Source organism: Danio rerio, chromosome 3, assembly GCF_052040795.2.
Source record: "Danio rerio strain M-AB ecotype USA chromosome 3, GRCz13ab, whole genome shotgun sequence".
In the NCBI taxonomy this organism is placed as follows: domain Eukaryota; kingdom Metazoa; phylum Chordata; class Actinopteri; order Cypriniformes; family Danionidae; genus Danio; species Danio rerio.
This window is the reverse complement of record NC_141023.1, coordinates 54,130,841-54,202,929: the sequence shown is the minus strand read 5'-3', so window position 1 is coordinate 54,202,929 and position 72,089 is coordinate 54,130,841. Positions and strand designations below refer to the sequence as shown.

The following is a 72,089-nucleotide window of genomic DNA, read 5'->3' as shown; positions in this document are numbered from 1 at the left end:
TTACATTTCCCAGTAACTTTTTTGATGTGCTCACACCATGTTAGTTTAGTGTCCAAAACCATTCCCAAAAACTTAAAGGACTCCACCTTCTCCAAAACATGACCATACAGTTTAAGATTTATTTCTACTCCCACCCTTTTCTTAGTGAAGCAGACCACTTGAGATTTTTCTTTTGACAATCTAAAGCCCCATCGAATTGACCATTTTTCCACCAGACTAATTGATTCCTGGATCTTACTTACTATAAATTTTAAATTCCTACCCCTTTTCCACATTGCCCCATCATCTGCAAACAACGATTTACCAATTCCAATATCTACTTCCGAAAATATATCATTTATCATAATATTAAAAAGCAAAGGACTGATGACACTACCTTGAGGAGTTCCATTTTCGATCACATACCTATTTGACAATTCTTTTCCAATTTTCACTCGAATGGAGCGTCCACTCAAGAAATCCTTTATCCAGTTAAATGTCCTACCTCCGATTCCCAACAGATGTAACTTAATCATCAACCCTTCCCTCCACATCATGTCATATGCCTTCTCTACATCCAGAAAAACTGCCACGACCGATTCCCTATTTATCTGAGATTTTCTTATCTCATCCACTAGGCATAATACTGGGTCCATTGTTCCCCTCCCCTTCCTGAATCCACTTTGATAACTAGTTATTATTTCCCTCCTTTCTAACTCATAACTCAATCTGTCTGTCACCATACGCTCCATAATTTTACCTATATGCGATGTTAATGCAATTGGTCTATAATTCTCAGGTTTTGTTGGATCTTTTCCTGGTTTCCTAATGGGAACTACTACTGCTTCTTTCCAACTCTTAGGAAGCTGCCCTTCCTCCCACACTCTATTATATATTCGAAGCAGCCTTCCTAACGCTTTCTCACCAATAAATTTCAACATAATATAACACATATCATCGCCTCCTGGAGATGTCATCTTTGTTCTTTCGATCGCTCTCTTCATTTCTTCCATAGAAAAAGGGGCACTTAATGCATCATTTACTTCTTTCTTTTTCTCAAATACTCCAGGATATTCCCTTATTGTACTTTCCCTTCCTTCCTTCCATTCCTCTTCTAAATTATTTGAGCTATGTATTGCTACTAAAGCTTTGGCAATCATCTCTGCTTTCTCTTTGTCTTTTATTGCCTTCTTCTCTCCCTTTATCAATACTGGATATCCCCTCTCTTTCCTTTCACCACCCATTCTTTTAATCATCCCCTATATCTCCCCCACTGGAGTTTTACTCCCTATTAAGCTACAAAAATGTCGCCAATGGTTCCTCTTGGCTTGTCTTATTGTTTTTCTTACCATTGCTTGAGCCCTTTTATACTGAATTAAGCACTCATAATTATGAGTTTGCCTTAATTTCCTAAATGTCCTATTCCTATGCTTAATAACCCTACTACATTCCTCTGTCCACCAAGGAACTGGTATTCTTTTCCTTTTCCCTGAACTCTTGGGAATAGTTTCATCAGCCGCTTTTTTAACAATTTCCTGGAAACTACTGTATTCACTTTCTATATCTATCTCTGTAGGTTCCCCTAATCTTTCCTCACATAGCTGACTGAATTTTACCCAATTTGCCTTACCAAATATCCATCTTCCTCCTCCTTCTACAATTTGTTTTTCCTTTCTTATTAGAATAGAACATACTATAGGAAAATGATCACTTCCCAACATTGACTCTTTCCATACTTCCCATTCACATAATCTTGCAATAACATTTGAAGCAATAGTAAGATCCAGAACTGACTCTTTTCCTGATACTACATCTAACCTAGTTCCTCTTCCATCATTAAGACATACTAATTCTTTCATATCTAACATCTCTTCTATTATCTGTCCATTCTTGTCCAATTTTTCCCCACCCCAAAGTGGACTATGAGCATTAAAGTCTCCACACCATATTACTTTTTGTCTATCCTGTCCCTCAACTTCTCCCATTAACTCCAAGTTCAATTTCCTACACGGATTATAAAAATTAATTATTACTAAACTGTTTTGCCCTATCCATATTTCTACCACCACATATTCCAACTCTTTTCCCAATCCTAGAATCCTAAATGGAAGCCCCTGCTTAATAAATGTTACACATCCTCCACCATTCCCTTCACTTCTATCTCGCCTTACAGCCGAATATCCTTTAATAACAAACTCCAATTCTGGTTTAAGCCACGTCTCCTGAATACAAATAACCTCTGGTTTCTCTATTAATTCCTCAATAAAATGCTTAAATTCCAGCCCATTACTTATTAAGCTTCTAGCGTTCCATTGTATTATTAATACCATTAATAAAATTAACCATTCCATACTTCCTGACTTGACTGTTGCTTGAGGTCATCCCTCACTATTTCCCATGTCAGTCCAGAAACATCCAAATGTCGTTCTGCTGCCTTAACGATTAACTGGATTCTTTCTGTCTTTGATTTTATTTCTGCTGTTCCATTGATCACACCAGCTATGAATGTCACCAACTTCCTTACATTTACCTGCATCACTTTTCCCTCATTTTCATTTATTTGCTTTTCTCTGTCCTCCACTACACCTTCATTCCTACTGCCTGTAGTCTGGTTATGTACCATCCTTACTGCTTCTGCATATGAAACCTTCTGACCCACTCTTACTTTCTGTACCTGTACTGCCTCCTTCATCACTACACATCCTCCATACGCCACACTATGTTCCCCTCCACAGTTACAACATTTAGGCAATACCCCTTCTCCACATTGACCATAGTCATGATTACCTCCACATCTAGCACACCTTCTTTTTTCCTTACACTTTACTGCTATATGTCCAAAACGCTGGCAGTTGTAACACCTAAGTGGTCTTGGTATATAAGGTCTTACATAATAACTCATATATCCAATTGTTACTCTCTTTGGAATATTCTCTCCTTCAAATTGTAACACAACAGATTGACTGTCCACTTTTGTTCCCTCTCTTGTTGCTTGAAGTCTTTGTGCATTTAGTAATATACCCCCTTTTAAGTTGCTTTTTACTTCTTCCATCTTTACACATACCGGGATGCCCGTAATCACCCCTTTACTCCACTTTTTTCTCCTCTGATCAATGTCAACACTCTCCACCTGAAATTGCCCTAATCTATCCAGTTTCAAAGCTCTCTCTCTCTGACCTGCATCTTTACATGTAATCAGTAGGTTTCCATTTTTTAGTATTTTTGCTGAATTTATTTCTCCAATTGCTTTCTTTAAAGCTACCGTTAATCTAACTGGGTTTACACCTTCCACTCCACCATTGTCCCTAAATTTAATGATAACTTTATTTTCTTCACTTTCTCCTTCTTCTAATGTACACATGTCACTTTCCTCTCCACTCAACTCCGAGCTGCTACTAACACCTATCAAGCTAGCTTTCCTTTTCTTTTTTAAATTTCCATTTTTATCATTACTTCCTACCTGTTTTCCAATCCCACCTTTCTCCTTATCTCGACCTCTCCCATCTCCTTCTTCCATTTCCAGTCCAGTCACAGTACAGTCGTGCCAACTCGCCTTACTTTGATCAAAAATCGCGTTTGTTTTCAGCATCAAACTAGCCGCTCTCCTGTACCAACTCACAAAATCCAAATGACTCTCTCCGTGCTTTGCCGCTCTGCCTCTTTATAAAGCCTGGAAGCTCAATCAACAGCAACCGATCCGATTTGCTCTGATTGAAAACAGGTGCGGCTGGTTTGGAACGCTGCTCAATGAGAGAGAGAGAGGCAGAGAGACAGAGAGAGAGAGAGCGATTAATAAAACAAAAGGGGGGAGCAATAAGCTGCCACTCACACCAACAACTTATTACCTAAATACATCATAGGATGTAACAATGTGCAATTGTAGATCTCATCGTTTAGTGGATGAAACTAATTTGAACCTCAACGGGAAATGGTAACACATTCTAAAACTATTAAATTAAACTGTTCTATGGTTTAACTTACAAAACATTAGAAGTCATAAATGTTACTTTAAAGTTCACACAGTGTAGTTTCTCTTTGCCTTCCTTGCTTTAATTGATGAGATTCAGAAACTCAATTATAACAGCTAGAGAAACATTAAGATAGAGGAGTAAAGGTTCAAGATCCCAACTAAAGCAGCCTCTGATCTCCATGATGGTGAGGTCAATTGAAGCATTTTCAATACAAATATAAAATTTACCTCATAGGTAAAACATTTTGGAGTGAAAAAAAAAAAAAAGCAGGACTCCATGTGTATGTTTTCTCGGCTTCTCACGCTGTTCGCGCCGAGCTTCTTGTTCCCGCAATGCAGTGCGTAACCAACAATACCTGTAAAATTGCTGTAAAATAAAAATATGGAAAGTTCCTTTACAATTATATTGTAGTTTTTCCTGTATTTTTACGGATTATTTTACAGCGTATTATTTGAATACAGGTTTTAATGTCCTGTCAGTTTAGTGCATGATGTAACCACAGAAAAGTCAAGCTTGAATTTTCAAAAAACTTTGGTAATTTTTGAGTGAGATGCTAATGGTCTAAAACGATTCAATGATCTATGGTTGTCAGGGTTCTGCCACTCTGATCTTGTAAATTCTTGTTTTGGTGGCAGATCTCGGATACTACTCGTGTCTGGTCCTGTTTCTGTCTCTGTGTGCGCGCGCGCCGTCGTGGGTGTACGCAGAGTGTGCGCGCTCCTGCTTGACGCGGCCGCGTGCGCGCTCTGCGCCCCTCAGACGCGTGCGCTCTTGTACTCGTGTTTGTGTTTTCGTCTGTCAGCAGCATGGTGTTTCATTCCCAGCGTCTCAGTCTTGTTGGTTTCGGTTTTGGTCGGCGCTGGGATGAAGCATGCATGCTGCATATGTGAGCGCATGGTGAGTGTTTTCATTCATCGTGTGCTCGTGTCTTGCGTCTTTTGTCAAAGCACATGGCTCGGTGTTTACATTGGTCACGTGCTTTTGTCGTGTGCTTCAGTGTTGTGTTATGTGAGCGCATGGCTTGTATTGTCTCTCTGTGTCATGCGCTCTCCCGTCTATTGTCTAGTCCCACCCTCCTTGTTAACCCATTATTAGTTAATTGTGTTCACCTGTGTGTCAATTTACTTTTTGCTTTATAATCCCCCTCATGTTTTCAGTCCTTTCCCAGATAGCAGGCAGTAATCGGCCCGAGCTCGGCTGCCCTCCGGCGCCTCCGGCTCCGACTCGGCATCGGCGAGTGTTATCCGGGCTGAGTGCGGCCCGCAGCTCGCTCGCGCACATGCGGTTGTGATGCGGCTGTAAAGCACTGGCCCGATTCCGGTCAACCATATGGCAACCGATTAAGGCTGATGGCAACCGATTAAGTTCTTATTTTATCTAGTAATCTGTTAGCTCCACGTTTAATGATAATTTGAGAAAATATTCATGGTACGATAGCAAAAAAAAAAAAAAAAAAAAGAATATTTAGTGTGGATGGTCGCAATGTTTAGACGCAAACAAAACAATATTATTTATAAATAGATTATACATGTCATCTAGAGAAAAACTATGTAAAATTCGCTTATTTTTGAGATAGCACGCTCCTGTGCTGACTGTTTTTGTTTTAAAGCAGAAGTTGGTTTCATAATAAACACATGCGTGACTAAACTCATGATCAACACTCCAATCCAGACGGTGGCGGTAATGCTCCAAAAAGCTGGTTGTCAACCACCATGGCACGAAGATCACAAGAAGAAAAAGTTTGGTTTTTTTAAAGACTTCACATGGATTCCGGTCAGAAAGGTAAGCTTTTTACTGCTTGTGTACTGTATAATTAGCGAATTTAGAGCTTAAAACATTTCCACGGTGTTTGGTTGTAACAGCGTTTAGTAATTTAAAACAGTTTGATACGAAATGTAACTTGCTTTAAGAAACACGAGTGGAGCTAATGTATGCTAACGCTAACAGTTACAAACACGCCTGAAAGTTCATTTTCCTTTAACACAATGTTAGATTGTAACGTGTGTAGTAACTGAAAACTATTTTAATTATTTTAAAGAAACATGAAACGAATTTGTGTGTATGCTAACTTTGCGTTAAAGAAAGTTTCTGTAGACGAATCCATTAACTAACTTGGCAAAACGTGTTTTTATCCTGATTTAACATTATAAAGTACCGTGGATGTTGAAAAAATCATTGTACAGGCGTATACTTATCCAACAGTATTAATTCTGTGATTGTGTAAATAAAAACTAATCGTTTTGGATTAATAAAATATTATTGTTTATCTTGTTTATGCAGTTAGTCAAGAAAAGTGATCGAAACTCGACTGTTTACTATTCTCTTTAAATTATCCAAGAGAAATATATTACTATGCACTTTAATTCATATGTGTTAGCCTATGTGAATCAATTATATCTTTTGTTCAAGCTGTAATGGTCAGTTAATGTAAAACTGAACGTCTTAAAGCAGATTTTGATGTTTTTTTTTTTTGTTTTTTATGTTATTGACAGTGATAAATTCTGATTTAAATGAATGGGTAACAAAATTTGTTGGTTAAGTCTTATTGTTCTTGTTTAACAAAGGTTAGTGAGATCATTTTGCAGTACATCACGACCAAAGAAGTCAATGGCACACTCTTTTGAACGTGAATAGGCATGTTATAGTTGTGTGCTAAAAGTCCATTATAAGCTGTAAACTGCTGATACATTTTCAACATAGATTGAGCTTTTCAGACATTACATTACTAATTGCTTCACAAACAGCTGAAATGGTTTATTGTTATTGGCTGTTATCATCAACCATTTTTCACAATGGTTGGTTAATCTTCATGGGTACAGAATAATGCATGTGCTTGACCATCTTACAAATCTATGTCTCAGATTCATAAGGCTGTCACTCTGCATGAATCTCCGAATAAATCTTGTGCAACCTTCTGTGTACTGATTATTTACACTATAGGTATTATATGCATTAATTAACTTTGATAGTATTTCAGGATTTGAACTTTTCTTTACGGGAGGTTAACAACAATGTGATGTTTTATTATAGATGCATATGAGGAAGCTCGACTCAAACATCCACACGCAACTGTGATTTCTGACTGGTAGACAGATGAGGACGATGATTGCCTGTCATACATCTCAAGACAGAACAGGTTTGTTTGCAATTATTTTAAACACATACTGTCAACATTGTCATTGATCTATTACAACCTGTGAGTTTTGCCCTGGCACTATACTAAAGTGATGTTTTGTTTTGTAAATGTATTTGATCAAGGGACAGTATAGACGCATCTATACCGTGATGAAGAAAAATTACTTGAAACAAAGAGGCTGGATAAAAGGCAGGTATGAAGATTTTAGAAATCAATGCAGCACCACAAGTACCATCACCATCAATGACTATGGCAGAAATCTTAAGACCACCATCAAGATGCACAGATACTGTACATACCAGTACACCAGGCGTGTCCAAACTACGGCCTGCGGGCCAGGCTTTTTATAAATATCAATAGAATCTGGCCCGCTATACAAAAATGAACTGAATTCAATAAATAACCACCGGGTGTCGCTATTACATGCATTCAATTAAGCAGCAGTTCTTGTTATGATCTATCTATCTATCTATCTATCTATCTATCTGTCTGTCTGTCTGTCTGTCTGTCTGTCTGTCTGTCTGTCTGTCTGTCTGTCTGTCTACACACAGTTGAAGTCTGAATTATTAGCCCCTCATTGATTTATTTCTTCTTTTTTAAATATTTCCCAAATGATGTTGGAGAAAGACTTATGTTTTATTTCGGCTAGAATAAAATGCGGTTTAAAATTTTTTATGAACCATTTTAAGGTCAAAATTATTAGACCCTTAAGTCTTCAGAACAAACCATTGTTATAAAATAACTTGCCTAATTACCTTGACTAGTTAACATGATTAACCTAGTTAAGCCTTTAAATGTCACTTTAAGCTGTATAGAAGTGTCTTAAAAATATCTAGTCAAATATTATTTACTGTCATCATGGCAAAGATAAAATAAATCAGTTATTAGAAATGAGTTACTAAAACTAATATGTTTAGAAATGTGTGGAAAAAAATGTTTAACTCTCCGTTAAACAGAAATTGGGGAAAAAATAAACGGTGGCTAATAATTTAGGGGGCCCATCTGGCCCTCGGCCCAAAAAGTTTGGACACTCCTGCAGTACACCTATGAACATTTACAGTCTTTGTTCTAGTGCAGTTTGAGATCAAGACATAACTTATTGCATCTCGTGATGTCTTTGTAAGAATTGAAGATATCACTAAATTTGTTAAGGTTTAATGCAGCTAGAAAGTAAAGATCAAGTAGAGAATATCAGCAGTGTCTAATCCACTGTTGTATTTACAGAAGTTGTATGAGAATAAGCTACAGGTTGATTTATACTAATCTGTTATTTTTCTTTTTTTAGCACGACTGACTGAAGTTTTAAAATCATGCAACGTCATAAAGCAGCAGCTGGGCCTGATTCTCACAAAACCAAAACAGACGTGATGAAATTCCAGATGTAAACACATTTGACCTTCCTTTGGCCAATTTGATTTGGAAAAGCTTGAAAATCAACTAAAGAAGCAGCCTGAACAAATGAAGAAACTGGTAAGTTCAAGCTCTTGCTAATTTCAAAGTGTTTTAAGTTTATTTGTTTTTTTTTTATTGTTTTTTTTGCTTCGTAGGTAGCCTACTTTTTTCCTAATTTTTTCTTTTTTTTTTTACATTAGTACTTGTTCACTACTAATTATCTGTTTATCTTTTAATCACAGATGGAGTGAGGACAAATGTCTATACCACGCCACTGATAAAGAAGTGGAAAAATGCATTACAAGGTAGCTACAACTTGCCCCTGACAGGGATGGAGGAAGAAAGAAGAGAAAGCTAATGTGTCAAATGTCTATATCACTATTTTGTTTTATTTTTTAAACAACATTTTAAGTGTATTAGGATGTTCCCTGATACTTGAACAATTTGTTTCTTTCATTTGCATTTATATATATATATATGTATATGTATATATATGTGTGTATGTGTGTGTGTGTGTATATATGTATGGTATGTAGTTATGTATGTATGTGTGTGCGCCAAATTCTGAAGAAACATCTTGATACATTTTTAATAAACGTAATACAAATAAAATTATAAATATAAACTTGCACAAGACGTGTATATATATGAAATGTATAATCATCTCACTCATGTCTTGCTGTTTGTGCAATTGATTTTGTTCAAGTTTATTTAAAAATAAGTTTGACTTTATACTTCTGCAATTATTTATATATATATATATATATATATATTTGTTTGTTTATTATTATTATTATTTATTATAATTGTTTTATTAAAAAATGTTTCAAGATGTTTCTTCAGAATTCTGCAGTACTTTTTACAAGTTTGACTTGGATATTTTACGGATTGTCATTGGTATTTTTAAGATGTTTCTTGCTATATCTTAAATTGGTTTCTATATTTAGGTTTATATAAAATTTAGCTGTTTGTACAAATTTTTAATTTAAGTCTATTGGGAAAACAGGGTTGTTTTAAAAACATCTGTGTTTGTGTGTAATTTTTAGATTTTTTGTTTAAATCTTTCTGTGTGTCTTTAATGTGTTGTTTTATTGTTGTTTTTATATTGATATTCTTGTGCACTACAAAATTATTTATAAAATTTTAGTACTATTTTTTTTCTTGCAATTAATAAACGTTTAACATTTATTTATTTTGTCATTTGTCTGATTATTTTCGTTACAGAATGTGTATGCAGTTTGCACTTTATTCAAAGGTTAAACACAGTGCTTACACTTTGTGTTTACATTATAGCCTGTGTTTGCTGTTGTATAAATTCAAATGGTTGTAATACCATATATTAAGTACCAATGTAATACCAAAAGGTTTTATAAAGTGTATAAATACGGAGTCGCGCCAGCTCCGGGCCGCAGCGCACATTACCCTCGCGCCGATTCCGGCGCGGATGCGCAGCGTCGGCTCGCTTACGGCCGCCGCATCTGGCCCGCTTGATTCGGGCCGGAATCGGGCAGTGAGTCCACAGGCATCCGGCCCGAGTCCGGCAGCCGAAGTTGGGCCGAGGGGTAAGTCTTCGGCAGGCGACAATCTAGCCGGAACTGGCCCGAGTGTATTTTGCTATCTGGGTTGTCAGTTCGTCGTCGATATTCCCTCTGTGTTCCTGTTCCAGTCATGTCTTGCCAGCCCAGCCAAGTTTGTCTGTTTTTGATTCATGTTTTCCCCCTCGGGGTAGTTTATTTTGCCTTTTTGTTTTATTTGTACTTCTATTATTAATAAAACCCAATTATTGTTTGCACTTGAGTCCTCGCTCCTTTTCCCCACCACGACCGTGACAGTACGAACTGACCATTAGAGGACTCAGCAACTATGGGTTTATTTCTTCGCCCAGCTCTCTCCCAGAACAAGAAGCTCCAGGATCAATCCCTTGCCAGGAGACTGCAGGAATGTCACCAGAACAGTCGTCCATTTGGTGTGTATGCTCAAGGCCTCCTTGAGGCAGTGTTGGGGCTTGGATTCAATGAGAAGACCCTCATCCATCTCTTCCTGGCAGGATTGGATGAGCCTCTTGATTGGGAGGAGCTGGGTGATTTAAAGGAATGGACTTATTGGGAGGTGGTTGAATACACCTGCCTGAGGAAGGAGAGGGAGATCCTGGAGGGGGAAGGGACCCTTCTCATCACCACCAGCACCACCTCCCAGTCCATGTCCTCCCCCCAAGGGTTAACCCGCACCCAGAAGCGGAGATTGAAGAGGAAGGCCTCTTCAGCCAAGATGGCTCCAGCCCCAGAGCGCCCTCCAGTGTCGGCTCCAGCCCCTGAGCGCCCTCCAGTGTCGGCTCCAGCCCCTGAGCGCCCTCCAGTGTCGGCTCCAGCCCCTGAGCGCCCTCCAGTGTCGGCTCCAGCCCCTGAGCGCCCTCCAGTGTCGGCTCCAGCCCCTGAGCGCCCTCCAGTGTCGGCTCCAGCCCCTGAGCGCCCTCCAGTGTCGGCTCCAGCCCCTGAGCGCCCTCCAGTGTCGGCTCCAGCCCCTGAGCGCCCTCCAGTGTCGGCTCCAGCCCCTGAGCGCCCTCCAGTGTCGGCTCCAGCCCCTGAGCGCCCTCCAGTGTCGGCTCCAGCCCCTGAGCGCCCTCCAGTGTCGGCTCCAGCCCCTGAGCGCCCTCCAGTGTCGGCTCCAGCCCCTGAGCGCCCTCCAGTGTCGGCTCCAGCCCCTGAGCGCCCTCCAGTGTCGGCTCCAGCCCCTGAGCGCCCCCCAGTGTCGGCTCCAGCCCCTGAGCGCCCTCCAGTGTCGGCTCCAGCCCCTGAGCGCCCCCCAGTGTCGGCTCCAGCCCCTGAGCGCCCCCCAGTGTCGGCTCCAGCCCCTGAGCGCCGCTCAGTGCCGGTCCCAGTCTGGCTCCTTGCCCTGCCGGCGCCACCCAGACGTCTTGCCCTGCCGGCTTCAGCCCGGCTCCTTGCCCTGCAGGCGCCACCCAGACGTCTTGCCCTGCCGGCTTCAGCCCGGCTCCTTGCCCTGCCGGCGCCACCCAGACGTCTTGCCCTGCCGGCTTCAGCCCGGCTCCTTGCCCTGCCGGCGCCACCCAGACGTCTTGCCCTGCCGACGCCACCCAGACGTCAAGCCCTGCCGGCCCCAGCCCGGCTCCTTGCCCTGCCGGCACCACCCAGACGTCTTGCCCAGCCGGCTCCAGCCCGGCACCTTGCCCTGCCGGCACCTACCAGACGTCTTTCCCTGCCGGCACCTACCAGACGTCTAGCCCTGCCGGCCCCAGCCCGGCTCCTTGCCCTGCCGGAACCTACCAGACATCTTGCCCTGCCGGCCCCAGCCCGGCTCCTTTCCCTGCCGGCCCCAGCCCGGCTCCTTGCCCTGCCGGCGCACCCCAGACGTCTTGCCCAGCCGGCCCCAGCCCGGCTCCTAGCCCCTCCGGCTCCCCTCTGGTCTTCAGCCCCGCCGGCTCCCCTCTGGTCTTCAGCCCCGCCGGCTCCCCACAGGCCTTCATCCCAGCCGGCTCCCCACAGGCCTTCATCCCCGCCGGCTCCCCACAGGCCTTCATCCCCGCCGGCTCCCCACAGGCCTTCATCCCAGCCGGCTCCCCACAGGCCTTCATCCCAGCCGGCTCCCCACAGGCCTTCATCCCAGCCGGCTCCCCACAGGCCTTCATCCCAGCCGGCTCCCCACAGGCCTTCATCCCAGCCGGCTCCCCACAGGCCTTCATCCCAGCCGGCTCCCCACAGGCCTTCATCCCAGCCGGCTCCCCACAGGCCTTCATCCCAGCCGGCTCCCCACAGGCCTTCATCCCAGCCGGCTCCCCACAGGCCTTCAGCCCTGCCGGCTCCCCAGCTGCGGCCTTCTGTCCAGCCAGCTCCCCTCAGGCCTTCTGTCCAACCGGCTCTTGTCAAGTCGCCTCCAGCCCAACCGGTTCTCTACAGACCTCCTGCCTTGTTTCCCCTCACAGACTCTCCCTGGGTCGTCCCCCCTGCTCCTCCCTGGTGTTCCCCTCTTCCACCCTGGATGGATCCTCCGGCTTCACCCTGGTTCCCTGCCGGGGCTCCCGACCCGCTGAACCCACCCTGGACTGTCCCTCCTGATCCTCCCTGGTTTTGCCCTCCCATCCCTCCCTTGTTTGTCTTGTTGGGTCTGACTTGGCTCCCCTCCCTCCCCCCTTCATGTCTTGCCTGTTCACCTCCCTGTCTTGTGTTTGTTGATGTTGCCTGTTTTGTTGTCTTGTGGTGTTTCTTGTCTGTCTTGTACCTTGTTGGATGTTCCCTTTAGGGACGCCAGGTGGCGTCCCTTTTGGGGGGGGGTAGTGTCAGGGTTCTGCCACTCTGATCTTGTAAATTCTTGTTTTGGTGGCAGATCTCGGATACTACTCGTGTCTGGTCCTGTTTCTGTCTCTGTGTGCGCGCGCGCCGTCGTGGGTGTACGCAGAGTGTGCGCGCTCCTGCTTGACGCGGCCGCGTGCGCGCTCTGCGCCCCTCAGACGCGTGCGCTCTTGTACTCGTGTTTGTGTTTTCGTCTGTCAGCAGCATGGTGTTTCATTCCCAGCGTCTCAGTCTTGTTGGTTTCGGTTTTGGTCGGCGCTGGGATGAAGCATGCATGCTGCATATGTGAGCGCATGGTGAGTGTTTTCATTCATCGTGTGCTCGTGTCTTGCGTCTTTTGTCAAAGCACATGGCTCGGTGTTTACATTGGTCACGTGCTTTTGTCGTGTGCTTCAGTGTTGTGTTATGTGAGCGCATGGCTTGTATTGTCTCTCTGTGTCATGCGCTCTCCCGTCTATTGTCTAGTCCCACCCTCCTTGTTAACCCATTATTAGTTAATTGTGTTCACCTGTGTGTCAATTTACTTTTTGCTTTATAATCCCCCTCATGTTTTCAGTCCTTTGTCAGTTCGTCGTCGATATTCCCTCTGTGTTCCTGTTCCAGTCATGTCTTGCCAGCCCAGCCAAGTTTGTCTGTTTTTGATTCATGTTTTCCCCCTCGGGGTAGTTTATTTTGCCTTTTTGTTTTATTTGTACTTCTATTATTAATAAAACCCAATTATTGTTTGCACTTGAGTCCTCGCTCCTTTTCCCCACCACGACCGTGACAATGGTAAGCTAAGCTAAAAGTGCTCCTGACTAGATATATCGGCTGAATAGATTCCAAAACGGTAAAACACAAATGTTTAACTTTACGGGGGTAAAAATTTGGGCTTTTTAAATGAAGTGTTAAAAATGGGAATGTTTGTAGCGATGATATAAAATAACTTTTTTTTTTTTTTTTCCCAAAAATAAACATTTCATAAATAACCTTTTATCAAGAACATTTTGTTTCTGGCTAGAGAAAATTTAATATAATCATAAATGTGTTTTATTTTAGATTTTTTTGTTTTTTAATTGTGCCAACATTCTGTTTTCTCTGAATAAGAAACATAATGTACACACATGCAAATATTAAGAATAGTAATTTCATGCTACAGATTACAGCTCACAGTTGATGGTCAATGTATCCTGGGAAAACAGCCAAATGAGGAAATGACATTTAATTGTGATTAAAAGTCTTCCTTAATGTACTGTCTGTCACACTATTAATCTAATTATGACTATGGCAGATTATGAGTAATAATCTGCTCCATTGGTATCATTTAACATGCTGATAGCTGCATCTTTGGTTATTTGCACCCCCACTATAGTGAAAATAGCACTGTTGTGTGTTTTTTATTTTTTTATTTTTAATTTTTTTTAGATTTATGCCAAAAAAAAAAAAAAAAACATGCATTCATGATGAAAATGCACAATTTTCTGCATCATTACAGAAACTTGAAAGGATGATGTTCAGAATATGCATGAAATAAAGTGCCTTAATACATTTTCAATTGAATTTTGAAATATATATACACATACATATATTCTAAAATTGTATATATTGTAAAATATTTATTTTGCAGTTATTAGATGATTTCTGGTTGTGAAACCACTTTTTTATCTCACAGAATATTTTTGCTTGGATTTTACTTTTTTTTGTCATAACTATTATTTTAAATTTATTTTTTATTCATCAAAAAATCTACCATCATATCTAAAACCTTTTATTTTCTTTCTTTTTTGATTTGATCCCATCCGAAGCTTGGGGGCATTGATGTTTTGGATGATTTTATGTATATTACGGGTGACACAGTGGCGCAGTAGGTAGTGCAGTCGCCTCACAGCAAGAAGGTCGCTGGGTTGCTGGTTCAAACCTTGGCTCAGAGAGCGTTTCTGTGAGGAGTTCTCCCCTGCATTTGTGTGGGTTTCCTCCGGGTGTTCTGGTTTCCCCCACAGTCCAAAGACATGCGGTAAAGGTGAATTGGGTAGGCTAAATTGTCCATAGTGTGTGTGTGTGTGTTTGTGTTTCGCAAAGATGGGTTGAGGCAAGAAGGGCATGCGCTTCGTAAAAACGTGCTGGCTAAGTTGGCGGTTCATTCCGCTGTGGCAACCCATATATCATTTTCCTCTTATCTTAATTGTAATGTAAAATGCAATGGTACTACTGAATATAAACTAAACGCCTACTACATGCCTAATAACATTTGTAATGTTATATCATTTGTGTAAGCCCCACTTTTTAAGTATATCTCAACAAATCGGAATGAAATTAGAAGGATCATGTGACACACAAGAAAGTTCTCTCTCTCTCTCTCTCTCTCTCTCTCTCTCTCTCTCTCTCTCTCTCTCTCTCTCTCTGTCTCTCTCTCTCTCTCTCTCCCCCTCTTACTAAAAACACAACCTTATGCCACTGATGCTTTAGATTGCGGTGTCATCTTTGCAGAAAGCGCTGATATACAAGTTTACTGTTACCCTGTAGAGTTTAGATAGTGATCTCACTGTGCAAACATGCCTTTCTTCTGCACACACACACACACACACACACACACACACACACACACACACACACACACACACACACACACACACACAAACACACACACACACATGCGCAGGCACACAGAGCCACAGGCCTTCATCTGCAAGAGGATACTCTATGTTAGAGGTGCAACCCCCTGGGCTCTGACTAGGTCTTGAGTGGCACAATGACTAACTATTGTTCCCTCGGAGATCCCTATCAAGTTAACTGCATTTCAAAGAGACACCCAGAGACAAAGGCAAGGCCGCTGATGGGAAGACACCAGCAGAAACACCCCGTTTGCACGCAACAGAGACTGGTTTAAAGGGCTAGCTGTTAAAAATACATCCATCACCATAAAGGTAAATGAACAGGATGTTTGTCTTCAACTGCTTTAATGGTAGAGCAGTCTGAATATAATTGGTAGCATAATAACGGAAAAAAAGTTCAAGTTTAATAATAAGACGATTCTCGTGTGAACAAACAGATGAATACTATGCCCAAATGAATGAATGAATTACCGTATACTGTAAACTTATAAAAATATAAATATTTAATAAAGATAAATTTATCTATATTTATTTCTTAATGTTTATCATAACAAACAAACAAACAAATAAAAATAAAAAAATAAAAAATAAAAAAATAAATAAAAATATTAATAGTCCTCAAAAATAGTCCACTGTAGAAATAAATGTAAAACAGCAACTTCAATATCCTAAATAAATGCAGTCTAAATAAATAAATAAATAAATAAATAAATAAATAAATAAATAAATAAATAAATAAATAAATAATGGTTCCTTTCATAGGATTGATGTTGTAATGTTATTAAAATATAATCAATTGAATAAACTTTGGCATTCAATTAGTAGTTCAAACATAAAACGAGTTCAAACATATACTGGGGTAAAATAAATGTTCATATTTAAAAGACATGGGGGGGGGGGATATAATTTAATGCAGTCATTCTAAGACCCCACTTTATATCATATAGCACTCAGGCAGTGGAGATGTGTGATTTTTAAAGAAAACAAAACTTGCCTGTATTTTAGTCACATTTCTCAAGACTTGATAAAAAAAAAAAAAAATTTTTAAATAATAATATTATGACAAACATCACATCTAGAATGATGGAGTTAAGTAGCAGCATGTTTTAATTTATCGGTAAACTACACATTTAAAGTGACAGAACAACAGTGAACAGCACCAAACGCAATAATGCACTGTCTCTTTAAACGTAACGTGTGCAGGGGGCCCGTCTAAGCAATAAAATGGGCGTGGTTGTGATTGAAGGGGCGGGGCCGGCCGAATGATTGCTCGGAGCGGAGGTTTAGAGCAGATCTTGACACAGGAAGGATGCGGGCGGCTGTTTGAGGACTCACAGCCAGTGTGTATTGTCACAACTGAGAGATACATATGTCTCAAAGACAGAAACAACAGAAAGAAGAAAAACGGGGGAAATATTGAGCTAAAGCAGCAAGACTTTTCAAAACCACCCACTGGATAAAATCACAAGTGCATGGATAACAAGCATTAAATACTGTAAGTCATTCATTAATACATTTAAAACACGCTAAGCCAGCGTGAATGTTATTTATTAGTATGTTGGGTTTACGTTATGTTTTATGTTCGGTTTGTTGACACCTGCATTTATTATTAGTTACTATAAACAGGAGCTCCATCACTCCCCCAAGCCATGCTGAATAAGGGAGGGTCTTGTTTTTTTTTTTTTTTCCTGGAAAGCTGTCAGTCATATCCCAACAAATAAATAATGATACAACTGCCAAATATTTTCATGAATTTGCATAAAAACGTCCGTTCCCGTTGGTAGAAGCGCCTTGTGTGTGTTCATTGTTTATTTCTGAGGCTCCATCATCATCATCCTCATCCTCAGTCAGCAGTGCTCCACATGGTCAGCTGGATCATTGTTCTTTATGTGCTCATGTGCTACACTCAAGAGATGAAATATTGATTCGCGTTCTCTTCTTCCCAATCAAACAAAGCTTACATTTGCTCAATTAGCACATGTCATGTGTTGCGAAATGGTTTGGTCACAGTGAATGATGATTCTGATGTCCGTATGCATGACTGAGGGGAATAACATCCGTGTGTTAATAGGCAGTAGCATGCGTATCATAGCATTTCTTTGTTGTAAACTGAATGCATGTTTATAATCACAAATGAGAAACTAGCCTGTCTGAGGCGCGTCACAAGGGGGAAGCTCCAGCAATGTGCTCATGGCAATGGGTGAACTTGAATCTCTTGACCTACATTTATTTTCTACTGTCTTACTCAAGGAAGTTAATATGTTAAAGTATAGTGCGAAGAATAACATGCAAGAGGATGTATCTTGTGATGTATAGATCAAAACGAAATGTTTACACATGTCAAAACTGTAAAGGTGCAGTGCAGTTTTAATTATTTTCTGTTAAAACTAATGTGTCATTGCTTCTTAATAATAACTAACATTTTACCATGATATAGCCTACAGAAGACTGAACTGTCCCTTAGTCTATCAACAGTTTAGGCTAAAACGAAAGTAGGTATTTGTTGAGTATTGTAATAACAATATTTCTTGTAATGTAACATTTCTCTAGAGTAATATTTTCATTAGCTATGTTTTAAAATGATTAATTAATATAATGATTGTACTGAAATAAACTGGTGTTTCTGATAGGACTGCACAATATTGAAAAACATGTGATATTGCAATATTTTATTTTTCTGCTATAATTATGGAATAGATGGAATATTTCCACACGGTAGTATAGTTAGCACTATTTAATTGTTTTCTGTGGAGTCTAATGGAAATTGAATAAGCACAATGCAAAAAAAAAATATTTTCTTACTTTGCTTTGATTCGTTTATAGACAAAATATATTTTGTAACTTTTCTAGCTTTTCCTTAAAACTAACAAAACTATCTGTCAGTGGGGCAAGTAAAATTATCTTGTTTTTGATTTGAAATGTAGACATTTGGACTAGACAAAAATTCTATGTAATTTTTTCTCTTTTAGGCATAAATTGTGTAAATTCCATACAAACACAGTAATAAATACAATTGTGTAGCTCACAGTCACATATAACACAAAATATGACTCAACATTGCACATCTTGTGATGTGACTATTGTGGATTCAAGCATTGCTATATCGATGCTGAAACTATATATTATGCAGCCTTAGTTTCTGGTCTAAATACATCTATTTCAGGCTAAAAAAAACTTGACTTTAAAACACTATGAAATGCTAAAAAACCTCAGCAGATATTTAAATGCTTATTTACTGTTGTCATTTTCCTTGCCTTTTTTACTCCTGCCATTGGTACTTATTTTAAGTGGCATGTTCAATAAAGCCAGATTAGTTCAGTTTCAGATAATTTGCACCAATTCCGATTTATAGGTAACATGAAGGTAGCTCAGCTCAGCTCCTTTATGGGAATAACAAGTGATTCAATTTGAGTTGCCTTCATGGTATCATGAAGCCAAGATTGGGTTAAACTAAATTTAAACTTAACTGGCTAGCCAGCTAATCCAGCTTCAGGGTTCATGCCCCAGGTCTCTGCTCTGATACCTGTTCAACTTTTGGACAGTCTAGCCATAAGAGCACTGAACTAGAGAGGTGGTAGCTATCTGATTGGTCAAATTTGGATAATGCTGAATTTTGATATATTGTGCAGCCCTACAAAAAACTTTCAGGCCAATTTTAAAAAGCAATTTTATGACATATTAAAAGACTATTAATAGTGCGTTCAAAATCAATATCAATTTTACCAGACAATATTTATTTCAGTATGTGATTTTGGCAGCTGTTTTTGTAGATTCTCAGTAAACTTTAGCTCTGAAAATACCACATTTAATGACATATTTACTATTAAATCACTTACAGATTATTCAGTAGTTGTATTATTAGTCATGCTAAATCAATGAAAGTAGTTAAATCTACTGTTTATATTGAAATTCTTTGAGGATTTCCTGGGTTCCTTCTATGTGGGTGTTTGAAGAAAGCCTTTGGGAGGGTATTTACAACTGATCACACAACTGTGCTTTCCTGACAAGATGTGAATGACCACCACGGCCTTGCTTAACCACATTCATGATTTCCTTTTTGATTAATTGCGCAGGCCTAATGTACATTAAACATGCATTGCACTAATGCTCTCTGGTTTCAAACATTAGTGGTTCATGTTCAATGTTATGTTCACTTAGTAGTCAACATTAAAAAAAAAAGAATAATAAATAAATAAATAAATAAATATATATATATATATATATATATATATATATATATATATATATATATATATATATATATATATATATATATATATATATATATATATATATATATATATATATATTAATAAAATAAACAAAAAAATAAACAAGTTTTTTAAAATTGTCCTGAGATAAGATTTCTGTAGCACTTTTTACAATGTATATTGTGTATTGTGAACACACATTATGTGTGTTGATTAATGTTCATACATAGGACTTTGACAGTTAGAACATTATAGTTCTAGTGCATTTTTAATTCAATTAAATTTTATAATCATACAATCTTAAACAAATCCTGTACGTTATAATATAATTATACTATACATTAAAAGGGTGTAACAATACACCAAAGGGAAGATTCGGTTCGGTTCACGGTTTTGGAGCCATGGTTCGGTTTGTTTTTGCTGTGGGGTTAGGGTTGATGTCATTTTAACAGCAATGATAAGGAACAATATATTTACTTTATTAACAAGAACAACTAAACTTTTTTTTAATAACTTTGCCATCACATTTTCAGCAGTCAGGATACCCGAGGAAACAACATAAATTAAATAAATATCTCCAATTTAGACTAGTCAGAAAAAAAACAATTCTCTGTAGTGCAATCATCTTAACTAAGTAAACTAAAATTAAATAAATAACTGCAGTGTAGACTAGTGAAAGATAAACAGGCTGGTCCTCTCTAAGGACATTTGGAATATTCAATTAAGTTTCAAGTTCTTTTTCAAAAACACCACAATGTCCACATTCTCAGGTGAGAGGCTTGATCTCTGTGCAGACACAGACATAGTGATGCTCATTTTTTATAATCTAAGCTTTCATTTAGATAGATAGGTTTATGTTTAAATTAATGAAAAAAATATTCATATAATGTGTTTGTAAATTTTTTTTATGTGACATATTCACCAGTAAAATACATTGTAGTTTTGTCTGAAACTAATGTTACAGTTGTAGCCGTATATAGGTTGTATTTTTGCCTCCTGTTAGTGATACGCGGATGACGGTTATATCCGCAGGTGCTGCGGATAATCCGTTGGTCGGGTGATAAAAAAATACATTATGATTAATTGCTGGACAGTTGCGGGTGGATGTAGTGGGACATGGCAGTGGACCATCAACAAAGCAGAGAGTGGGCTTTGCAGAATGGGAAGATATGAGATGCCCAATAATAATGGATGAATTGCAAGAGTAGCCTACTGTTTAAAGTTTCAGTTTGAGGAGTCATCAGAGGAAAATCTGCACAAGAGAAACAAGATCACTTATTTCCACTACCGCAGCACCTTGCGAAGAGAATCTTATTCATTCGTACAACATGTGGTGCGAGCAAACGCTTATTTAGTGCAGCTGGCTGCGTTTTGGAGGCGAAGTGGAATCGCCCGAATCCAGGCACAGTGGATGCTATTCTGTTTTTGCACAGTGCGAAGAAAAAGGCCAAGTAAACATAAAATAGCTGCCGTTTAGGCTGAAGTTGCACCGTTTTTGTTATCTTGTTCCTGATCTGAAAAGCTAAAAAGTCTTATTTTTACTTTCTGTATCTATTTGAAAATGAAGAAAATGTTGTGACAAACTTTTGTTTTTATAAATAAATGTTTATTTAAAAATGTTTAAGAATAATGTATTATTTTACTATCAGAGATGCCCAGATTAGCTCACTGAATCTGCTGTTAATATCCACGGTGACTTTTCATCATACCTAAAGAATTAAATTACTAAAATGACGACCGGGTGCGGATACATATATCAGATAAAACTATATGTGTATGGATGATTAGAATGAAGACACGGATTCGGGTGTCAGTTTAGCTGATCCACGCATCTGTACCTTCTGTTCTCTCTCTCTCTTTCTCTTCCTCTCTCTCGCTCTCTCCATGCCTGTCATTTCTGTAGGTCCGCCTCCTGATTGGTCAGGAGACCGATCTATCATCATTAGGCGATGTGGTGGGAGGGTATAAAAAGGACGTCAGGAAAAGCGGTAAAAATTGCTTTTTCCTTATTTGATCTCGTTTTTGTGTATTTTGCTGACATGATTCCTCATTTAAAAAAAAAAAAAAAACTTTTCAGATAGTTTATTTTTCTAATCGCATTAACTCTGTGGTTGGTAGTTTTGGAAAATACAAACAGAGGTTTCAATAGAATCTTAACATATGTTTTTTATGTGAATTTGTTTTTTTAAGATTTTACTGCAAATGTCACATCCATAACATTGGAATTGCTTGTAATATAATTAAATACAAGCACAAATCTTTGTCAGTAAGTGATTTTAATGGCCTATTCACCAAATGAACTCGTGTTTGACTTTGGCAATAGCATATGGGGCAACAGTCGGGTGCATCTGAAGGTCAGTGTTTGCACATGTGCATGTGTACCGCTGATAAATGTCCCATTTGTTTGTTTAGTTCCAGAAGTTCAGCACTTGCTGGTCATCCTGGTACTCGGGTTAATGTGTTTGCCATTTCATCAATTGCCTCAACTAAACAGACCGTGAGGAACAGATGCACATGCTCACATAAGCTTCCATTTGTTCAATCAATGATTTTTAATCTTGAAATGCAAAAACATTACTTATTCAGTTACTAAAATGCATACAAAACTCGGCATTATTTTTACCTGCCTTTCTGTCAGAATTAGCAATAGTGTGTGTTTGCTTCTGGAAGTCTTAGGCACTTTCAGTGTTTTTGTAGGATTCCTCTTATTTGCACTTGGCTAGTGTGCTGTGAACCTCATTACTGTACTGCGTTCAACAGCTGCCTTGGGGCTTTTTTCTGAAGTAACTTAATTATGAAATGTTTTGTCAGCCTCTGTGGATTTGAATGCACAAAAACATAGTCAGTTAATTCTTTTGTTTGCATTTTATATAGAATATAACCTACCACTTTATTAGGTACACCTTACTAGTACCAGGGTTGGATCCCCTTTTGCCTTTAGAACTGCCTTAATCCTTCTTGGCATAGATTCAACAAAGTAGTGGAAATATTCCTCAGAGATTTTGGTCTATATTGACATGATTGCATGACGCAGTTTTTGCAGATTTTTTCGGCTGCACATCCATGATGCGATTCTACTGTTCCACCACATCCCAAAAGTGCTTTAGTGGATTGATATCAAGTGACTGTGGAGGTCATTTCAAAGTCAAAGTCAGCTTTATTGTCAAATTTAGCCACATGTACAAGACGTATAGAGAATCGAAATTGCGTTACTCTCAGACCCAAGGTGCTTAACATTTAATATAAAAAGAAGTAGAGTTTAAAGAAAAAGTAAATTTACAGTATATACATTGTACATAAAATGTGGTATAAAAATATACATAGGTAATAAAATTTGTAAACAATACAATGACATTAAGGGAATATAGCAAATGAGTGCAAAGTAAACCAGAGTTGTGCAGATAAAGAACAGTATAGTGCAAAAAGCCTTGTAAACATGATAATTGTGATAAAGTGACTGTGTCATATAGGGAGGTAGTATGGTGTGTCTGCATAAAGTGACCAGTGCAGATGAGTGTGTGTGTGTGTGTGTGTGTGTGTGTGAGTGTGTGTGAGTCAATAAGTGTGTGTGTGTGTGTGTGTGTGTGTGTGTGTGTGTGTGTGTGTGTGTGTGTGTGTCAGAGTCCAGAGGTGCATGGGGAGGAGGTGCGTGGGGAGGGAGCGGGGAGCAGAGCTGGGAGAGAGTTCAGCTTCCTGACAGCCTGATGTATGAAGCTGTCTTTCAGTCTGTTGGTCCTGGCCTGGAGACTGCACAGTCTCCTCCCTGATGGCAGCAGACTGAAGAAGCTGTGCATTTGAGTACAGTGAACTTATTGTCATGTTCAAGAAACCAGTCTGAGACTGCGCCCATAGAAATGCTGTACACTGATTTTTAATTTTTTTTTTGGACTATTCTCTTTAAACACTAGAAATGGTTGTACGTGCAAATCCCCGTAGATTAGCAGTTGCTGAAATACTCGGACCAGCCCGTCTGGCACCAACAACCATGCCACGTTCAAAATCACTTAAATTACATTTAAATCACAATTGTAGCAGATCGTCTTGACCATGTCTACCTACCTAAATACATTGAGTTACTGTCATGTGATTGGCTGATTAGAAATTTGCATTAACGAGCATTTGGACAGTTGTACTTTATAAAGTGGCCAGTGAGTGTATAATAAAAATGGATGTAATTGGCATTTAGTTGTACGCAATGCTATTAATCATTGGATTAATGACCTAATGTCTGTTTATGTGGATTGAGGATTTGAGGATGATGGTAAAATTAGTTTAATTGGTGTTAAATAAACAGTTTCCCATCAAGATTCCTTTCATTTATTTATAGACAAATTTTGGGAAATCTTATCAAAGATGTATGATGGAATTCCTTGAAATGTTTAAAACAGGCAATAAACTATGTGTTTTTAATAGACTCTATAATACAATGTGCATCTTCATAAAACAAAAGAAATGTATTAAAATACTACTTAATGGTTTTTATGCTTTGGTCAGTATTAAACAGTCCTGTTTAATATGAAATATAAATAACATAAAATTTTACTTTATCCACTCGCCACTCTTATCTAAAAGTTAAGTGTTAGCTTGAGAATAATTATATATTATGTTGTTATGTCATTATTATTTATATTTATTAAATTAATTGATTGTTTTTTGTATTATCTCGTAATATATATTTTAACCCTGTTACACTGAATGACTAAAATATTGTATCTTAGGGGGACAAAAATGTCCCCAATGAGTGTTTTTTGCATATAAGATACATTTTGTAATGTAATTTAATACATTTGGCACACAAATGTGATGTGATACCTTAAAACACTTTTTCAAATTGTGCATGATTTGTAAAGGAATGTCACATCTCATGTACAGTATATCTATCTGTATATTCGGCTTTAATAGCATAGAACATAATGTGGAGAGCTTCAGTTTGAGTCTTGTGAAGTGGTCAACTCAAGATGAAATGGCACAGTCTGATGTTTCCATTTGTTAACAAGTAATGTTTAGGTTTATTGTAATTAATTAATTTAACTTAAATTTGTACTATTGATGATAATTAAATTATTGCATGCATTAAATATGCAACTTTGGATGGAAAGCTAAAGTGATAAGAAATGCTGTTGAGAGTTGGTATTTATCACTGAGAGAGCTGTGTGAGCATGTCCTCGACCTCAACGTGTCTGTGTGTGGCTGAATAAGTGTTCAGCCTTTTCACGTTCCAGGAAATTCCACATAAACTGCATTTTTCCCCAGAACAGGGCAGTCAAAGCAGCGCTGAGCACCCGAGGCTGAAAAATGGCTGAAAGGGCCATCATTATGTAGTGTAGAATCATCACACAGATGCAGATGTTAACATGAATGAGATTAGGTAGAAATAACATGCTTGATGAAACCAATTGGAGCTGGAGATATCACATGAGATTTGTTTGACATGATACAGTGAATTTAGCCTCGTCCACATGCTCTCTTTGATCCACTGACCACTTTAAACTTTGATCTAACCTCTCTGAAAGAACCCTGGAACAAGAATTATGCACTTACTGTATAATTAGTAGCATTCGCTTTGGCTTGTATCTTTTCTTCAGATTAAACCCTAAATATCAGGATATGGTGATATGGACATTTCATATTAGGATTATAATGAAGGAAATTATTATGGTATTAACCATCATGTTGTGACTAAAAATTAGCTTAGTCACATTGTTTATGTGTGTGTATTCCAATATACATTTATTTTTCCTATTCAAGGTATTGTTTGTTAAAGCTACACTTTGAAAACTTGGTCCCACTTTATATTAAGTGGACTTAACTAATATGTACTTACACAGGAATTAATAGCTTGTTATAATGTACTTATTGTGTAAATGTACATGTATTTACTGTGTACTTATGCTTAATTAAATACATGTATGTAATTACATCTGTAATTAACTTTTGTAATTACCTTTGTAAATACACTGTTTACCATCCCTTACACACCCTTAAACCTACCCATGCCACCAAACCTGTCCATAACCCAACCTCTATCCCAACTCAAATGCACCACAAGTGTTCTCAAATTTATTAGAACACAGTAAGTACATTGTATTTATTTTTTTGATGTATGTACATAGTAGTTAAGGACACTTAATATAAAGTGGGACCGAAAACTTTCCAGTCACACAATTGCACAATGCTGTTTTTAAGGGTGCTTTTACACCTGCGAATCGATTCAATTGTTACGAAAAAGGAATTTGTGGGAACAGGGGTGGGAAGGGTGCGCTACGTATTTGTTGACCCGGAGGGAGACGTGTGATTACCGGGAGATTATCACTCTTTTGCGGGCATCGTAGAGTCTTTGTGCTTTTGCGGTAGACTCGGGATGTCTGTTGAATGACCTCCCGCCCTGCTCATAATTCTCTCTTCATGTGTGCCTATTATATCCATAAAAGACTGTTATATAACTGGGCTCGGATCGTATCGCTTTCAATCGCATTCAATCGAGCCGAGACCACCTCATTCAAGCGATCTCGGAATGATTGTTTTGGCGCGGATCCGAGAGTGATTGGTAGATTCACATATGCCAAACGAATGGCGCAAACTGGGCAAACAAGACAAAAGTCTTGGTGTGAAAGCACCCTAAAAATCCACAAAGTGTTGCGCGACTTAATGGAAATATGTAATTCATTCATTTAATCATTCAATCATTCATTCATTCATTCATTCATTTTCCTTTGGCTTAATCTCTGATTTATCAGGGGCCGCCTTGGCGTAATAAACTGCCAACTACTCTGGCATATGTTTTTATGCAGCGGTAGCTCTTCCAAACATCACCCAGTACTGGGAAGGAAAATAACAAATTGTATTTGTTTATAAATTAATTAATTTATTTATTATGTGGTTTTATTTTTGATTATTTTAATAGTATGCAGCCCACACTTTTTTAAACACACACACACACACACACACACACATATATATATATATATATTAAGGGTGGAGCCGAACCCGAATACGGTATTCGGAAAGGCACGAATAGCGTGTTTTTACGAATGCTTGATTTGAACAAATACTTGAAAAATTATTTGTATTCGGGAGCAAGAAAAACACTATATCAAAAAGCAGCGTTTTCTCATGAGACCACAGTGCATGCCCGCGTGAGAGAGAGAGAGAGAGAGAGAGAGAGAGAGAGACGCGCTCAGTCAGTAGTGGGAGGGCGGGGCGGAGATAAAAGGTGTCTGACACAAGTTTCTTCACAGCAACAGACAGAAGGCTCGGCTGAGCGAAAAAAAATACTTCACTGCATCACTATTTTTGTTAAATAGATTTTTTTACCTTAATTGGGTTCCAAAGGCAGTTTATAAACTTGTAGCGAAGTTGAAGCGGAGTTTGTTCCGGATATTCTATTACGCTGCATTATTGACGTCTGCAACCGGGTGCTCTGTTAATGCAACGTTAGCTCTGTTAGCGCGGTAATTTAGACAATAGACTGTTGACAGAGTTACGTTAACGTTTGTTTATAAAGGTTAAAACAATGCTTGTGCAGTTGTGTCGAATAGTATGCACTTATGGGAGTTATATGGTACGTCTAAATTACTGTTTAAATTATTGTCTAAATTACTGTTTTGCAGACAGCAAGATATATGCTATAGGCTAGTTAACCTTAGCATAGCTTCCCGTCACTTTTTATTAACTTGAAACTCCTCAAATACATTTGGGCACCATGAAAAAAATGAGACGGCTGCTGAGCCATTTCTTGGTCCTCCACCAGTCAAAAGAAAAAAAACCTTCATGTTCTGTGTGAAAGCATTTTACAGTCAGTGGTGCTGCAGATAAAACAAAGTGATACTTTATAATGTTTACAAAAGTGAAATCAGCAGAGGCAGAGATATTAAAGATCTGTCAACATCTTCTATCCATAATCATTCATTCATTTCTTTTCGGCTAAATCCCTTTATCAATCTGGGGTTGCCACAGTGGAATGAACCACCAATTTATCCAGCATATGTTTTACGCAGTGGCTGCCCTTCCAGCTGCTACCCAGCACTGGGAAACATCCATACACTCTCTTTCACACACATACAATAGGGACAATTTAGCTTACCCAATTCACCTGTATTGCATGTGTTTGGACTGTGGGGGAAACTGGAGCACCCGGAGGAAACCCACGCCAACATGGGGAGAACCCAGTCGGGGCTCGAACCAGCAACCTTCTTGCTGTCAGTCGACAGTGCTACTCACTGTGCCACCGCGCAACCTTCTATGTAATGTATTATCACATGCACTAAAAGCATCCTCTCCTGATACTGTCTGTGAACCCCCCACAAGCATCAATCCCCTCAATCAGCACAGCTATGTTTTGCTAAATCCTCCACAAGCACCAAACCATCAACAGAGCCACATTCTGCCCCAGCAAGTCAGTTTCACACATAAAAAAACAAACAAACAAACTTTGTGTCTGTTTTGTGGCAGGCAGATGACAAAAGCAGGGCTGTATCTTTTAGTATTATATAGAATACTTTTGTTCTGCCAGATCTCCCTGGCAGGGTTTTATTTAGATTTATTTAGTTAATTTTAGTTTTTGGAATTCTGTGCATTAGAAAGAAGTTCTTTCAGAAGAAGAACAGTTTTTTGAAGTATTATTTGTTTTTATTCTGTCTATTCAGTGTCCTTCAACAAGAACGGTGGTGGTGGGGTTCATAATATTCACAATGGTATTTTATTAGTTGTTGGTATAACCATGGATGAGATAATGGCTTCTATGTTATTATCTTTTCAATTACATTTCTTGTCACATGTTCAAAAACAACAGCCAATATTGCATATCTATAATTTATATAATGGGTATAATTAAACAATACTTTCACTATAACGTAAATTAGAAGTGTAATAGAAAAAATATATATTTTTGCGCCATTTTGAATTTTACTTGAATACAAATACAAATACAAATAGTTTTCCCCCCTCAACAAATACAAATAAAAATACCGGCTGCTCCGCACATCCCTAATATATATATATATATAAACGGTCTTTATAAACATGAGTTTACATTGGAGTCTTTCGCTAATCGCCTTATGCGTATGCTAATCGCAATGTTAATGGATTTACTATGAGTTTTAAAGTCACCATAATCAACTAATTTTACATGATCTAAATTTTAAACATTAAGTACGTAAGTAAAGGTTTATTTATATGGCACATTTCCCAGACAATGAGTCACAAAGTGCTTTACAATAAGAGAAAACAATTAAAAGAACACATGACAATTAAAGAAGGAATACTAAAACATATTAAAACTAATTGAAAATCCAAATCAGGGCTCAACAATAAGGACTGCTCAATGGCCCGGGGCCAGCATGCGGGACTCTTGGGACAGTAGACAGGATTGTTAGTGGCCCAATCAGGCATGTGCTGCCTTGTCACTAAAGTTTTATTTGGCTGCGACTGTTTTTCGATGGCATGCATACAGTGTGCTTTCACATCTAGACTTTAATTTGGAACCCGTCTTGTTTGCCAGATCAGCATGATTCATTGGATTTATGTGAATTTCACAAACATGCTCAGATCCTCGCCAAAACAATCAATCTGAAATCGACTGTAATGAGAAAGCAAACGAACTAATGAACCAGGCTATATCACAGTGTATTATGGTTGTGTTAAAGTCATGGTATATGAAAAAATAATTACGAGTAGGTCCGGTTGTCATTCCTACCGCCAAATGTGTTTCATGCCGAATGTGAAAGTGAAAGCATGCTGACATATTGCTGATAGCTGTTTATCTGTTAGGAAAATTGACAGAAATTACCATCTGATCATTTTTCCATATTTTAATTTTATAATATTTTGCATTAGGCCTATTGTTTTGTTCATTTCTGCACTGAAACTTGGAAAGAAAGATTAATGTAGATCAATATTGAATATTAAAAATCAATATATCAGTCCATCTGTTATTTCTCTCTATAATTTAAGCATATCATATTTATAGATTTCCAAATTTATTTACATCACAGTTGTATTTTTTAAATTGTTAGTTGTATTTAAAGAAAAGTTATGCTGAAGTTATATTTGGCTTTTGACGCATAATTTAAAACATGTGGCTAAGAAATAGCCATTAACTTCTTTTTTTGATGGAGCCAGTGAATATTTTGGCAGGGCAAGTAAAAACCAGAATCGGGCCAGTGGAAAAAATCCTTAGCGTTGAACCCTGCAAATACAGACACACTATGATTGTTAATTAAAAGCTTGACCAAAAAAGGTGTGCCTTTAAATGCTTTTTAAAAAGTTCAACTGATCCCTAAATTCCCAGTGCTATCGTTAGAGAGTTCCAGAGCCGTGGGGCCACCACGAAGAAAGCAAGAGAAACAGTTTGTTTAGCCTGTCAGTGCTAAAAGAAAATATATATTTGTACATCATCTGCATATAGCAATGGTAAGAACTACCTTCAAAACTATGGACACAGAAAAACTCCTGTCAGCAAGGTGGGAGGTTAAGCAGCTTAGAGCATTAATACTAACCATTGAAAAACTGACCATGGTTTTTGTTGAAACCTATAATGTGACAGCACTACTTCACTCTTGGGTGGTTTGGTTTGATTAAAATGAACTCTGTTAGTTCATTTAATAAATCTGAAAACATAAGGGGACTAAATTCTGAACCTTCGTACATCAAACAACTAGATTAAAGCTCTATTTATATCTAGTATAAAATGCACTTTTGTAAATCTGATTTCAAGTGGACAAAGCTAAATCTAGGGTTTGAAATTAAGTGGACAAAAGAGTCATATTAAACCTCAAGTAAACAGGAATGTGTCTCTAATTGTCTATTTGAGATTCAATAAGGCAAAACCCATTTTATTGCCGTCTTAAAAATGACTGTGTAAACTCAAGTAAACCAGGATTAAATAGTTTTCTTTTGTGGTACAAGTGTGAACACATTCTTAGTTTGTCCATGAGGTGTTAACCCTGAACCAACCTTTGTTGTTTCAAAGTCTGAAAAGAAAGCGAGCAGATAGATCACACAACTGAAAAGCGAATGCATTTATTGCAATAAATGGTAGTTTATAGACCTATTTCCTTTTAGTAAAGAAGTAATATTTATAGGTTTGCATTGTTGTGCATTCTTGTGCATCAAATATGGACTCCAAACTTTTTCTTGATTAAGACATGTTGACATAAAGCTTAAAGTATCAGAATCACTACTCTGTATCGACCGATCACCATGACAAGGAATGGGTACTTGGTTTCAGCTGCAAAAATCCTGATCGGAGCATCCCTAGTCAGCATATGTTAGTTTTATCATGCAGAAACTGTAATGGAGTAAAATTTGTGCATTTGTGTGCATAAACTATCCTATATGCAAACAAAACGAAATATCCTTTGGGCTTCAAAACATTACAGCCGGTTTATGAAATCAAACTAGACTAATCTTTTATATTTTACTAATTTCATCTAAGAGTATTTCACTTTAGAGAAAGATGTGTTGTTTTGTCATTATACAATAAACATTCCCTGGAAAAATAATAAGGCATTGTTAGTTACATAGAGTATCTGTCTATCTGTGTTGCTGGTCATTCTCTTCTCTCTTTCTAATGAGCATCAACACGAAAGCCAAAAACAATAGATATCACTTTTGTGAGAATCCCATCACTGGCAACATTCCAGACATGTTTTATGGCTGCAGTCTTTTTTTTTTTTTTTTTTTTTTTTTTACTATTTTCCAGCTCTGCTCACACCTGGAGAGGATGAGAGTGGTGATAATGTTCACAGCTGGTTGTCAAACCTGCCTTTAGGTGCTTCAGACTGTCATTAAAGCAATGAGGGAAAGTTCTAGTGTTCTGGTGGTTGAGCTCATTCATATTTGAAGCATCTGTATTAACGTGTTCAATGAACTAATCATCATAGTATAAAGGTGCAAAGTCTAAAGCGCAGGGCGGAAAAACTATTGCTATTTTAAGGACAGGAAAATATGATTCGCGCCGCATGGTCTAACAGGGTTATGCTTATTTTCTTAATGAGTTATGGGTGTGTTTTCAGAAAAAAAAAAAAAAAACTATCTTCTCTACATGGCAGACTTTGTACATGGAAAAACTAAATGCTTCACTAGCAAGAAAACAGTTAAACAGAGCATCTGCAGCACGAGGATAAAGAATGAGTCTCCTCCAATCTGCCTTTCATTGTCATTCATGTCATTGATCTGCAGTTATAATCAAATCCTGTTCTTAGAAAAGTTAGAAATAAACATTTATACAGAAGTATTCATGTGTGTAAAGTTTTGTGAGAAGTGCTTTTCATGTGAGCGACCCGTACAGCTTTATTGTAAACATTTTCTCGAGCGAGAATGATGCGACTGAAACTTTATCATACACCACGCCCACAAAAAGGGAACCCTTGGTTAGTGGAAACGCAAGCCTGATAAAGATGACCTGTACTGACCCAAACCGTACTGTACTGTACCACTCGATCCAAAAGTGGTGCAAATGGATTTGCTATTTAAACAACGTGGCAGAAAACGGGAAAATTAAGATTAGATTAGATTAGATTAGATTAGATTAGATTAGATTAGATTAGATTCAACTTTATTGTCATTACACACACTTTACACATACAGGTACAAGTACAATGCAATGAAATGCAGTTTAGGTCTAACCAGCAGTGCAATAGCAGCAAGTGCAGGATACAGGTGAAAGTTATTAAGTACAGTTGTAGAAAAACTATGGTGATATTTACAGAAGGATGTACTATCAACATTATATACAGGTTGTATTAGCTATGAACAGAGATTTACAATAAATGAATATATGTACAGGTTGCTATTAATAATCAGTAGTTTGCAGATAAATAATCATGATTACAAATGTATATGTGCAGTGGGTGTGTACATAATTACAGCTATCCATGTGCACTGGGTATGTACAGTTCAAGTAAAGTAAATGTAGTACTAAATTTAGTAAGTAGTAAATTTTGTGAGAGGGCAGGCTAATTTATGCTGTTCAGGCAATCCTTGCATAATAATAAAGGTATTTAGTTTGCTGCAGTACCATGGCTGCAGCAAATGTGATGACTTTACACAGCTCCTGAAAATAGTACCCATGCAGCACCAAGCCCTAACCTTGCACTAACAATTAAAATAGGTGGTATGGCTTGATTATTATGCTGGAATGCGTGTATACTTCCCAGTGGTGTTGTCACAATACTTGAATTTTTACCTTCGATACGATACCTTAAAAAATACCAATATTTCATACCATTTATGAAACAGCGAGGAACAAATTCCACAACAGTAAGAGTATACAAATTAAGTAAAAAAGTAGAAACTAAACCACACAATGTTTTGCATTTTCATGTAATTTGAGTTTCAATTACTGAATGACATAAAGAGTGTGCTAACTTTGTTCACTTGTGTTGATCTGTTTTATTGTAATCATATTAGCAAGATTACAAAAGATAAAATAAATAAATATAAATATAAATGTTTTTTTAAATTCCCTGTTGGTGAGGAGATAGTGTGAGAGAGCAAAGCTAGTATTGATACTAACCAAAAACAAGTTTGTATTGTATTAAATATTTCAAAATCAATATTTAGCATTATATAAATATTTTTGATTACAATAGTTCCTAGCCATATCATTTCTTGAAAATAGCAACTTTTCATTATCCATCAGTCATCAAAAAGTATAAATAGTCATGCTTAAAATCGAAAAACTATCAAAACTCTTTCACCATTTTTGAGTGAGATGCTAATGGTCTAATTTGATTCAATGCTTTATACTAAGCTAAGCTAAAGTACTCCTGCCAGAGGTTGTTTGAATGAATTTAAACAGGATAAAACTTAGGGCCTACTCACACTATGCCATCCGTACCGTGCCCAGGCCCGTTTCCCGGATCGTTTGAGAAGTGTGAGTGCGCTGAATTGGGCTCAAGCACGGTTCACTTAGCCGGCCCTGGCCCGGTTGGAAGAGGTGTGCCTGAGCGCGGTTCACTTGGGCTTTGGCACGGTACGCTTGTGTGTAAGCGCAAAACGCGCCGAAGCCCAAAACTGAAAGCGATACGTGACTTTTAAGGGGCTGTTTCATATGGATTTATTAATCATTCTTACTGTTCAGTGATCGCAAACTGCCGTAGTTTATTAAAGACGAGAACTCCTCACAGCACGGCAGCTGTGCGCCTTCAGCAGACCTCCTCATTCCTGCAGCACGAGAGCTTTATGATTGTTTATGAGCGCTAAAAGTGGCGGATCTGTTCGGCGAAATATCTGACTGCGTGTCACCGCATCCCTAAGGACTGTTTGGCGAAATATTTGACTGCATGTCACTGCATAACAAAAGACTGAAAGGATATAACTAGAGAAATCTCCACTGTGCTACTGGGTGAGAGCGTATGGCAAGCCGTTTTAACATTTAAACCTTGTTCTGACTATCCATAAATAGATTTAGAGATATCTCTAATTTTATTTTGACTAGTCATAATTATAATTCGACTAGTCAGATTGGAGATATCTGCAAATATATTATGACTGACTAGTCATATTCCTCCATTGACTTCCATTGAAAAATATTTGCATATATCTCTAAATAAGTTTTCACTAGCCATAATTGTAATTAGAGATATCTCCAAATGAATTTTGACTAGTACAAAAATCCAATTCAAGATATCTACAACTGTAATTCGACTATTAGTAAATTAATTAGAGATTTCTTAAAATATATTTGTAAATATCTCTAAATATGACGAATTAAAGATATCTCCAAATGTATTATGACTAGTAAAAACTGAGTTAGAGATATCTCTAATTACAATTGTTACTAGTCAAAATTCATTTGGAGACATCTCTAATTACAATTGTGACTAATCAAAACTTATTTAGAGATATCTGCTAATATTTTTCAATGGAAGTCAATGGAGGAATATGACTAGTCATAATATATTTGCAGATATCTCTAATCTGATTTCGTACTAGTACAATTGTAATTGCAGATATCTCTAATTGTCATTCTGAGTAGTGGAATTATAATTATGACGAGTCAAAATAAAATTAGAGATATCTCTAAATCTATTTATGGAGTCAGAACAAAGATTTAAATGCTAAAAAGGCTTGCCATAGAGAGCGCTTTTCACTGAACAAAGCAGCAGCGATGACGTAAGCGTGCCGAGGCCCGATATGGTGTGAGCGCGGGCCGTCGGGGGAGACGGGAGGGGGGACAAGCGTGCTTTGGCCCGGTTCGAGGCAACTGTACCTAGTGTGAGTACGGCCTTAATTGTTTGACTTTAGGAAACTTGTAAAATTAACCTATTTACATAATGGTGTATTGTTTCTTTATCCAGGCAGTCAATTTAGCTATATTAGATGTTCTGAACACTGATTTATATCCATACACAAGTTCTTTAAAATGAAATGTATGGCTTAAGAATAAAACTAGCTGAAAATCACCTAAACTGATAAAGTTGATGTTGAGTGTCAGGGAGAGCTCAGTTGTTGGAGGCCTGCGGTGCTGTTTGTTTGTTTAATGTGATGGGGATTGAGTTTATGGAGTGTTTATGCTGCTCCGGAAGGGCAGGGAGGTGATTTTGGTTGGATTGACTGGAGGGTGTAGATAATTGTTTCTTCCTGTTTAAAAAAAAAAACAGTTTACAAACTCAATCTGGTTCACATCATCTTGCTGCTGCACAACACTGAACTGTATTTTACTGTACAGTCTAGACTTAATGTACTAGTTTAAATCAATATCGTTTTTACTCATTGCTCTTAAACTTTAATGGCTTACTCAATACTCGTTTACTAAGTGTAAGCTATAAAATGACTAAAGAGCGATTCACACTATGAATGCAAATTATATAGCACTCACACTATACAAATATTGTTATTATTATTATTATTACACATGGTGCAGTTTTAGTTTCCCAGTACTGGGTTGTTGCTGGAAGGGCATTCGCTGTGTAAAACATATGCCAGAATAGCTTGGCAGATCATTCCACTGTGGCAACCCCTGATAAACAAGAGACTAAGCTGAAGGAAATGCTGTAGTTTTGTTGTCATTGTTTGTAATTGTTTGTATTTGTTTGTTTGTAATTGTTTGAGCTCCTTAAAACAGGATGGGATGTATTTTTATAGAATTAAAATGATTAATTAAACTTTATATTGAACTGTTAAGTTGACTTAATTTGAATAATTATGCACATACTGTATACATTAAAGGGCCATGAAACCCCCTCGTTTCAGCAGGGTGTTTTCACACCTCTACTTTGGAAAAAGTCAGGAAAGTGGGCGTGTCCAGCTCTGTTTAGGGGGGAATGTCGGAGGAAGAAAAGTGGGATGGTGTGGGAGTGTCTATTTGGGCATGCGCGAGTTTCAGAGTCAAAATACACACACACACACACACACACACACACACACACACACACACACACACACACACACACACACACACACACACACACACACACACACACACACAGTAGAAAGTGATGGTGTTTAACCTACATGGACATCTGTAGTCGAATTATTTGCCATATTATTAAATGGTGGACTTTAACTGCAGTTTGGCTCTTTCATTCAGGGAATTCATTCATGCCCCTCGCGACAAACAAGATATTTGATTCGGGGAACTGCTCTAAGCGTGTATTTTTCATGCAAAGTTTGATACCGCACAACGAATAAGAGAAAAAAAAAATTCCCGGAAACTTAAATGCACACGGCAGGTAGCGTCAGAAAGCCGCGTGTGTTATTCCGGTCACTAAATGCGGTGAAAACCCTACACGAGGTTAAAGTTTGGTTGTAGTGCTAACATGTTTACACTCAGTGCAATGGTTAACTTAATTCGATACGAACAAACTGAATAAACAAAGAGCGCAGGTCGCTCACTTACCAAATCTGTAGAGACAGGACAATCACCAGCAACTAGAGCCGCGTCTTTATTAAGAGAATACTACAAGCGAATCCGGATCTCAGCGTTTGCAGATGAGAACAGCTCTCAGGTAAACAATATTCCTCCTTAGACATGTAAGTTATTGTTGTCGAGCGTCGCGTACACTGTTAATCCACACGTGAGACTGAGCTCTCACAGAGAGAAAATGAAAACGAAACTTAACTGCAGCAAACTATAAAAGCAACACTTCACGCTTGTTTTGCTAACACAACTTGGTGTGAGTGTCGTCTAAACACTGTGACAATAATGAATATTAATGAAGTTGCACAATAGAGCGCGCTGATTGGTTTGAACCAAGCCTTACTCATGCATTAATGCATCACACTGTAAGACGTAATAAGACTCACTCTGGCATAGACGTCCAGTCTGCCCGCTGGAATACAATGCTATTATGTCCTGACCGTGACGCAGCTTCAAAAATTCGTTTCAAACCGGAAGTACGAATTTGCTTGAAATAACGCAAAAACAACCAATTTACACTTTTTAGTGAAATATAGGTGTCCTAATAGTGTTTTTAGCAGTGTGGGACACATATATGACTGTCAACAGCTCAAAAAATGTTTTTTTTTCTTTAAATATGCAATTGTACACGTTCATTTACTTCATGATTCTAAGGCAACAGCTTGACTCATTTAGTTAAATTTAACTAAATGCTTTGAGAGCTACAGGTTTACTCACTCTTTAAGTAAATCAACTAATCACCTTAAAAACAACATGTTTAGTCAATATTCACTTTTTAGTTATCATGCTTGTTGTGAATTGACCTTTACACTGCTAACAATAAACTTAATGTAAATCAATTACAGCTAATATACTGTATTTACATTTACAGGGACCACTTTTCTTGCTATATTTGCATTTACAGATTTTTTTTGTATATATTTACTGTAAAATATACAGTTATTTCCACAATGCAGTTTTGGAATACAGTAGCATACCACATAACTGTTCTTCAGTTTATCAGTTTAACTGTTCATCAGTTAAAAAAAATGCAATTAATAAAATATTGTATTTTTATATTTAAATAATATAAATGTGTATTACCATATAATAAATGCAAACTTACTATTTAGCAATACACTTGTTACAGTGTTTTATTTTTTTTGTTAACATTAGTTAATAAACATGTATTAACATGTACTGCACATGTTTGCTCGATTACATTAAATACTCACTAAAATATAATTAAAATGATTGTTTTGTCATTGTATAAAATGTAAATACAAATTAAACTAAATAATTGTTCAATTCATGTTAACTTAATAAACAAATGCTAACAAATGAACCTTGTAACTTTTATATAATTTAACTTTTTTTTTAAATTTTAAATTATATTTGTGCATTTTAAATATTTTCAATTACATTTTAATTTTAAATTTAAAAATATCTATAAATTTATTAATTTATTACATCATAAATTTTAAATGTACACAATTGCATAATAAAAATAAAATCAAGACTGAAGCCATTTACAAGGCTGGCCACATTTTAGAATGAGCTTCGTCAATATTTACAGAGATCTCCAGATGTCTGAAGGGCACTTAGTAGTAAGTAAACTATACATTTATGATCCGCAAGTATAACTATATATTCAGCTTTAGACACATTATTATGTTGTGTCAGCTGCATGGTTTTCCTTTGTAAATATGCAGCTTTGGAAATGTTTTACTTTGGAACAGAATGAATATAGATGTTCTGATGTGATTATTTCCACCAATAACAATGAGTTGTGTGTGTGTAAACGCCCACATTTCTACTGGGTGAATAATCCTCGTCATGGCTTTATTGTTTTTCGCACAAAAACAACAATGTCCAAAAATAATTCAATGTTGTTAGAACAGTGTAGATCTTTCCATAGTTATTTTAGAATCAAACCACAGTTTGTTTTTCCTCAACCATTTGAATGATAAACAATAAAACTATAGTCAAAATGACACTTTTTATGATGATGCTGTGGATTTTGGATGACTCTTGAGGTAATAATAATAATAATAATAATAATAATACTTATGATAATCATAATCATTATATACACACAATAATTAAATATAATTAAATAAATATAACATTTTGAAATGATATAAATATAAATTAAATAACATGCAATAAATATAACATACTAAAGGGACAAAAAAAAAAAGCCCTGTAGCGCTCGCTTTAAAAAATGAAATGCAGCCATGCGTACCTCCGGCCGTGACGAATTAAGTCCGTGGGGCTAGATTTTTAGAATGAGCTTGCGTTGAAAGTATGTGTGCAACATTTTTTTATTTTTTTTTAAGTCCTAAAATGTAAACAATAAGTTGTTATTTAATAAGAATATGTCAATATCTCAATTTTGACAAAAATCTTAGATAGAACCCTATAATTATAAAGTGACGATATGGTAAAACAACAATAATAATAATAGGCCTATGTGTAGGTCTACTGTTGCTTAAAATGCTACATTTTGTACAGTCATTATGGTGGACTTGAACAGACTTTCAATATGTTTGTTAATTTAAATTATTTCAATATGTTTGTCCTGTTTGTCATTCACAGGAAAATTATGACATCAGAATACAACTATTCATAATTATAAAATTTAATTATTATGTTTGAGACATGTGCTTGTCATTTGTCATTGACAGCATTATTAGACCATTTGTTTTCACTGGTAAAATCAGACATTTGTCATTATCAGATTTTTTTCTTGCATTATATTCAACATTATATAAGCCCGAGTAGCTATACTGACACAGTAAACATTTATTTTCATGTACAACACGATATGTTAGTTATGAAAGAAGAAACAAATAAAATGCTTGTCATAATCATAACCGTAAAATGGGTTATGATCATTTAAATGATGTGCGGCCGGCCAGTTTCCTTTCACTTTTTTAGTGCGGTTCATGGTTGCCGTCACTTTGATAAAACACACACACATGCAAATCATTCTTTCAGCGCGACTCTCAAACGATCGCTCTGTGTAACAAACTGAACGCAATTTACAACTTTATTTCTTGTTTTTCACAGCCTATGCAGATTCTGTTCACTAAAGGAGCCGTCATTGGCGTGCTGCGTGCTCGCGCTCAAGTTCTTGGGAGCTTGTGGTCAGCTCAACATTTATACAGAAGTATTTATGTGTGTAAAGAATCTGTTTTTTGAAAAGTGCTTTTCATATAATATATGAACAACCCGTACATCTTTACTTTGAAATTTCGTTGAGCGAGAATGACATCAACTGAAACTTTCTGTCGAAACACCACGCCCACCAAAAGTGTACATATGGTACCCTTTTAGCAGTAAAAACGCAAGCCTGATAAAGGTGACCCGTACTAACCCATACCTTAATGCACTGCACCACTCAGTGGAAACGAGCCACTATAGTCAGTTAAATGTCTGCTAAATATGCAGTATCAGCAGATATTAAGCAGACAGTCTACTAATAATAAACTGAGAATAGGCATGTTGTTGCAATGCAACTTTTAGTCAACAAAATGTGCATTAGGGACCATCAAAATAAAGTGTTACCAAAATAAAAACCTAAAAATCTAATCAATCAGTAAATAAACAAATAAAGACTGGGTGGAAATGGAAGAGTTTCAAATATATAAATGAATTGATAAACACAAACATAAATAAATGATACAAAAAATAGAAACATATATTAAACTGATAGAAAACCAAAAAAAAACTAAATAATAAAATACTGAATGTATAAAAATATAAACAAATATGTATGTATTAAAACTAAGAGAAATTGAATAAATATGAATAATATAGGTGTTGTAGTGGCGCAGTAGGTAGTGCTTTCGCCTCATAGCAAAAAGGTTGCTGGTTTAAGCCTTGGCTGGGTCAGTTGGTGTTTCTGTGTGAAGTTTTCATGTTCTCCCTGCGTTCGCGTGGGTTTCCTCCAGGTGCTCCGGTTTCCCCCACAACTCCAAAAAAACGGTACAGGTAAATTGGGTAGGCTAAATTGTCCATAGTGTATTAGTGTAAATGAGTGTGTATGGATGTTTCCCAGAGATAGGTTGCAGCTGGAAGGGCATCCGCTGCGCAAAACATGTGCTGGATAAGTTGGCGGTTCATTCCGCTGTGGCGACCCCGGATTAACAAAGTGATTAACCAGAAAAGAAAATGAATGAATGATTGAATGAATAAATATTATAAAAACAAACCTATGAATAAGTGTAAATAAAGATATAAAAAATCGTATTACATTTATAAATCAAAATATATTAACATAAATTTACAAAAATAAAAATACATTATTTTATATATAAGACACGAGTAAACATTAGGACTTAATAGTACAATAGTAAAAAATGCTGGGTCCCAACACAAATCAATTAAGTTAACTTAATAGTTTTTACAAATTTAAGTTGATTAAGCATAAAACAACAAAATTTAAGAAAATAAGAATTGTGTCATTTCAACTAATTTCACAATAAGTGGATTGAACATGCAGCAAAAGTAATATATTACATAAATTTAAATCAGTTTAAAGATAAACAAGATTCTTCAGTTATATTGTGCATTTGTTCTTGCTATTTGTCATTTTGACTGGATCATTAAAAACAATTTGTTATTGCCATTTTGAATTAAAAGATCACGCATTTTTCTCAGTAAGTCAGAGAAAGAGAGTGATTCAGTCATGAAGTCTCTCATTCTTGCGTTCTATATATGATCACCTTAGTAAAGTAAAACTACAGCAGAAAGTAGCTTGTTTACAATAGTAGATACTGTTGCACTGTTTTGAAATGTTTACTTTATCTAAATCACCATAGAGCAGAAGATATCGACACCCAAGATACTGTAAGCCTAAAAGTGTTGACTGTTGTTTGTAAGCAGGTGTGAATGACACCTCAGAGACACAAGCCTCATGTTAAGCTGTTGAGTAAAGTGTGACAGGAGGAAGGGAAGTTAATGAGAGACTATAATCAAAGACTACAGAGTACACAAGACAATTCATTTGTATTGTTTTGATTGTGAAAAATGTAATGTTCAAAATGTTCACTCTAACATAGGAAGCCATGCCAATCATTGATCGTTTCCCTAGTAGCAAAGAATTCTGGCCCAGATTTGGCATAAAGCTGGCACAGCAGGCATTCATCCGGCACTGGCATTCAGCATGTGGGCCAAACATGGCCCGGGTTTGGCAGAGGTGGCACCGTCTTTAAGGCGGCACACAAGATTTGGGCCAGATGAAAAACGTAGTATTTGGCCCAGATTTAAAAATTTAATAAGTGGGCCATTTGATTTTGGCCAGTTTTGACCCACATTTAAAATACACTAAAATCATTTTTGAGTAAAGAAAAAAAATTCTACCAATCAGGTCACTTTGAGAAAAAGCGTGCCCATAGTGTGCCTAAAGAGCATCACTCCATGGGTTTATCCATTTCATTGCAATCGTGACACACCAACCTATCTGGCCCAGTTCAGGCCCAGTTATGAGTTATTAACTTGGCTGAGACTTGGCCCAGATATGGTCAGTGTTTGGCCCTTGTCTGGAAGCCAGATTTGGTCCAGTCATGTACCGTAATTCACTGCGGCATGTGGGCCAAGCAAAATCTGATTGTGTGGGCCAGAGCTGGGGCAGAGAAATTTTGCTATGTGGGTTTAGACAAATCAAATCAAATCACTTTTATTCTCACATCATTAACAGCATGTGTGCTATGATGAGTGAAAAGCTTAGGTGCTGGCTCCAGACAGTACAAAAGACAGTGCAAATACAACAACAGTGCAAAATACAGACAGTGCAAATGCAACGACAGTGAAAAATACAATAGCATACTCCTCAAAAAAAAAAAATAATAATAAAAAAAAAAATAAATAAATAAATAAATAAATAAATAAATAAATAAATAAAACATGTATATGATTAAATCACACTGAACTGAGCTAAACTGAACTGAACTGAACTTAAACAAAAAAAAAAACTGAACTACACTGTTCCAGTTACTATGACCATTTATGTGAAGCTGCTTTGACACAATCTACATTGTAAAAGCGCTATATATATATATATATATATATATATATATATATATATATATATATATATATATATATATATATATTTATATATTTATATATATACACACACACACACATAACAGTTCTGTCTGATTCTCAAATCTGATTGGCTGATAGCCATATAGCGATATACTGCAATATCAGAACTCCTACAGCCTCTTTACCCTTTGTGTATTTTTCTGCCCACATACAGGCAGCAAAAAGCAGACACTACAGATCTAAAGTTTAAAAGATGCATGCTCATTGAATCCAATGTGGAAGAAAGTAGTTCCTGCAGCCTTGTGCCATCGCACGCCTCCCACCAGTGCCAATATACAGCCATATCGCACTGCTACTCGTGTGATATTGCTCATATATAAACGCTTGCATAGACTAGTCGAGCAATCGATTACTTCAACGACTAGTCGACGCTCTCAGAAGCAATCGACTACTCCAGCGTGCTTTTACCATAAATGACATCAAAAGGACAAATGTATCCAACAAACATCACGATCCAAGGTTGAAGCCTCCAACAACAACTGAGGATTAAATTTAAGATTACTTACATTATCAACATTAACACCACAGGGAATCGTCTCGAATTGTAGTTAACATGGTTTCCGCTACATTAATTCCTCTGTGGCGGGACGCCACGGCAAAAAAACATTACAGCTTTCCATTCAAAACATTCAGTCGTGCTTTTTATTCACTGGTTATAATCGCACCAAAACGTTTTAAAAGGTACGTGAATTATAACAGCGCAAACTTTACTGTGTGTGCATCATGTGTTTAACCCTTAAAGGTTACGTGCTGACTGACTGACTGACAGGTGCGTGATGCGTGAGGCCAGGAAACACGACGTAGCTTTCAGTTAGATTAAAAGTTTCCATAAGTATACTTTATAGATAAAGGTCTATTGCTCTGCATATTATGACTTTATCTTAATAATTTTGCTTGCAAGCAAAGAAATTGAAAAAACTCCATAGGTGTTTGGTCTGTATAAAAAAAGGCCTGCCGCCACAGCTAGACAAAATCCTATAGGAAACACTGCTGTAAAAAATATTACAATGCAGTTTGTATTTAAATCCAGATAAGAGATTAGACAAATTAAAACAAAACAGAAGACAAAGTTTTTCTGGCTGGTTAATCAGTGCATCTCAAGAAGACGCTGAAGATGCTTAGTCACTCTGCCTTGGAGAAAGTATTACTGGTAATTGAATGAGCTGTGGTTAGTGTCGTCTCTCCACATCCAGTGTTTGGGCTATTTCTAGTAACGTATTTCACAAGAGGTTGACACGTGCATTAACATGGATATTCGTTTTTTTACACTCTTTTAAGGACTGTTACCATCACAAGGCACAAAAATAAACACCACAAACCACATGTGTTTGGTTCAACTTGACAGGGTACACACAATAATTACATGATTTTATTTTAATTGAACTTTTTTGTCTATATTAAACTGCTTCTTTCTTTAGTTTTCTTAAAGGGGGGACAAAATGTGTCAAATGTCTTTTTATAATAATCAAAAAAAAAAAAAAAAACTTACAGCGACTATGCAAATAACAGTCAAGTGCAACTCAATTTCCAGTAGATGCTTTTTTTATATCTGTTTGGGTTTTAATAATCAGCTTATTTGTTTTAGGATTCACTTTAGTTTGTTATTTTCATTTTTTGTGTCTGTGTGTGTTGCATAAAACCATAAAAAAATGTATGTTTGTTTCTGCTATTTCTGACCAATCGATATCTTTTGCGTTTGATTTTGTGTTTAGAATGTATTGTGATAATGTTTTGCAAATTATTTTAGTTCTCATTTTGTTCTTGGTACAAACATTACACCTTTAATTCTATTTTGTTGTGTTATTTAGTGTTTAAATTGAATTATTAGTAAGTCACCATTGTTTTATAGCACTTTATACAAAAGCACATAGCCTCAAAGCAGCTTTACAGTTATATAAAGCAAAGTAACAAAATCAAGGAAGCAAATTGCATCCAAATATGAGGCAAATTCTAAGTATTCTTTAAAACAACTAAACCACACACAGTAGAACACACGACATTCCACTCATATCGTTTTGAATGGGGAAAAGTCTAATGATCAGTATGGCGAATGAAGTCCTACCTTCTAGTAAAAGAGCCAGTCATCAGTCAATACAGACTGGTGATTCTCTGGAAGAGGGGCTCTGTCCAGATGTGTTTTTCGAACAATTTCTGCAGATTTTGTGTGATTTAAAGGTTTAGAAACTAAACTAAAGAGACAGTTGTTGTTTAATTGTATTAGATATCCCAAATATGAAATTGAATCATAAGCTTGGCAAACAGTTTTGGAGAATTTAATGCCCCACTTATTTTGGCATCATGCATACTCGATCAACTTATGGGATGAGGTGAAAGAATATATTAATAACAGTTTTCAGTGTTGTAAACCACTCTTATTGTTGTAGGTAAATGTATCTTTTGGCTTTACTGTCTAAATAGTTTTTATTTAAAGAATTTACTTAAATTGTTAACAAAAATTTAACATTCACACATGTATATTTACTAATAAGAAACCAAATTTTTATGTATTGATGACTGACATATGCCTGTAAATTAGTAGTATCAGAGAATCTCTAAATAAAAAAAGCCCTACAAACTTAAAAGAATTGTGAACCCTATAATGTATTTATGTGATGATGACATGTGTATTCTGTATATTTGTATTTTATTTATACTTCAGATCAGATTGCCCAAGCGTGCTGCATAAAAGACATTTCAATGATGACCGCTGATGCAAATGAATTGCCTTAAAGGGACTTTGGTTAAACTAAACTAAACTGAACTAAACTAAACTCATCATATATCTATCAAGTACATGCTGTTAATTAATATCCTTCAGTACTTAGTAAACACACACCATAGCATAGACACTTAAAGTACCATCAGTGTCTTTTGCCAGTCTTGTTGTCCCCAGCTGTTTGCAGATCTGTTTTAATGGAAGTTGCTTTTGCTAGTGTGTGTGTCTGTGTGGCCTGGGGGTCACAGGCTCCTCCATCCAGGTCACTGACTCCTAATGGATTCGGTCAGACAGATCTGTCCCAGCCGAGTCCTCATCCTTCATCACATCATACTGCATCACATCACTTCTGACAGATTGATGTCCAGCAGGAAGAACCACTCACTGTAGAAATCTACACACTCAATAATAGATGAACTGAGCATCTTGCAGTCAATTCATTCTGCTAGCTCAATGTGATTCATGGAAATAAGATTTTCACTTTGCAGGATTTTTTTTTGCAGTGTTTTAAAGTTCTCTTCAGTTTTTGGTGGTGTTAGTTATCAATTTGGTAGTCCACTAGTTTGCTTGATTGGCGCCGAATGTGATGTCATGGAGTTGTTGGCGGAGGTTCGTTTTGGGTGTACAAGACATGATTTTGGCTGGCTGAGTGCACAAGTTTTTTGTAACTTTCTTTGTGTTTCTGCATTCGTTGATGCACGACTTGGAGCCGAGCTGGCGAGTTTACATATGTAACACATTTGGATTTCCAAAACAACAGCCTGATGTGAAGTTTTTTAGGTTTCCTTTGAAGCTTTGAGGGAAAACAAAGCATATATTTTGTGCACAGACTGTCCAGCTCCTTTTAAGTGAATTACTTTTTATTTAAAAAAAGAAAATTTAATTAAGTACGCAGTTAGCTTGTATATAAAAAAAATGTAGCCTAAGTTTGTCATTTAAACAACTGTATTAAAAGCAAACATTTTCGCAAGTGTCCTCCAAAGTTATCCACAACTTATTGGTTTTGTTTGAAGTTAAATTAATTAGTTTAGAAAAATCACTGGCTGACTTCTTTACTACAGTTTCATCATGACAGTTCTCTGTTGTTACAAATAATAGTACAAATGGCCAAAATGGCCAGCACGTCCAGCCTTAAAGCCTTCTCAGGCCCCGTTTACACTAATGCGTTTTAGTTTGAAAACGCATAAGTTTTGCTACGGTTACGCCAACCGTCCACACTACGCCGGAGTTCTCAAGCGCCAAAAACGAAGCGTTTCGAAAACGCTGGAGAGGCCGTTTTCATTCTGAAACGCTGCTGCTCCGTCTCAGTGTGGATGATGGAAACGGAGACATCTGAAAACGGAGGCGGGGCTGCTGACATTCACCTCTCTGATTGGGGCTTTTCCTGAATATTAAGTAGCCTAACACACACAGTTCAGTCCTGCATTTTCTCCTTGTAAGTTCAGACTTCGCAAGTTTGATCAAGGCTGCAGTCTCTTCTTCTCAGTTTGATATGGAAAACAGACTATACCGAGGACACGGGTAAATCTTCAAAGGAAACAGTGTACTTTATAACTTCATTCACATCACCCTGGCTACGTTGTTTCACTTTCTCAACAATAAAATGTAACGTTATACATGATTTAAGGAACTGCCTATCTTCATTTTGATATAAACAACTTAACAGACAGCAGAAATGTTGAGGCGTCGTGCTGCATGAGCGTCATCTTCACTGTGTGGATATTTATAACAAAACGGAGCCGATAACAACTGCCTCCTTTCAATTTCAGTGAAAATACGAAACACACCCTCTCTTTTGCTGAATATCAGTTTTAATAATCGATAATGGCCATTATAAAAGTATAACATACAATAAGTTTTTACATTATAGGAAATAAAGGCAAGCGATCAGTCAATATACAGAATAGGCTACGTGGGTTAATTAATCATTAACGTATCTTTGCGCTTAGCCAAAACACGTTACCTGAGAAAAAATCCAATGACCTAAGTCAGGGAATATGTCGTTAGATAAAGACAACAAGATGAATGAAATATCCCGTTTAATAAATATAGTGAGATTAGATCCAGCGGGAGATGCTTGATGAGAAGTCCGACTAGCAGAGCTCTCATCTGGGTAGACAGGCTGCAGCGCTTGGCAGAGAGTGTCTGTGTGGTCACGTGATGTGCGTTTTCAGCGTTTTGGTGTGGACGGAGAGCAGTTCAGAAACGCTGGGTAAAACGCGAGTGTGGACGCGGATCGTTTTCATTCTAAAACGCTGTTTTAAAACTAAAACGCACTAGTGTAAACAGGGCCTCAGTGCTTGGGTGCGTGCCGTGCAGTCAGCGGAGGCTTGTGCTGCAGACCCAAATGAAAGTCAGCATTTAGACAACTTGTCCACTGTATTTCTTTGTGTTTTGTGGTGCAGAAATGTGAGTGCTGTTCTAAAAAAGCTCAGCTGTGATAGTTTTTTGTCAGTTGCTATAAAACAATGCATCCCCCCAAAAATGTTGCCCCCATTGATAGCAACAGAAAACAAATGCTCAGCTCATGAAACAAAGAATGCACCAGTCGACGCAAGGTTAGTTATAAAGTAGTGTGCTCCAAAACAAAGAGATGAAAAGAAAAAAGGCATTTAGAAGATCTAAGCCAAGGGTGCCCAATCCTGTTTCTGGAGATCTAACGTCCTGCAGAGTTCAGCTGCAACCTTGAACCTTGATGCTTTAGTTACAAAGGGCTTCTTCAGATTCTGTTTTATAGTTTAACTATGTCCATGTATCGCATGTATTAAAATAAACATTTTAAGTCTAATTTTACTTAACTTTAAGACTACATGTAGATACAAACAAGAAAAGTATCTTTTAAACGTATCTATTAGTATAGATATGCTAGTTTCAGACTGCTGATGGAAACATTTCCTGTAAACCCTGTCACACATGATCATGCATTTACAATACAAATCGTTATAGGGGAGGCCAGATGTCGCTAAAAAACTACAAATAATTTTTATATCAACTATTGTTTTTTATGATTTAGAATATTATGTAAAGTGGATAGTGTAAATTATTTGCCACAATTTAAAGTGACTTGTTTACATGTTTTGATGTACTGGATCAAGCATTAATTTGGTTAGTGAAACCACCCCAAACCCTGTAATTCGCACCCTGACTTTAATTGTTCATTTACATAACAACAGTCTTTTGGGACTGAAGAAACATAAATCTGAAAACAGATAACCAAGTACACGTTTCTGAATACACCCTCATTGTCTGTGTAAATCCAATACACAAATCCACATAAGATCATCTGAACCATTTGAATTGCACTGAATGTTGCATTTTAATGTGGAACATGGTTATACACTGCTTTTATACACTGTGGCCATCATGAGTCCGATGCACTTCAACAACTCAACATCTCTGACTGGCAGAGCTATGATATAAACAAAACGCTATTGGTTATTTGTTTAAAGGGGAGGAGCTTCTCCATGTCCCACCTTGTCTTCATGTTTCAATAAAAATTACATGAAACAAAACTGCTCATTTCAAGGCACTGGACTTTTGACATTATAATTGTATTCAAGTTTCATATCTGCTTCTTCTCTAGTATTTCTTTTAGATGAGCTGAAGATTGGGGTGCGGAGAAGTAACCGTGTCATTATTTATGAAATCTCGAGATGTATAATAAAGGATCATGTGGTTCTCAAGGCCTTCGATCGGGCAGGCAGAGGAAAACTTCCAGAGATCAACAGTAGATCATTCACTGTCTGAGTGCTAGGATTCAGTCTGCACTTTTGTTTGATTCACATAGAGACGCTTGTTCGCAGTGAGCATCGCTTTTTGTTAGTCCACTGCACAAGTTAAGATGACATGAAGTGCATGTGACAATCCAGTGCGCTTCAGCTTTAAACGGCATGTTTTAATAGCTAAATTTTGTCTTTAAATGAGGTTTAAAGGTCATTTCTGCTCCACTGAAGGCAATCCGGCCTTCAAAAGGTGGCAAAGTTCTGTGGTCAGTTTTTAGTTAGAAGAGGCGGTGAAATGGAAAAACTTTTACTGCAAAGGGAAGCTTTTTTATAATCACACATTATATACTCTGTCTTCTGTTTTTGACTTTTGTATTTTTTATTGCTTGCTAAAGTCTCAGTCACACTGCACTTTTCGCCCATAGACAAAACATGACATCTCTGGACAGAATCCATACACTGTAAAACCCAAAAAGTTAAAGTAACTCAAACCGTTTGGGAAAAATGATTGCAACAAACCATTTAAGTTTAAAAACTAATCCAAATGAGTACTGTGAACTTAATCTGTTTGAGTAATGAAGCAATTTGAGCAAAGTAAAACCTGATAAATGAAGATAACTGTAAAATCCAATCGGTTAAGGCAACTGAAAAGTTTGAGGAAACCAATTGCAACAAACCATTTGAGTGAAAAAAAAAATACAAATCTAGTTACTCCATTTAAGTTGAAGTAATGAGATATTTAATTAACTTATTATGGAGTTTAAAACTCTTTTCAAATGAGTAGAATTAACTTTCAGTAAATTTTGAGTTAACTACACTCATTTCATTTGATACAGTAAAAGGTTGGTGAACTCAGACCTTCGAAATCCCATCCCTTGACTGTGAGAGAACTATCAAGGATCAAAACATGACATCTCTGGACAGAAATTTAAAACATGGAGCAATCGCTTGCTTTTTTAAATGTCTAATAAGCTTGTTTTATCCCCCCTCTTTTCGCGGTGCCACACGACAGAACATCGCATGCTCAAACTCTAATGTTACCGCTGCTTAACTCGTTGGTTGATTGGGGTGATTATTGTTTACAGGTGTGATGTGTAGAGTTTAGCTAGAGCTGCATCTCAAAAGGCACACTATGCACTTTTGTACCATGTACATGTATACAGTGTCATCCCAGATGGAACACTAGCGTTTTTTTTTTTGTTTGTTTTTTTTACTTGTAGTGCATTTACTTTACTAATTGTGCATAAGTATGCAATTTGGGATGCACCTTAAATCTTGAGTTCTCCTGTGTATCCTGTGTGACCTGATGAAGACCATGTAGGTTGAAACGTTGTCATATTATTATTATTTTTTATTTATTTTTTTTTTTTTGACAAACACCAAGTTATATTAAGAGTATTCTTGTATAATATTACATTTTTATTTCAGTGTTTGTGTTTGTCAATAGAGAATGACATAAACACCCACACTGAGTTTTATAGTAAGGGATATTCTACCAGAAACGTACATTTTCATTTATAAAAAATGTGATGGATCCTGACCTTTAAGCTTGTCTTTTCCCCCAAAAAAAATCAAAAACAAGCTGAAAGTTATACAATTCAATCACAGAACACATCCTTGATCACGGTCAGCTTCTCATCCACAAAATGATGTCACTTCCGAGTCATAGGTTTATTGCACGTATTTTATGCAAAATTTAATGCAAATGTGACAGGACTGACATAAACATAGGGACAATTGTAAATTTATGTATTTATTATAAATACTATATCTTTGTAGAATTTATTTACAATTTCGTGTTTTTAATCAACTTAACCTTTCTATTTCTGAATTTATTTATTTTTTTCTAAATAACAGTTTTTAGAATAACACAACTATTAAAGCTGTACATTTAACCTAGCTGAGGACAAGAACAATGACAGGGTTTGTACATTTGTAAAGTGTTTTTAAAGAAAAAAAGCTGAGAACTAAATGAATGACAAAACTATTATGTTTAGAAATGTGTTGAATTTTTTTTTTTTTTTATCTTAGTTAAAAAGAAATTAGAGGAAAAATAAATCGGGGCTAATAATTCATGGGGGCTAATAATTCTGACTTCAACTGTATGTATATATATATATATATATATATATATATATATATATATATATATATATATATATATATATATATATATATATATATATATATATATATATATATATGAACTGAACAAAAACTTTAAGTCAGAATTTGCCACTTTTGTACATACAATCATTCCATATTACAGACAAATGAAGATAAAATTCCAACAATATCTGAATTATGACTGAATATATAAACATGTAGCTGGAAACCGCAGCCGCCCTCATATGCATGATGTGTGTGTCCAAAGCGTGTATGTTATTCTATGAGATTTGCTGAACCTCTTAAACTCACACAGGGGTCAGGGGTCAGTATGTATAGGGTCGCGGCGATAGAGAAAGACGAGCAAATAGTGGGAGATGTGTTTAGTCTGTACAGAGGAAGTCCAGCCGAACTGTGTCTCTATCATAGACTCTAACAGAGGGTATTTGGAGAGTCACTCACCCCTTCAGAGGCCTGCGGTTTCCCACGCTGCCTTCCCATGCTCCCTGTTCATACGCCATAATCACACATAGCTATAAATACAGATCCTCTCCAATGCAAGCATTAGATAAACCGCTCCAGAGATCAACATGGACAACTACAGTATTAGCTGAAGGACATTAGCCTTTAGCACAATATGTGCTAATAGGCTTTCGTGGGGGTTTTAGACATGTGAAATTATAGTTTATAATTTTTAAAAGATTAGAGCATAAACAGGATGCATATGCACAATAAATTGATGGCCATATTGGTATTGGTATATTTTATTATTATAGTTATCAGCCTGATATGAAAATAGATCATGGGCAGATAAATGTATGTACCGGCAGCTAGCTCTCTGCAACTCTCACATGGTCGCCCACTGAAGCTAAGCACTGCTGCGCCCGGTCAGTACCTGGATGGGAGACCACATGGGAAAGCTAGGTTGCTGCCGGAAGTGGTGTTAGTGAGGCCAGCAGGGGGCGCCCAACCTGCGGTCTGTGTGGGTCCTAATGCCCCAGTATAGTGACGGGGACGCTATACTGCTCAGTGAGCGCCGTCTTTCGGATGAGACGTTAAACCGAGGTCCCGACTCTCTGCCTGACTCTCTAAAAATCCCAGGATGTCCTTCGAAAAGAGTAGGGGTTTAACCCCAGCATCCTGGCCAAATCTGCCCACTGGCCTTCATCCATCATGGCCACCTAAAACATCCCCATATTCAATTGGCTGCATCACTGTCTCCTCTCCACCAATCAGCTGGTGTGTGGTGTGCGGTCTGGCGCAAAATGGCTGCCGTCGCGTCATCCAGGTGGATGCTGCACACTGGTGGTGGATGAGGAGATCCCCCCCACTATGTAAAGCGCTTTGAGTGCCCAGAAAAGTGCTATATAAATGTAAGGAATTATTATTATTAATATTATTATTATTATGTACCATTTTTGTTTGTTGATCCATTTCAGACCATTAAAAATATGTAAAACTTTACATTTAAAAACAAGCAACTTTACAAAATTAGTTTGAAATATTTTGTCCAATAAATTATTAGGAGGGCGTCATGGTGGCGCAGTGGATAGCATGATCGCCTCACAGCAAAAAGGTTTGAGCCCCGGCTGGGTCAGTTGGGATTTCTGTGTGGAGTTTGCATGTTCTCTGCGTGTTCGTGTGGGTTTTTCTCTAGGTACTCCGGTTTCCTCTACAGTCCAAAGACATGCTTCACACGTGAAATGGGTAAACAAAATTGGCTGTAGCGTATGTGTGTGAATGCAAGGGTGTATGGGTGTTTCCCAGTGTTGGGTTGCGGCTGAAAGGGCATACGCTTCGTAAAACATAAGCTGGATAAGTTGGCGGTTCATTCCACTGTGGCTACTCCTAATTAAGAAGGACTGATACTGACGAATAACGTGTATATAATTGTGATTTTAACTAGCATTCCTAAAATATTTTCTGTTAATACAGTCTGAAAGTCTTTTTAAAAATCATTTAAAAATCTTAAAAATAACAAAGTGACAACGAAGAGCAATTTTGGGTTACTAGAAGAATAAAATACATGGTAATTACTAACATGAACTGTTAATGAAAGCAATAGAAACTGCTCTTGCACTGTAAAAAAATACATAATAAAACGTCTTGCCAATGTATGTTTTTTTTATAACTTAATTTAGAAAGTTAATCAATTTCAACTAGAATTTTAAAATAAACATATTTAAACTTGGCGTTAGCTTAATTGATGCAAGTTGAAATGACTAAAGTAAGATTGGTTAAACTTAAATATTTAAATTAGCAACTTATTTATTACAGTAGCTATGTTTCCATCCACCTATTTTTATGCGCATTTTGGACATGGGCATAAAAAAAGATTGATGATGCGCATACATTTTGAAAATGCACATAAAATACTCATGTGCATAGCTGAGTAGAATAAACTTTTTATTCAATAAGAAAAGATAAATAAACGATGCATATGGAAACACTTTTACTGAACAAATTCCAGTATGCACATTAAAAAAGTCAAGTGATTTTGTTATAGGAGATCATAAGATGATAAAATGTGTGTGAATTGACAAACCAAAAGTATGAGCACATTGTAAAACATCTGAATTGTTGTTTTGTTTATACTAAAACGTCTGAACCATTTTAGCATTAGTGTTATTATATTATCAATGACCTCCTGAACTATCAAGAGTGTATGTGCTCCCCGTCTCACGCCACCACACGCTCATTGCATGTTGACATTTGTCTTCTGAGGAACAAGTCATTTATTAAATAAATAAAAGATTTATGCAGCTTCTACCACAGTAAATTCCGTTTTTACTGTTGATATTTGGCACCAGTTAATCAGGAAGTGACAATTTTGTTCTCTTTGACTCATTAGATGAAAACGCTGCTTTATTTTCAAATCATTCTATTTTTGCAAATAAATTTAATTTGCATGTTTGGATGGAAACACAGCTAGTGTGGTTAAATTAATAAATATGACAGTAATTAAATATAAATAATTTGTAGCTACAAATTACATTCCCAGTTATGATATTTAGTGTGACTTGTTGGTGTTATCTTGACTGACTTTTGGATAGAACAACTGTTACATCTAAATGTCTATTTGCACTTTATTTATAATGAAGTGATTTTTAGTATGTGCCTCTGTGCATTTGTGTGCAGTTTTACAATTACATCCATTAATTTATCAGACGCTTTTAATTCAAAGCAACTTACAAAACAGGTTTAAAGAAGCAATAAATACACTTGATGCCATGACTAGTCTAAGTAGTTTAGCCGAGTCTGGTGCATATGGAGAGCAACATAATGTGTCTTCTACAGGTGTTTGTCAAGTCCACTCATCCTCATGAAGCACACTCAGAATTGCTCATTGTTTTCAGAAATATTGAGTTTTTATATGAATGTTTCTGGTGTATATGGAGAGAAAAATTGTTCTAAAAGCAGATAGCTGTGAACCAGTGTTTGATCAGTGACTCATACGCGACGTAATGTTTTAATAGAGTTTATTTTAAAGAAAACATAAGATATCAGCAATAGGGGAAAAACAGGACTTCAGAATTGCAATTTCTTTTCATAAATTAAGAGTAAGATTAAGAGTATGAAATTATGTTTCCTTGAAGTTTCGGGCATGTTTTAAACTAAAATCGATTGTCCTCTTTATTTGTTTGTCTTTGTTTTTGCTCATGCTTTTTATTTATCTGCCTGCAGGGTTTTTTCTTGGAAATAAAATTTCCAAAGAACATGTTTACTTGGAATTGAACCAGACTTTGGTAAAAACTCAAACAACACAAACATAGACATATTAATTTTTTAATGTTTAATAACAATGTAATGACACAAGGAGAATGTCATGAAAGACTGAAATGTATTCAATACTTTATATACTGTAAAAGGCTTTTTTTAATAATGGCAGCTTGAAGACGACTCGTATTTGGAGTCACATGCATTGCTCAGGTGTAATGTTTTTCCCAGACTTCAAACGAGTGTAAAAATATTGATGGTTCTGTGATCAAACCTGATCTTTATTTTGTATTTTCTATTGGATTTAAGTCCGGTGATTGGCTGGGCCATTCTACAGCTTGATTTTCTTTCTCTGAAAGCATTTGAGAGTTTCCTTGACTGTGTTTTGGGTCATTGTCTTGCTAAAATGTCCACTCTGGCTGCATCTTCATAATCTTGCTAATGTAGATGTTAGAATGAAGCAGCTAATATTCATTTACAATAGCCGCATTTCCAATATCGGGCCAGTGCGAGCCAGGGCTTTTATCGGGCCAGGCCGGGCCAATCGCTCGGGAGGTTGAGCAGTGAGGCCGAAATCATGTCGCGTTTCCATTGTCGGGCTAGTAGCTCACAGCGCGTCACGCAAACCACGCCCCCAGAACATCCCCCGAATCGAACGTCACTCAATCCGACCACTTCAGCGGGAAACAGGCAGATAAAGCACACCACATCATCACAAAACTATTAAAATTAGGACAACCAAAACAAACAAATGACACGATACTGTTCAGCAGTACAATGTATGTCTATACGCACATACCTTTGTGTTCTCATTCATCATCGAAATCCAGTGGTCTTGCCTCTAACGGAGGGACCCAGTGCAGGGAGTGCACACATCCATAATATAAAACCACATATATAAGATTCTCTGTTAATAACTCAATATAAAATGTATTTTAGAACATCCTCAATTAGACAGACGCTGTCCAAAATTAATATTAAATGCTCCGGAGAGAACTGAAACATAAACTTTTCCCTATAGGCTTTATGACACTTAATAGGTGATTCCCTATATTTAAAGATGTTGCTTATTATATCTTAAGTACATTTACATTTACATTTAGTCATTTAGCAGACGCTTTTATCCAAAGCGACTTACAAATGAGGACAAAGAAGCAATTTACACAACTAAGAGCAACAATGAATAGGTACTAAAGGCAAGTTTCAGGTCTGTAAAGTCTAAGTAAAGGAAAGTGTTAAGTGTTTCAGCACATAAGAGCAGCACGTAATAAAATATAGCCTATATTTTGTTGCGCTCAGCAGCTATGCACTAATAAAGCTCTTTATGTATTTAAAATTTCCTTTTTTATTTTTAACACGTCATATAAAAACATACTTACTTGTTTGAGGACACAGTACACATTGTAAACTTGCAGTTTTCCCCGATGCGTCAAAAAAGTGCTGCGCAGCTGGAAGACAGAAAAAAAGGTCACCTAGTTTCTGCTTTCACTCACCCTGAAAATGCTCTGTTGGCATGATTTGATTAATATCATCGTATCCAAATACTTTATAAATAATATTTAAAACCTTCTCCGGTGTTTATTGTTTTTATCTAAAATCTTTTTTTTTTTTTTCTGAGAGGCTTTTTAAAAAATGAAAGTTTAATATGGCTTTTTAATATTAAGTTTATATGGCAGTTTGATATAGTATCTAATTGTTATAGCTAGCTTTTGTTAGTTTTATATTGGTTTATTTATTTAATGTGATTTTATTATATCTGATATTTGTAATTCTTTGAATTATTTAAATATAACTAGGCTATTTTATCTAGATATGACAATATTGTTTTGAGCCTACAAAAGTTGACACGAAAATTGTAAAGTTTAATGTCTTTCTGTTGTATTCATATAGTGTATTATCTCCAAAATAAATAAAAACAATAAAAAATAAAAGAAAAAAGCCGCTGGCGGCATCAGCAGAGCTATGAAGGGAGTCTCACACAAACATACAGGCATCTAAACGTGCACAAACACACCTTTTAAACTTTACAAAAACTCTCGAAAACCTGCTGTCTATTGTGTCTTTAATATGGTGTAAAGATTATTATGCGTTATTAAAACATCAAGGAGGATGCAGCAAAGAAAAGTCACTTATAAATTAAAACTACTTTATTATTTTATGCAACAGCCTTACATTTAAAAGAGAAACATAAGGGCGATCATACGGAAAAAGACCCCAGCCTATAATTTGTTCCAGATGTTTTCTTTTCCTTATTTATTTGTTTGTTTATGTGTTTGGCGCATCTACTCATGTGCGATCGGAAAACTGCCCGCCTCTCCTTTCACTCCGCCCCGAAGCCCCGGCTGGCCCTCTTTGGCCCAAGGTATTCGGCTGGCCCCAAGAAAGCCCCGATTTGGCCCAATTAGGCCCCAGAAGTGACAGTGGAAACGTGACTGGCCTTGGCTCGCTCGCTTTAGGCGCGATAGTGGAAACGCGGCTAATGACATACTGTAGGGCGGAGGGTTGCCTAATAACAGTTGCTGTCTGGGCTTTGACTACCTTTCTACACCTCCCTTCCTTTATGTGTCCAATACTTTTTGTCCTGTCTCATTTTGTTTTATTATGCATAACTTAATTTTTAAACTAATTAGATTTGTTTTTTTTTCATATACATATTTTTTGGTCGTTATCAACATCTGGTGAAAATTTCATCTAAAAGTGGTGACATGTTGAATACTTATTTCTCTCACTATATATATATATATATATATATATATATATATATATATATATATATATATATATATATATATATATATATATATATATATATGTGTATATATACATGTGTATATATATATATATATATGTGTATATATACATGTGTATATATATATATATATATATGTATATATATGTATATATATATATATATGTATATATATATATATATATATATATATATATATATATATATATATATATATATATATATATATATATATATATATATATGTATATATATATATATATATATATATGTATATATATATATATATATATATATATATATGTATATATATATATATATATATATATATATGTATATATATATATATATATATATATATATATATATGTATATATATATATATATATATATATATATATGTATATATATATATATATATATATATATATATATGTATATATATATATATATATATATATATATATATATGTATATATATATATATATATATATATATATATATATATATATATATATATATATATATATATATATATATATATATGTATATATATGTATGTATATATATATATATATATATATGTATATATATGTATGTATATATATATATATATATATATATATATATATATATATATATATATATGTATATATATATATATATATATATATATATATATATATATATATATGTATATATATGTATGTATATATATATATATATATATATATATATATATATATATATATATGTATGTATATATATATATATATGTATATATATATATATATATATATATGTGTATATATGTATATATGTATATATATATATATATATATATATATATATATATATGTGTATATATGTATATATGTATATATATATATATATATATATGTATATATGTATATATATATATATATATATATATATATATATATATATATATATATATATATATATATATATATATATATATATATATATATATATATATACATATATATATATATATATATATATATATATATATATATAAACACACACATATATACATATATACATATATATATATATATATATATATATATATATATATATATATATATATATATATATATATATATATATATATATATATAAATAATGAGATTGTGTGTGTAACCACGGGGAGTGACACAAACAACTAAAGGTAAGATCCAATATGCAGGTTTAATCAGTGTCAAGCAAGCAATGGTCAAATCAGGTGTAAACAGGTATATGCAGACAATCCAGAATCGTAGTCGTAAAACAGGCAATAGGTCGTGAGGCAGGCGGCTATACAGGAGCACACCGATTAACAAGGCTAAAGTCTAAACACGGGAAACAAGACAAGGAAAAACACGTTGTAATATCACTGATAGCGAACAAGACTCGGCAAACTGGATGGGTGAATGTGTGGCTTATGTAGGGTGTGTAATCAGTCTCTAAAAGTCCTCAGGTGTTGTGAGTGTAATCAGGCTAGATGAGTTAGCAGGCGTGAGTGTGACCAGAGAGCATGTATGCATATGTAGTCCAAGAGAAAGGGGAAGTGTAGTCCATGGATATTGTGAGAGAACCAGCGATCTCTGGATAATGATCGCTGGTTATCGTGACTGTGTGTGTGTGTGTGTGTGTGTGTGTGTGTGTGTGTGTGTGTGTGTGTGTGTGTGTGTGTGTGTGTGTGTGTGTGTGTGTGTGTGTTTATATGTGTGTGTGTGTGTGTGTGTGTGTCTATATATATATACACACATATATATATATATATATATATATATATATATATATATATATATATATATATATATATATATATATACACATACATATACATATAAACACACACACATACTAGACTATATTAAATCTCTGTATAAATATTAAATAAATTATAAAAAAAAAACTTATAAAATGCAAATCCAATTAGATCTACTGTTTTTGTAAACAAAGATGCTCATCTTAGCTGTCTTATCCACAAAAAAGCAACTGTTTTGTACCTGAATCATCTAAACATTTGCAAAGTAATTAACAATCTGCACAAATCTGTGATGTTTTCTGTGGGGTGCAGATTTTACATTTTTGCCCATTTATTTACTCAACAACCTGAAAACCCAAGTTTTTGAAATAGAGTTGGTTTGTAATAATTGAGCTTTCTTAGCTGAAAGCGTTTGTTCACAATAGTTGGGAAATGTTTGTTTTGGGCATTGGTGTATGTGTGACAGGACAGAAATGCAGGGCAACTGTGTGTCTGTGGGATTTAGGGCTTTCCATCTTTCATCCACTGCTTGTTTTTCTCCCAGCTCATGCCACCCAGTAGCAACACCTCATATAAACACTGTTGGCTTTGTCCAAAGTTCTGCAAACCGTTGTTCGGCATTGTAATTTGTGGCACTAACTGAATAATTTAGCATATTGATTACTCATTGTGCTCTTTTTGCGCTCTGTTTATGAGAAATAATTTGTTAGTCTTATTAGACTTCCATATTTCTATTAATACAATTCTATTTTTCCACTCGGTTTTCAAATTAGTGGTAAAAAAGCCCCACCCCTTTTGTGAAATTTTAAGCATTGCATTTAAAGGATTTTGATTATTATTGCTGTGGTGTCCATGTCAGACTGTGTAAAATAAAGACTAACCAGCCTCATAGGTAAGCTGCATTTATTTACCTGTACCTGTGAGTTCAGAATGGAACTGTAACATTAATTAGACATTTATTATCATATATGTTATAATCCATATAACAAAACACTGGTGATTCATAAAATGTTTACCAACAATTATAATAATTAATGATTTGCAGCAAGGATGCATTTAATTAAACAAAAGTGACAGCAATTATTTGTAAATTATTGTAAACATTAATTAATTGTTCATTTTATTTAAAAAAAAGTTAATTAACCCTGTGTCTATACACAGTGTTTGGATTTGAAATAGAGGTAAAGTACTTCTAAATGTGTATATTAGTGTTTTGTAACATCTTGTTTTTATGAGGAGGGATTTTTGCCCAACACTCAACCCACATCCTGGAGCACTAGGACATACACACCTACAGCACATCTTTGGACATGGGGATTACATGCAAACTCCACACAGAAATGCCAATGACCCAGCTGCGGCTCAAACCAGCGACCTTCTTGCTGCGAGGCGACATCGCTACCCACTTCTTATAATTCTTCTATTATTCATTTGTTTTTGCTTCAGCTTATGTACTAGTTTGCTTTACAAGCAACGTAGCAACAGCAACTGTATAATCTGCCTTAAATAAAAGCATCTGTTAAATTCCTAAATGTGATTATGAACTTAAAATAACACTTCAAAACTTGATTGATGTACAACAAAAGCAATAGTAATGTTGCCACAAATGTGTTGTGCCTCCCTTTCTTTGTTTTCAGGTGGGTTTATAGCAGCTATGAAATGATGTCAGTGAAATGGGTGTGTGTTGCTTTTGAGCCCCAGGATGCCGCCTTTCATTGGCTGAGCTTTATTCTGCTCTCTCTCTCTAGCCTTCAGGGAGGATGCATGCAGTTGCTCTCTATCAGAAAACACAATAGACGATGTTCATTCTCTTGTGTTTAAACAGATATTCAGTTTGATACAATGTGGAGTTCAGGCTGTTAATTTTTAATATCAGATTGATAATGATACTCTAGTTAGATTTGCACATCATTTGTGCTAAATCATAGTTTTTAATTGAGTCTGGCGGATACATTATAATCAGCATAGTTTCTTGTTTAAGGCAAGACACGTAAGGCAAGAAAACATGTAAGTTTTTTAAGAGACCATTTTCTCTTTTGCTCTGAACCAAAGATTTAACAATATTTGCATAGACTAAAATCTGTATTATGATTTTTAATTTTTTTTTTTTTTTATGAGGAATGTCCATAATTAAGTTATGGTGATTTACAACATTGTATTCTATAAAACATTAACGATAATGTAACCAGACTTTAGCCAATATTCCCATTTTTGTGTATGCGCTATAATATGCAAAAATCGAAATATTTTTTCTAAAACTTGTAATACAAAAAAGTTTGCAATTCTTAATTCAATAAACAAACTAGGCAAGTATGTTAATACTAATTATAGTTAATTTTACCCTATTTACCTGCAGTGTCTTGCCTTAATGCCAAAGGGGGGAAAAATGCAAGCTGACAGGAAACGCTGACATCTGTGTGCAGTGGGGTGTTGCTATAGAGACACAGGCAGGTAAGGACATTATCAGGAAATGCAGACGAAGCTGGTAGGAAGACTCAGCTAGAAAGAGGTCATGAGCTGTTTGGGCACCACAGAGAAATTTTTCTCTCGCTGTTGTTCTTTTTCAGAAGATTTATGAATTTTACAGTGACAGGAAAAATGTGTTGCATGCCAAGCATTTGGTCTGCCTCTCACCCTTAGTGTTACTTTACAGAACTGGGAATAATGCAACAAAAGACTCGCCGGTGATGGTAAGCATTCAGAGAGGTTTGTTTAAGAGCGTCAGACCTTGTTGTGTTTTGAGTCTGAGGTTTGCACTAGCTTGCTTGCTTAATTTGAAGGTAATTGTGGTCGTCTCTGTTGAGCTGCTTAGTTTGGAGAGTAAAGGTTGAGTTTAGAGTTGCGTGAGATAATGTTACCCCTGAGCCATTAACCATGTTCTTCTGTCTCTATCTTTTTCACAGGCTGATTAAAGATGAAGTAGCTATTACGTTCTAGTCTCAAGTCTGCTATCAAGCATTGATGTTTGATGATATGATATGATGTGAAATTGCAGACTAAAATCACTAGCAGCTTGTCACTATAATGCACGTCATGATTTTGCCAAGTGTGATGCGATCCTGGATTAACATCTATGTTGGTCCTGGAACATTGTTTTTGTTCAAAAAATATAATCCATACATATTTTCTACCCCTTAATTTAACCGTAACTGTAAATTATTCCCAAAATTAGAGGGAAATAATAGTTCGATTACAATCATGTAGAAGAGAGTAAAACTAACCTTAAGTCTAAGCTAAACATAAACTGTAAACCTATCCTTTAATTCCGATTGGCTGATTAGAATGCTGTTCCAGATCAACATAAATGTAAATCCAGGACCATGTCCTTGGTGAAATCAGGTTGGCATCACTATATTTGTGTATTGTTAGGGTCACTGTTAGCTGTTTTGACACAATGTACACAGAATTAAATGAGTTTTCCATTTTACAAACTTGTTATAATCCAGTTTAAGAATCCAGAAGGAACCATACTTTTATCGTCATGAAAATTAGAAATGGTAATGATCCTAATAACAGGCTTCATTTTATTTAATCCTTTTTAAATTTTGGGGTAAACACAGTTTATACTGTTAAATACAGTTAACAGATTTCATGAAGCTAATCTCTTAGGATTTTACTTTTGACACCATAAGCATTTCACTAAGATTAGATTAGATTCAACTCTTTTGACATTACACATGTACAAGTACAAGGCACCGAAATGCAGTTTAGGTCTAACCAGCAGTGCAATAGCAGCAAGTGCAAGATATAGGTATAAGTTATAAAGTGCAGTTACAGAAAAACTATAGTGATAGTGATATTTACAGATGGGCTATAGTGATATTTACAGATTTACAGACTACTAAGTAGTTAAACTGTGCTTATCTTTTTAATGATTGAAACACTGCTTGCCTGATGGCAAGAATCCTGACCCCTTCCTCATCTAATTGCCAGAAACATTTTTGCAGCCTGACTTGGGGGAATGAATGACTCTGCAGCTAGTATTCTGGCAAGACGAATTGATAAGACATCCTGTAACTGCCTCTGTTCTGCCTGGACTACCAATTTCTGCTGTCTGTATTGATCTTGTACCCAGAATGCCAAACACAGCACTATAATTAACTTCTTGGCTTTGCACAGTGGTTTTGCTTGGAGTCAAGATGTCAGCTCTAGTTAACTATGAAATTTGATTTTGTTATTGTGTGTTTTTAATTACAGATTATCTCCTGTCTGGCAGCTGAATTGACGGCCATCAAGACTGGACAAAGTTAGGCTGAGCAGAATCTGGTTAAGAAAACAGCTTATTTGTGAAACCACAAAACCCCAGTGTCTAACAACTGAAGAACTGTGTTTGAGAGTTGAAATCAAGATGCCCATCTTAAAGCAGTTGGTGGCGGGGTCTCAGACCAAACGGCGTTCTCGTATGGACCTTACTACAGAAATGATCAGTGCTCCTTTGGGTGACTTCCGACACACCATGCATGTAGGACGCAGTGGAGAAGCTTTTGGAGATACCTCTTTCCTCAGCACTCGATCTGGAGAGCCACCCCAGGAGGGGCACACTTATCCTCGTTCTCCAAAACCAGGACTACTGTCTCGTACTTTTCGGAGCAGCAAACGCTCCCAGTCTGTCACCAGAGTAGACCAGCGAGACAACACCCTCCTCCCTCCCAGTGGATCACCTGCCTTTGTGAAGAATGCTATGTCCTTGCCTTTTTTGAACAATGAAGAAGGACAGGGTGGGGATGGTAGGGTGCTTAAAAGTTTGACTTCCAGCCCTTCCAATGGGGCCTCTGCTGACGCCTTGGACCTGGAGCTTCATGAGAAGCACTTCGGAGTGTTGACAGATCTGAGGCCTTCCCCAACATACAATGGGGGAGGTTTGAGGAAGGCTGAATCTGTGATGTCCTTCCATGTTGACCTTGGGCCATCAATGCTGGGTGAGATTCTGGGAGTGATGGAGAAGGAAGATGATGACCAGGGGTTTGAAGAAGGCAAGAGCAGCGAGGGACATGCATCTCCTCTTCCCTGCATCCAAGGAGGAGTGGAAATAGATGAGGAAATGACGGAAGTTATAATGAAAGAAGAGGAACCTGAGGAATTAGTTGCTCAAGACGAGAGTCAATTGAGAGCATCCAGCTCTGTTGACTTGGAGATTCAGAGTGAAGGCACCAGCACCCCAGAACCACACCATAAACATCTACATCAATTTGACAGCTGTTCTGTTTCCAGCTCAAGTTCAGCTGCTGTTGAGGAGAAACCAATCAGTGAGCCTTACGAGGAAGATATTGAAATTACTGAAAATGCCTGCAAACCAGTCAATGAACCAGCCTTCTCCTCCTTCATGGAAGATGAGGATGATGAGATCAGAGTATGAAAGCTTACAATCAGTAAAACATTAATGGGACAAAAAGATACATATCTTAAGTAGAAATTGACTATGTAAAGAGGGGGAAATGCAAAGACTGGAAGTATATGCAAGCACGACAAAGCTGGACAGATGCCTCAGGTTCCAGTGTCCCTTTAAAGATAAGTTGGAGAAACTGCTTTAGCTCAGACACCAAAAGCCATCTGTCACACTACTGATCCATGCCAAGATGAACAGCTTTGAATAGAAGTCCAAAAGGGTCTTGCTACAAGTTCCACTGAGGCTCTGCTGAAAATGCAGTCACAAATACATACGTCATTGTAACTGTCCTGAACTTGCTCAAGCAATGGCAGTTTTAAGCCATTAACCCACAGTCCCATGGAGGGTTCCCACATTTGAGAATTGGAAATATTAGGGATTTATTTGAAATTGAAGACACATTCATGAATTTTAAAATTTTTTTTCTCATCAGTTCTGTTAAAAAAAAAAAAAAAAAAAAACTCTTTGCGTGTAAATTTATTGGTCAAAAGATATGGGAACCCAGCTTGTGACTTGGTGGTGCCTAAAAATTAAAATTTATGTAGAGGAAGATGATCCCAAATGTTAGTTTATGTATTATTATACACATTCTAAGGGCAGCATTTGTAAAACCTCCTAAAAAGTTCTCATTTGATTGCAAATAAGTCAGTCATATATCCGGTGAAATTGTGATGTTAAGAGCTGCTGTGGTTTACAAGCTCAGGAAATGTCCTTGTAAAGTTTGAAAGGAGATTAATTGAAGGTGGCAGATGATTGAGAACCACTTCATCTCTTCACAAACTGATCATGGCTCACTTTTGGAAAAAAATGGCAACCGATGTCCCTCCATCCGATCTCATTTTTCAGTCTGTTCGTGTTTTGCATAGTAGTTTGCTCAGTATCTTGCATATCTCACCACTTCCTTCCTGCCCTACATGGCGTGTGAGGGGAACTGCTGTTTATTGCTGGAGTTTTTGATCAGTTTGGTTATTGCTGTCATTGAAACATTTAAACCACTGGTTAATGTGTTACATCAAAACTAAGAAGTCAGTTCTGTTGTTGTTAAAATGTCAGCTATATTAATTGTGCTAACATTGACAATAACACACACTGGCATTGGTATTGCTCCTTTGGAAATGCATTGGAGTGCTTTAATACACTGGTAAATGAAGACACTAAATTTAAATGATTTTGTTTGCGTCTTTTTCATTGTGTACATATAAATTTACATTCTACAGATGACCGTGAATAAACTAAAATGAGGCCTTTATTACTGCAGACTTTTATGTTAAACTTAAGTGCAGTAGTCTGAAAGCTTACGGTCTCAGAATTTAAGATCAGGCACTGTGAAGACGGATGTTTTTTGACATTAAGACTACAGTTTGACAAGATTGACAGGGAATTCTTAGCTGCTTCACACGTTTGGTCACATCAGCCTTAAGAAGAAAAGTGCCAAATCTAATCTAGCATGTACTGCCTAGTAAAGCCTGACATTAGAGTATCATTTAACATGGTGAATGAATTAGGCTTTGCCTTAATCTACTATTTCTGATTGGGGCTAAACGATCTATTTTAGTGGACAGTAATGCTTAGCAAGAGTTTATCTAATTTGCTTCTAAAAGAACCTCAGGGAGAAAAAAAAAACACATGGGGTTTGCGATTCTGATTTATTTGCATAACCTTGTGCTAACGGTCAGTTTTACAGCTGGGGAGATAAAAACATAGAGAGAAGAGAGAAGTCTGTTTATATCTGTGTGAGGTGAACTTTATCTTCGTTTTTTTCCCTATTTCTGATAGCAATGCTGTTTTTCTTGCTTAACTTTGCTACAATTTTTTTGTTGGCCTTGTATATTCATGCTTTCTAGCCTTTTCAAAAGGTTGTAACCTCTATATTTTATTTAAAATAAATGAAAAAGTTGTCCACAAAATGGTCTTTTCTTCAATATAATCCATGTAATGTTGTTTTACAATGAATTTGTATTTTGTAAGTGGCTAAAAAATTAATTTAAGACATAGTTCACTACAAAGCTATGGCTCTATCATACACCCGGCGCAACGTGGTGCAAGTCGCGACGCAATAGTTGTTTGCTAGTTTCAGCTTGGCGCAAGAGTCTTTGTTTTGAGGCATTGCGCCACGCTGTTTAAATAACAAATGCATTTGCGCTCATATGTGCGCCCATAGGCGTTCTGATCTAAAAATGAAAGCGTTCTGAGGCGCATTGCTGGCGCGTTGCTATTTTGAGAAACTATAATAGATTTTTCAATAGACCAAAACAAACCCGGTCTAAAGTCCAGCGCAGAGTTGCGCCTCGCTTACACACAAGATGTAGAGCAATACGCAAATATTAAAATATTAATGATATATATATATATATATATATATAGGATATAATAAGAATATATATAGGACATAAATATAAAGGATTATAGCCTACATAAATATGAAAAACCACTGCTTTTATGCCTTCTTCATCTTGGGGGGCTTTTTCAGTTCATTCATAACAATTTGCTTTTGTATAATGTTATTATTATTGGCAGTATTATTTATTATATCCATATTTATATTTGTTTTATTAAAAACAAGCTTAGATTTGCCCACCTGCAAGTTTTAGACCACATGGGGCACAGCATGTGTTTTAGGATATAACTCAGGTTTTTGAACACACTTCTTTATTATTGTTCATTTATTCGTTTTCTAGAAATTAGAACTGAATTTAGAAATAGTTTTGAAACAAATATTTCTGCTTAACAAACGAAAATAATTATTTACAGGCTAATTGATGTCTGTGCGTAAAGGTTTCACTATCCACGAGAGCAAAAGTGAAAGTAGATCATTTATCTCTCATTCTCGCGCGGTAGATGCTGTTTAAATGTTTTCTTGCTATTGCAATGCTCAGTTTTTCCACTTACACTTACTTTACGTCATGTAAAAAGCAAATGTGCTTATGGCGCGGCGCAACTGACTCTTAAAGGGAATGGGAGATGAGACTCTGATTGGTTTATTCTCAAAACACACCTACAACTCATTAAGAAAATAAACTCAACCCTTTTAGACCATGCGCCGTGGCGCAAAGCGGATTTTTCCGTCCTTATATTAGCATAAATGCATTCTGACATGCTCTGAAAGTGTTTGCGCCCTGCGTTTTCCTCTTTGCGCATGAACCGTATTTTAGCGCGGATGTATACCTGACCGATGAGCCATCTGACAAAAAAGTGCCCTTTCTGAATCAAATCAGCAGGAGGCCTGACTTTAGCTGCAGTTCAGCAGTTTCACTTTAACTCATGAACATTTCATTCATGCCACCGTGACAAACTGGGGTATTAGACGCAAATAAGGAGTGTGGATCTTGTCTGAAAATATGGCGAAAAATCTTACAGGATGGTAATAGTTTGATTGCGGTCTTTACTTCAATAATGCCACTAATATATGCATTCTCCACGTCTTAATTGCGTTTCTGTTTAGTTCAGTTATGACTTTAGTTGGATTAAGATGATCAAAAATAGCTGTTTTGAGTTTATGTAGGCCTACAGTTCAAAATTCATTTTTAACTGAATAAACATTTAGTAAACACAAGAACATCTTATTGAACATCGTTTATTTTCATCAGCAATTATCATAGTAGAACAATTTCTCAAGCAGTTTGTGATGCATTTTGGAAACAAGAGATGAGCCCCTGGTCTAATATGCCACCTGGCTTGAGAAACCTGTTCTCTAAGACTTATTATTTGGGTAGCACACATACTCTGAATGCCTTTGGCAGAATTTAAATGAACCATTTTAATCTAGATTCCGAGATTAATCTAGATTAAAAAAAAAATCTATGCCCACCTAAAATATTATATATTTATATATATATATATATATATATATATATATATATATATATATATATATATATATATATATATATATATATATATATATATACTGTATATATATATACTGTATATATATATATATATATATATATATATATATATATATATATATATATATATATATATATATATATACACTTTTTTTATTCATTTATTTTATTTTTTCTTACTGAAAAGAGGAAGCTGTCTGAATGGAATGTATGGGTGCTAACCAAGATTGTATCAAAAAAAAAAAAAAAATATATATATATATATATATATATATATATATATATATATATATATATATATATATATATATATATATATATATATATATATATAAAACCACAGCTGCCCAACTCACTGCAGAATTAAATGTGCACCTCAACTCTCCTGTTTCCACCAAAACTGTTAATTGAAAGCTCCACATGGTTAACATGGCCTGACTGCTATAGCCAAACTTTTGGTGACTCATGCCAATGCAAAACATTGGTTTCAATGGGGCCAGCAGCAAAAGTTTTGGGCTATGGACAATGTGAAATGTATTGTTCTGATGACTCCACGTTCGAGTTACGGAGTGGAGAGGTGCTAAAAAAAGTGTACCACCCAGGCTGTTGCATACCCAGAGTTAATCATGGGGGTGGATCACACTTGTGATAGATGAGCTGATAGATAGATGAGACAAGGACTACCTTGTGCACCCAATGGTTCAAACATTGTTGCCTGAGGACAATGTTGTCTATCAGAATGATAATGCACCAGTACACACAGCAAGACTAGTGAGTTGTTTGATAAGCATTAAGTTGAACATTTCCCCTGGTTTTCACAGTAACCAGAACTGAATACTATTGAGCCACTTTGGGGTTTTTGGATACTCTACTAGTATCATGTAGTGACCTGGCCAATGTCCTGTAAGAAGAATGGCTGAAAATCTCTCTTCTCACTGCAAGACTTATATCTGTCATTCCCAAGATGAACTGATGATGTATTGGCCACAAATATAATTCACCATCCATGATAAGCATCATATTGATGGTCAATAAGCATGACATGATGTGACAGGAACCGTTTGAGACATGACCATTTGAATAGGCATTGAATAGGCTGAGGTAAATGTAAATAATATACAGTTTCTTACAAACACTTATTTCACTTCATAACATCATAGCTATTTAGTTTTATCTTTGTATGTGTGTGTGTGTCCAACATATCAGTAACCATTTGCTGATTCTATGAATCAAAGAGACCATGTGCTCATGGCTAAAAATTCTTATTTAACGTCAACTGGATTGAGGGAAAACTAAATTACTCACATTTTCGATGGCCTAGAAACTGAGTAAATTAACAGCAGTGATGTATGCCTGGGTGGTTTGAGTGGATTACATTGCTGTCTTTAAGTGGGATTGTAAACAGGCCTTGAACGGGAACTAGTGACTAGTGAAAGACTAAATAGATAAGCAAGCAAATATACACCAACTAATTAAATAAGCGTAGCCTACCTGAACCAGCGGGAGCTCAACGTTTGTCAACACATGCTGCTAATGGAAAGAAGACCTCCTGCTACTGACCGACCACATGCAGATCTCTTAATCAGATCACTGTGACTGCAGACCAACATGAAAGTTTCAAGTGAGTAAAAAGGATTCTAACGGCCTCATCTAACTGATTTTAGCTCTCACATTTAGCTCTTACATCTTGTATGCGCGCAGCCGACAGGTGAAAAATCAAAAGCCCCTTATTCCCAGCTCAAATCTAAGAGTGAATATGTATTGATCTGAGTGTTAAAAGCAAAGTGGTTTGATTGATCTTTCTGCTACCCCACTAAGTTTGTTGGCTCTTAATGTTCTTTCAGTTCAGATAAAAGGGAATTTTACGAGGCGCGACTTGACCAAAAATCCATTAGGATACATCATACACAAGCTGGTGTTGGCGGGAACTTTCTGCCCCCTAGTGGACACCTACACAAGTAAAGTGATCTGAAAATGAACACTGACATTCTATTTGTTTTAAACCCTTGTTTCCTTTTCTTAACCAATAATACAGCACATTAACACACATATTTACAAAATTCTTTAGAGTATCTTCTTTTGTGTCTGAAGAAAACTAAAACAGGTTTAGAGCAAGTGGAAATTTGATGACAGGATTTCTGTTTCTGCATGAACAATGCAGAGGATATTTTACAATGTAATATTCCAGCTTTAAAGGAACATGCTAATTATAAACATAAAACATGATTTTCCTCTTATTTTCTATACTATTTATTCATCGGGACAGTGTTAAATGAAAACTAAATAAGCCAAAATGAGCCTTAAAGGCACATTTTCATCTGTTCCCCTACCAAAATATAAAACATATAAATAAAATATAAGCTGTTAATAATTATTACTCACTGTGTACAACACCTATATAACCAATGGCACTAGAGTTAATATCAGTGTCATTAAACAAAAGAGAAAATAATTACACATACATTTTTGATTCACTTTTAGCCATTTCTTTGGCTATTTTTGAGTCATTTATAATACACCTTATGTTGTCGGTTGGAAGAGTATCCCAGTATATTATAATAATGTAATAATATATAATATAATATAATATAATATAAAAAAAGTTTTTTATTGAACAACATACTGTTCTAGAATGCAAAACACCTTTTAGAATCTAAAAATGACATGTCAAGCATCAAAATGTTAAAAGTGAAAATTGTGAATTTACAGTTTTTCATACATCAGAATATTACTGGTTAATACATTATGGATGGATGGATTACATCTGCATCAGGAAAGTATTTAAAGTGCTTCACTTTTTCCACATTTTTTTATGTTACAGCCTCATTCCAAAATGGATTAATTTCATTTATTTCCTCAAAATTCTACACACAATACCCCATAATAACAATGTGAAAAAAGATTTTTTATTTTTTTTAATTGTTGAAAATTTATAAAAAAAAAAATAATCAGAAAAACCACAAAAGTATTCACAGCCTTATTTGCTCAATACATTGCTGATGCAGCAATTGCAGCCTCACATCTTTTTGACTATGATGTCACAAGCTTGGCAAACCTGTCTTTGAGAATTTATGCCCATTCCTATTTGCAGTACCTCTTAAGTTCTATCAGGTTGAATGGGAAGCAACGGTGTACAGCCATTTTCAGATCTCTCCAGAGATATTTAATAGGATTTAGGTTTGGGCTCTCGCTGGGCCACTCAAGGAGATACACTGAGTTGTTGTAAAGCCACTCCATTGATATTTTGGTGGTGTGCTTTGGGTCATTGTCCTGTTAGAAGATAAACTGTTGCCCGGTCTGAGGTCAAGAGCACTTTAAAACAGGTTTTCATTAAGGATGTCTCTGTAAATTGCTGCATTCATCTTTCCCTCTATCCTGACTAGTATTCCAGTTCCTGCTGCTAAAAACATCCACACAGCATGATGCTGCCACCACAATGCTTCACTGTAGGGATGGTATAGACCAAATACCAACCTACTTCACAGGGGTCCCCTGTGAAGACAGGCCTGTTGTGCATGTAGAT

General features: G+C 36.4%; 1 protein-coding gene and 1 long non-coding RNA gene across 6 annotated transcripts; both read left to right on the top strand.

Annotated features, from left to right (window-relative positions):
- The first annotated feature begins 5,676 nt into the window (after positions 1-5,676).
- On the top strand, positions 5,677-9,026 carry LOC137490776 (uncharacterized). Its single transcript, XR_015481285.1, has 5 exons — positions 5,677-5,732; positions 6,981-7,086; positions 7,209-7,279; positions 8,372-8,556; positions 8,721-9,026. It is a non-coding gene; the product is annotated as an uncharacterized LOC137490776 (long non-coding RNA).
- A 7,640-nt stretch (positions 9,027-16,666) lies between these two features.
- cdc42ep4a (CDC42 effector protein (Rho GTPase binding) 4a) lies at positions 16,667-66,625 on the top strand. Of its 5 annotated transcripts, XM_087242474.1 has the most exons (4): positions 61,073-61,339; positions 61,689-61,783; positions 61,986-62,022; positions 63,530-66,625. In XM_087242474.1, the coding sequence occupies exon 4, from the start codon at positions 63,681-63,683 to the stop codon at positions 64,686-64,688; it is 1,008 nt and encodes a 335-aa protein (XP_087098600.1). In that variant the 5' UTR covers positions 61,073-61,339; positions 61,689-61,783; positions 61,986-62,022; positions 63,530-63,680; the 3' UTR covers positions 64,689-66,625. The 5 variants fall into 5 exon arrangements, with proteins under 5 accessions (XP_087098598.1, XP_087098597.1, XP_087098600.1 ...); XM_087242472.1 differs by lacking the exons at positions 61,073-61,339; positions 61,689-61,783; positions 61,986-62,022 and adding exons at positions 16,667-16,871; positions 21,491-21,575; XM_087242473.1 differs by having other exon boundaries at positions 61,138-61,783.
- The last annotated feature ends 5,464 nt before the right edge of the window (positions 66,626-72,089 follow it).

What these genes read in the sequence shown, in the direction of transcription:
- cdc42ep4a (XM_087242471.1), top strand. Translation starts at nt 63,681, where the DNA reads ATGCCCATCTTAAAGCAGTTGGTGGCGGGGTCTCAGACCAAACGGCGT.